The sequence below is a fragment of the Pelodiscus sinensis genome, chromosome 23 (assembly GCF_052426305.1).
Source record: "Pelodiscus sinensis isolate ZL-2025 chromosome 23, ASM5242630v1, whole genome shotgun sequence".
In the NCBI taxonomy this organism is placed as follows: Eukaryota; Metazoa; Chordata; order Testudines; family Trionychidae; genus Pelodiscus; species Pelodiscus sinensis.
Genome location: NC_143074.1, coordinates 18,363,048 through 18,434,478, shown reverse-complemented (window position 1 = coordinate 18,434,478; position 71,431 = coordinate 18,363,048). Strand labels below are relative to the sequence as shown.

The window sequence follows — 71,431 nt, the reverse complement described above, 5'->3', positions numbered from 1 at the left end:
GACACAGAAACTGCTTAGTTTTTTTTTTCAATATAGGATTGTGCCAGCTGCTCTGTGTGTGCGTGTGTACATGTGTGCGTGCATACACACCCATGCACAATCATGCTGAAAGCAGAAGGTATTATACAAACATACAGCGGAACCACTGACATGCAGCCACGGCTGGAGGTAGAGCAGAGAACCCACCAATCACACAGCTGCATAATGGAGGAAGAATACATTTTAGATGAAGAAACCAGGGAAAATCCCAGCTCTTAAGTTTAAAAAAAAGGGCCGGGGAGGAAAGGAAGGCAGAGAGGCTAAATCCCCTGCAGAATAGAGACAGCCTCATCTTCAAGGACTTATTCAAAAGATCAACACTTGGAAAAATCAGTGGAAATCAATCTCTTTGTGTGGGAAGGCTGAAACAGACACTGCTGGGATTTAAACCAAGGCTCCAGCCGAAACTCAAGGTGCCAGAGTGTCAAACCTGCTAACGGCCAATCAGCCTTCCTTTAGGAGCCACTCAGTTCATATTTTCATCTCCCACTCTCTGTTTTATAGGATATTCACATGCACATTAGGTAAGCGAGGGGAGGTAGCCTGCAGCCAAAGAAACACAAACTGTGATCTTGTCAGCTCTCATCCAAACGAAGCAGGTTGGGTGGTTGAAAGCTGAGAAAATAACAAGGCTGGAGATTAGACGGTGGAAGCTGTGGAAAGGACTCACGAAAACCCTGGATGGCTCAAAACAAACTTCTTCCTCGTCTCTTGCAAGTCAACGGGCAGCCGGGGCCAGTGCGGAAGCAGCGAGCCTAATGGGCTGGCTGCATCACTCTCATTTGCCAAAAGTTTCAGGGTGTAGCCTCATGCAAAGGGCTTTCCAGTGTGAGAAAGGTCGGGGGGGGGGGGGGAGGGAACCAGGCAGCTGGGTTTACATTTCTGTCAGAGACTGTAAAGACCAATCCCCCAGCCCCAGCTAGCTCAAGATTCAGTTAAAAGCATTTCCGGAAAATCATGCCAGTGTAGATGTAGCCACATGGTCTTGCGGTAATGGGAGGCCTTGGACTGGGAGTTCCAAACCTGGGGTGTTATCGGTTCAGGTAGGACGACTTACCTGTGTAAAAGGAGTGGTATAAAAAGTGGAAACTAAGTCAAATGACTCTTCTGCTGTGCACTGCGCTGGTTAGGCCTCAGTCTGGAGTATTGTGTCCAGTTCTGGGTACCACATTTCAGGAAAGATAGGAAGGAATTGGAGAAAGTCCAGAGAAGAGCAACAAAAATGATTGAAGATGTAGAAACATGAGCCCTCACCGACATGGCCACCGACTGAGAAGGAGAAAGACCCTCCCCACATTCCCCTAGCCTAGGGGGGGCCCAGGCTAGTAGATTTTGTGTGCCCCAGCCCCATGGTTGAACGGCTGAGCCCATTACTGGGGGTCAGCTCTGAGCCTCAGGGGCTGGATCCAGGCAAGCGACGGGCCGCATCCTGCCCCTGGGACCTTAGGTTCTCCACTTCTGATCTAGATGGTGCTTGGTCCTGCCATGAGGGCAGGGGACTGGACTCGATGACCTCTCGAGGTCCCTTCCAGTTCTTGTGATTCTGTGAAAGGGGTGAAATCCTCTGATATCAGAGCAAAACTCCTTTTGATTTTAATGGAGCTAGGATTTCTCCCTAGAGCAGGGCTACTCAACATGTGGCCTGCAGCTGGGAGTCAAAACAAAAAAACAGTCAATATAATGGTCTTTTGTTGATATGTGTTTTAGTAGTTAAAATCCTGGACTGTCATTGCATGTGTTTTAGTAGTTAAGATCCTGGACAGTTAAAATGCTGTCATATGGGTGGAAATCGGGTCAATGTTGCATTTTATTAATATCAGCAGAACTGACTTAAATGGGGCCTGTGTGTTGTGTAGTCTTGCCTTAATCTTTGTATTCAAGCCCATCAGTGTGAAAGAAGCTATTTGTATATATTTGCATATATATTTATATGTCTATGCAACCATACTTAAGTTGCAGCCCTCGGCATGTGCTGTGTATCATTGTGGCCCCCGGGACTTCCAAAGTTGAGTAGCCCTAGAGCTTTGCTCAGACTTGTTTACTCAATTTAAAAGCCTCGAGGCCCAGTCTACCCTGGAGATTAGTAGGGTTGCCAGATACTTTCACAAAAATTCCCAAACATGGCAGAGAAAAAAAATTGGTTGAGCAAAAAAAAAAAATTTGCTGTCATATGTGAGGCCTTTAAATTCCCATGTTCCCGTGCTCCCTCCACCTCTGCCAGACACGGCGGGGGAAATGTCCCTGCTAACCTTGTGTCTGAGAAAAACAGAAAATACCAAACATTTAACATTTCCGGTATTTTCTGGGGTTTTTTTACCGGACAGAAGATGCAATTACCGGACTGTCTGAGCGAAAACCAGACACCTGGCAACCCTAGAGATTAGTCCTGATTCCTCCCGAGCTGCGTGGAGGTGAGCCCCTTTTGGTGCAGGCAAAGGAAACCACTCTGGTTTAAATAATTCCTTCTCAAAACTGGGGTGGGCTGCACCTCTCCCCACACTGGCTATGCCGAGAGTTTGCACTGGTGGAATTAAGTGGTTGGCCAACAAAGGCTACAGGACAAGCAGATGACTCTTCTGACTGCAGCCCAAGTTTTCCTGGCCTCAGTGTCTTCCCACTGTGCCCCAGTTAAATCCCCTCAGGCTGTCCTAAATACTTATTGGCCCTCCTAGGTGTTCAAAGGTTTGGCCACACTTATCACAACCCCCGCCGGCCACCGTTTGTCCAGGTTGTACGGATTTCACTCCCTTTGTCTTGCCTCTTTGAGTCAGTCCCCACACGCCCTTCATTCCGAGCATGCACAGCACGATAAATTGCCACTGCGCTCCAGTATAAATCAAATCCCTTCCAACACTCCAAAGTAGCATTTTCCACCTCAGGGTGCTAATAGAATCCAGCAGGAGAAAGAAATGTCAGCGAAGGAGCTGCCGCTGGTTTTGAGAGTGCACTGGAGCTGATCCACAACCTGGGGGCACAAGGAGCAACCCTAGGGCAAAGGTTAAAGAGTTCAGGCGCACTTCAGCCTACTTAACTGCAACAGGCCTCTTACACATTGCAAGATGGATGACTCAGGCTGGGGAAGGGGGAGCAAAATTAGGTGAGCGGTGGCGCCACCTGGAGGAGGAGCACGGCGAGCAGCTGTGGAAAAAAAAACGGATGCTACCTATTCGTTATGATTTGGCCTCTACATCAAGTGAGGTCTTTCTGAGCTAGAACAATGGTCAAAAAGAATCAGGGCACGAGCCTTTTCCGGGGCTTTCCGTTGACCCCCCACATTTACACTGCAAAAGTATAGCACGGTGCTTACCTAGATCAGTGTTTCTCAACCGGTGGTACTTGAGAGAAGTCTGGAGGGTACGTCAACACAGCTGAAATTTGGAGAAAACTGAATTTTTGTTTTAAGTTTTACAGCCCTTTATTATTTTTGTACTTTTTACACCCAAAAGTTTCATCGCCCGCCCAGCTACAATTAAGTTGTTTCAACAAATGTGTTGCAATGATAGAAAAAAATTGTGCGTGTCTGAAAACTGGAGGTACTGGAGGTACTTATACTTCTTTTAAAAAAAGAGGTACTTTATAAGCAAGGTTGAGAAACACTGACCTAGACAAATAAGTGATTGACGGGGTCATAATGATTACAGCTGCTTGGGGAATGGTTTTTGTGCTTATGGAATTACCAAAAAAATTGAAATGTTTGTTTTCATTGAAATTTTGAAGGGGAGCTGTCAAAAAAGAAAACCCTAAGATCTAAAAAGTTTTGTTAAACAGCCAAATGCCAACTCACCAGCATTTTGGGGATTGGGCACCATTTTTGGTGTTGGTTGCTCTTTTGATGACCTCACTCAGAGTCTCCCTGTGCCTCAGTTTCCCAGTTTGTAAAATGGGGGCAGGAATTCCCTCTTAGGTGTGCTGGGGATATAACTATATTAAAGAGGGGGTGGTGTATGTTACAAATGGGGACATTATACTGTTAGGCTGCATCTAGACTGGCAAGTTTTTCCACAAAAGCAATTGCTTTTGCGCAAAAACTTGCCAGCTGTCTACACTGGCCACTTGATTTTGCGCAAAAGCAGTGACGTTCTACTGTTCAAAATCAGTGCTTCTTGCGCAAATGCTTTGACGTTCTTGTTGGGCAAAAGCCCTTTTCCTGAAATGTTTTTGCGCAAGAGGGCCAGTGTAGACAGCTAAAAACTGTTTTGCGCAAAAAACCCCTGATGGCGAAAATGGCGATCGGGGCTTTCTTGTGCAAAACTGCGTCTAGATTGGCACGGACGCTTTTCCGCCAAAAGTGCTTTTGCGGAAAAGCATCTGTGCCAATCTAGACGCTCTTTTCCGCAAATGCTTTTAACGGAAAAACTTTTCCGTTAAAAGCATTTGCGGAAAATCATGCCAGTCTAGACGTAGCCTTAGAGATGGAGGCCATAGAAACTGCTAGTCAGACCCCATTCCCGCACTTTTGCACAATTTGTGGCCTTCCACGGGGCTGATCGTGGTAAAATATCCTGGGACCTACTTCAGCATCAACAGGACACTTTTGCCATGGTACAGTGTTCAATCTGAATCTCCATGGACTAAGGATCAGCTCAGCTGGGGAGTTCATCCATAAAGCAAGGAAACCTCACAAGGGATTATAGGAACGGCCACGGGAGGGGGGAGGGCTCTTTTAATGCAGTGTTTTTCAGCCAGTGGTACGAGTACCCTTAGGGATACTTGAGAGAAGTCTGGGGGGTACGTCAAGACAACTGAAATTTGGAGAAAACTGAATTTTTGTTTTAAGTTTTACAGTGCTTTATTATTTTTGTACTTTTTACACCCCAAAATTTCATCGCCCTCCTGGCTACGATTAAGTTGTTTAAAAAAAATGTCTTGCAATGGTAGAAAAAAATTCTGTGTCGGAAAACTTTAGGTACTGGGGGTACTTATAATTTTTTTTTAAACAAGAGGGTAATTATAATTTTTTCAAAGGGAGTACTTTATAATAAAAGGTTGAGAAACACTGCTTTAATGCATCTGTTTGAAAATACAGCTCTGCATGGGTCTGTGAGCCACACAGTGATGCTGGAGACACTGATGTTACAAGCCTCATGGGTCTTTACGCAACCCCTGTTTCTTATTAACTCTTTTTTGTTGTTACTGTTGTTGGGCTGGGGGTAAGTTTTCCAGATCCCTTGGTGACTGGGGGAGGCGCTGAGAGATCCAAGAGCGCACTCTGGTGGAATGAACTGGCTGAGCTAGAAGAGATGTCCTGGTCAAATACCAGGCTGTAGCTGTGCTGTAAAACTCTGTTCTGGTATCCGCTGCATCCGAGGCAGAAATTCCAGCTGACAATTAAGTGGCCCTTAGACCTAAGAGATGGATGTGTTTGGCTGCATCTACACTGCACCATTATTTCGAGATAACTAGCGATGATTTCAAAATAACAATGTGGGGCTGTGTCTAGAATGGCCAGTTTTTCTGCAAAAGCAGCCACTTTTCCGGAAAAACTTGCCAGCTGTCTACACTGGCTGCTTGAATTTCCTCAGAAGCACTGACGATCTCATGTAAGATTGTCAGTGTTCTTGCGGAAATACTATGCTGCTCCCGTTCAGGCAAAAGTCCTTTTACGCAAAACTTTTGCGCAAAAGGGCCAGTGTAGACCTCTCAGATTTATTTTGTGGTGCTTTTGCGGAAAAGCATCCGTGCCAATCTAGATGCTCTTTTCCAAAAATGCTTTTAACGGAAAACTTTTCCATTAAAAGCATTTCTGGAAAATCATGTCAGTCTAGACGTAGCCTGGATGTCTACACAGCCATTCCGTTATTTCGAAATAATTTTGAAATAACGGACAGATTATTCCAAAATCTGTAAACTTCATTCTACGAAGAATAATGCCTATTCCGAAGTAGCTACTTCAAAATAAGGCATGTGTAGACACTCCACTGCTGCTATTTCGAAATAGCCCTTCGCCAGGGCCATTCTAATTTATTCCTCCCCAGCGCCTCCTGGGGCTTTACATCGAGACAGCAGTCTATAGTAGAGAAGCCTGCCTCGGACTAATTTTGAGGCTTCCCAGCAGTGTAGATGTGCTATGGTTCCTGGAGCTCCAATGACCCTGTGGTAGAAATCCAGTGAGAGTGGTAGTAGGGTTCAGATGGAGCCTGTCAGAATGTAATACTTAATTACATGAATTAATTGATATTGATCTCAAAATTAGTGCTTTGCCTCAGTAGCTCTCCGAGCACTTTACTAGCACAAAGGGAAAGCCCAGGATAGGATATCTGAAGTGCCATGCATCGGCTGAGAAGCTCATTCAGATGTTTGGAACTGTACCTTCTATAAGGGATAGAAATAAATCATAAGAACTGTAAGCAGGGGCTGAACTGCTGCTAGCTATCAGCCAGCTAAAAGGAGAGAGCTGCCTTGGGGTGGGTGTGCCCACCACAAGGCTGTGTCTAGACTGGCAAGTCTTTCCACAAAATCATCTGCTTTTGCGGAGAAACTTGCCAACTGTCTACACTGGCCGCTTGAATTTCCGCAAGAACACTGACGATCTCATGTAAGATTGTCAGTGTTCTTGTGGAAATACTGTGCTGCTCCCGTCCGGGCAAAAGCCCTCTCGCTCAAATCATTTGCACAAGAGGGCCAGTGTAGACAGCTGAGATTTGTTTTGCGCAAAAAAGCCCCTATCGCAAAAATGGCGATCGGGACTTTTTTGCACAAAAGCGCGTCTAGATTGGCACGGACGCTTTTCCGCAAAAAGTGCTTTTGCGGAAAAGCGTCCGTGCCAATCTAGATGCTCTTTTCCGAAAATGCTTTTAACGGAAAACTTTTCCGTTAAAAGCATTTCCGGAAAATCATGCCAGTGTAGACGTAGCCCAATTGTTTAGCTGTTCAAGATAATTAACTGTTAAATGTTGATATGTAAATACAGCTCATGCCAGGATGGGGAGGGAATACGAGGTGTGGCTATGTAAATCCCATTCAGCCAGGGCTGATGGAGGATCAGTGTTGGAATGGAATGTGGTGTATTGTAAATAATTTGGGGCTGTTGTGGGGGTTACAAATCATGCTACCCCTAAATGTGGGAACTGTAAAACATGCCACCAGTGCTTGCAGGAGAGACATCACCATCATTGTAAGAAGTCTCCGAGGAACAAAGCCTCCCCCATTCCAGAGTTGAGTGAACTGAGTTGGGGGGAAAAGGTTAAAAGGTTTGAGTTAGCCTGCTTCATATCTGCCAGGTGTGAGCTATAAGATTGGCCCAACCTGCCCCTTTCCCTCTAGCTCTGTCTACAGTGGCATGATTTTCTGGAAATGCTTTTAACAGAAAAGTTTTCTGTTAAAAGCATTTTTGGAAAAATGCGTCTAGATTGGCACGGATGCTTTTCTGCAAAAGCACTTTTTGCGGAAAAGCCTCCATGGCCAATCTAGGCGTGTTTTTCTGCAAAAAAGCCCTGATTGCCATTTTTGCTTTTGGAGCTTTTTTGCAGAAAATAGTACTGTGCTGTCTACACTGGCCCTTTTGCGCAAAAGTCTTTCGGAAAAAGACTTTTGCCTGAACGGGAGCAGCATAGTATTTCCGGAAAAGCACTGACAATCTTACATGAGTTCGTCAGTGCTTTTGCGGAAATTCAAGCGGCCAGTGTAAACAGATGGCAAGTTTTTCCGGAAAAGTGGCTGATTTTCTGGAAAAACTTGCCAGTCTAGACACAGCCCCTTTGTTTTAAGGACAGATCTAAAGCAGACTCCAATGGCTGCATCTAGACTGGCATGATTTTTCTCAAATACTTTTAACGGAAAAGTTTTTCTGTTAAAAGTATTTGTGCAAGAAAGCATTTACACTGGCATGTGCTTTTGCACAAAAGCATCCATGCCAGTGTAGACGCTCTCTTACGCAAGAAAGCTCCGATGGTCATTTTAGCCATCGGGCTTTCTTGTGCAAGAAATTAACGTTGCTGTCTACACTGGCCTCTTGCGCAAGAATACTTATCCCTGAGTGGGATCCCTGAGTGGGATCATCAGAGTATTTGTGCAAGAAGCACTGATTTTGTACATTACAACATCAGTGTTCTTGCACAAATACTAGCAGCCAGTGTAGACAGGCGGCAAGATTTTGTGCAAAAGCAGTTGCTTTTGCGCAAAATCTTGCCAATGTAGTCATAGCCCATGAGGAGTCTTTTTGCTAGTCCAGTGGAAGCTGGAATCCTTCGCAAGTCCAGGTGGTGGCTAAAGAGTTGAAATCACTAAAGAACTGAAATCACTGGTTTGGCTGGGAGCCAGACCCATTGCAGCCAGTGAAGCGGCGGCAGACGAGGAGTGGTGACCAGTGGCGTGGTGCGGAGAGGTGGCAAGCGAGGAGTGGTGACCAGTGATGTGGTGCGGAGAGGTGGCAAGCGAGGAGTGGTGACCAGTGATGTGGTGCGGAGCTGCGGCAGGTGAGGAGCGGCGGCAGGCGACCAGTGGTGCGGCGCGGCTGGTAGGAGCAGCAGTAAGCGACCAGCAGAGCATCCAGTGGCGTGGAATGAGATAGCTGGTGGAGCGTGGCGGAGTGGCCCGTAAGGTGCCCCCTATCTATCCCCCCACCCACATTTCTACCCCGGTTGGGAGGTGAAACCCTGCGGGTGAACTTTTGGACTCTGGGTGGCACTGACCAGGGACAGAGACTTTTGGGGTATCGGACTTTGGGACTTCGGGTGATTCTTGGCTGGGGGCGGGGGGCTTAGCCCATGTTTGGGTTATGAACTCCGTTTGTGGTTTTTTTCCAAGTTAATGCCATGTGATTTCTCTCTCTGTTTCATTAAATGTTTCTTTCCTGCACTCAGACTCTGTGCTTGTGAGTGGGGCAGCATTGCCTCTCAGAGGCACCCAGCGGTGTGTGAATTTCCCAGGATACTGCGTGGGGGCTTGAGCCGGTTCTGTGTGAGATGGATCCCAAGATATTGAACCCGACCCTGGTTGCTGCCAGGCCTACCCAGCAGAAGGGTTACAGAACATAAGAACGGCCATACTGGATCAGATCAAAAGTCCATCTAGCCCAGTGTCCTGTCTACCGACAGTGGCCAATGCCAAATGTCCCAGAGGGAGTAAACACAACAGGTAAATATCACGTGATCCCTCTCCTGTCATCCATTTCCATCCTCTGACAAACAGAGGCTAGGGACACCATTCCTACCCATCCTGGCTAATAGCTATCAATGGACCTAACCACCATGGCTGTGTCTACACTGGCATGAATTTCCGGAAATGCTTAAAACGGAATACTATTCCGTTTTCAGTTTTTCCGGAAAAGGAGCATCTACATTGGCAGGCTGCTTTTCCAGAAAAGCCCTTTTTCCGGAAAAGCATCTGTGGCCAATGTAGACGCGCTTTTCCGGAAAAGAGCCCCGATCGCCATTTTCGCGATCGGGGCTTTTTCCGGAAAAGACTACTGGGCTGTCTACACTGACCCTTTTCCAGAACAGTGTTCCGGAATAAGGACTTATGCCCAAGCGGGAGCAGAATAGTTTTTCCGGAATAGCAGCTGATTTTGTACAGTAGAGCATCGTTGCTTTTCCAGAAATTCAAGGGCCAGTGTAGACAGCTCGCAGCTTATTCCGGAAAAGCGGCTGATTTTCCGGAATAAGTGGCCCAGTGTAGACACAGCCCATGAATTTATCTAGCTCTTTTTTGAAACCTCTTAAAGTCCTGGTCTTCGCAACATCCTCCAGTGAGGAGTTCCACAGGTTGACTGTGCACTGTGTGAGGAAAAACTTCCTTTTGTTTGTTTTAAACCTGCTGCCTGTTAATTTCATTTGGCGACCCCTACTCAAGATGGGACCGCATTGCTCTTGCCAGCGCTATGGTGTTATCAGGGTCCTCCCTCTGTGACCCAACCTGGCAAATGGGGTTCTGTGCTGATGTCTTGTTTATTTTGATTGGGGGAGTGAATGCAGGGGTTTCTCTTTGCAGGGCCTCAGGCTGTGATCCAGGAACTCAGCACGTTGCCTCACTGGGAACTCCAAGCCCCAGGCTCTATAGATGATCCTGGGCCCAAGTTCCAGATTGGCACAGCTTCAATTATCCCCACAAGCCAACAGGTGCCAAAACCCGACCCTTGCCCTCCTAGCTTTCAAAGGAAGGTGCCCTAGTGATACCATTGCACAAGACTCAAGTCACAGCTTCACTGCCCCTCTTGGGCATGATTTAGCGGGTTGTCAGCAACCTTAGAGGGAGTCCTGGCAGCTGGAGAGACAGGAGGGGCTGAGAGAAGACGCTGGCTCTTGCTGGGTGTGTGCAGGAGTAAAAGGACCAGCCCTCAAACAGCAGGCAGTGACTCTGGCTACATGGCAGGAGGACAATGCAACAAAGCCCTCGACAACAGGCCCAAGCTCCGTCAGTTAGTACTACACACTGCTGCTGGACACCCTCTCATGTAAGGCATTATTACTGCTTTTACAAATGGGAGAAACTGAGGCACGGCATTAATGGGCTCACAGTCAGGCCAAATCTTTGGCTGAGCTGGCAACAGAACTCCAGTACCAGGCCACTAGCCTAACCATTAGATGTTTTCCTCTCTAAAAACACAGGAGCTGAAGAATCACAATGCCAGCCTGTTCCCCATAGCTCTCTGGAACTGTTCAGTTGTTAGTCCCAATTCAGTACTTCCTGGAGGCCAGATTCTATTGGGCTGGGTGTCATACAGTCCCATCAGGGAGAGTCCTTCGCCAAAGGACTAACAGGCAAACCAGAGGCAGGGTGGGAGGGGAAACCGAGGTGAAGAAAGTTGCACATGGTCATATAGTAGGTCAGTGGCAGGCCTGTCAGAAGGACCCAGGGCTCCTGCCTCCCACTCTGGTGCTGTCTGCCACAGACGACCTGGCCTGCCCCTAAAGAGGTGGCATCACATCTTGAAACAGCCTGCAAGTGGCCACTAAGGCTACATCTACATTGCACCGTGGTTCGAAATAAGATACGCAATTTGAGTTACGCAAATCACGTAGCTTATTTCAATCTTATTTCGAAATAGCTTATGTCATCATTTGCCGCTGTCTACACAGCACCAAGTTTCAAAATAACCCCCTCTTCCGAAACGTCCCTTACTCCTCGTGGAATGAGGTTTACAGGGACGTGGGAATAGCGAGCCCGAAGTAACCGGCTTGCTGTGAAGACACAGGAATAGCTATTTCGGGATACTCTGCTATCTCACAATAGCATTGTAGTGTAGACATAGCCTAATTGCATGGGCTTCCCATCCCAAAGAAGCAGACATAATTGCCATTGTGCATCACTGAGCTTTATTAGCTTTCCTGGGGATGTCAGATTTCCCATGTACAAGTGTCCACATGGGATGGATGCAGGATGGATCAGTGCTCTGATTGAGTCTAATAACTGGTGTTTGGAGAGGGCCTTTCCTCCAGAAGGAGCCCTAATTGTGTTCTCATAGGGGGTTAACATGTTAATTCAGAACCCCGGCAGGAGAACAGTGTTTGAGGGAACCCACCAGCCCCTACAGGGCTGCCCTGCTGCCACTCAAGCATCCCATGTTCTCCAAGGCCTTTCCACGACTCCCCTCACCTCGCAAGCCCATCAACGCCAGCCCCATCCTCCCACAGTTCATGGTGCGGCTCAGCTTCAGGCAGCACCACAAGAGGGGCTCCTGGAAGCCCCAGTACCGCACCAGGAGGCGGTGCAGTGTCAGGGAGAAATGTCACAGCTTGTGTGTCACATTGCAGCATGGCTGCTCCCACTCGAGCGAGGCTAGCGCAAGAGCAGCAGGTCACGTGGCGTTAGACCCAGGCTAGCTCCTTCCCCGCCACACAAAATATGCTTTGCAGTCTCCCCTGTTGAGGACTGCCAGCCCTTGGGAAAACAAGGCTATTCCCCCCAAAACCAGCAGCCCCCGAGCCTGGGAGGGTAGACCCAGTGGCATGGCAGCTGCGTGGGCCCGTCAGCTCTGCAGTGACATGACCCCCAGTCTCTAAATATCCTGTGAAGCCTTCCTTTTGGTCACTGCCCCAGGGCCCTTCCTCAGTAACCTGTCCACAGAAGTCCTTCATGCTATAGAGAGCACCTCACCTCCCGTCAGCTACAGTCCCTTGGAGGGGGACTTCTGTAGAGGACAAGCATACATGCTGTGGCACTCCTCCTCTGCCATCTTCTTAGCCAACAGCTAGGGTTGCCAGGTGTTTGGTATTGAACCGGACAGTCCATTATTTTCGCCTCCTGTCTGGTAAAAAAATTCAGAAAATACCAGACACTGGTACTTTCTGATTTTTTTCCTGGTCAGGAGGCGAAAATCCTGGGTTGTCCGGCTCAATATAGAGGCAGCCTAGCAACCCTAGTGCTTACCATGGTGCAGGGAGGCAAGATGGCAGGCGACCGCCGTCAGCCTGTTAGGGCCCAAAAGCCTCGTAACACAGTTTTTAAAGGGGGTGGGTTGGTGGGGGGGGGGTGTTAATTAACAAACTTTTTCCTGGCATGTTTTGTTGTTGTTGTTAGGTATTTTTTCTGAAACCATCTGGCAACCCTACCAACAGCAGGAGTTGAACCAGGGAGAGCCACAGCTAAAGGGACAGGTTGCTACAACCTAAGTGGTGGAGGGAACCTTTTGTGGGTTAGGGGCCGCACACAAGTGAGAAACAAAAAAACAAAACAAAACAAAAACCACCCCAAGCTCTCACTGACATAACCCCCCACTGAAGAGAAAGACACTCCCACATTCCCCTTAGATCCTAGAGCCTTAGGGGATACGCCTACACTGCCATCCTTTTCCGGAAATGCTTAAAACGGAACAGTTTTCCGTTATAAGTATTTCCGGAAAAAGCGCGTCGACATTGGCAGGATGCTTTTCTGGAAAAGCACTTTTTCCGGAAAAGCGTCCATGGCCAATCTAGATGCGCTTTTCCGCAAAAAAGCCCCGATCGTCATTTTTGCAATCGGGGCTTTTTTGCGGAAAAGACTATTGTGCTGTCTACACTGGCCCTTTTCCGGAACAGTTTTCCGGAAAAAGGACTTTTGCCCGAACGGGAGCAGCATAGTATTTCTGGAAAAGCGGCTGATTTCTTACAGTAGATCTTCCAGAAATTCAAGGGACCAGTGTAGACAGCTGGCAAGTTATTCCGGAAAAGCGGCTGATTTTCCGGAATAAGTGGCCAGTGTAGACACAGCCAGGGAGTCCAGGTGAGTAGATTGTGTGCTCCTGCCCCATGGAGGGATGGCAGGAGCTGGAGCATCAGTGTGGGCTCCCTGAGGTTGGGAAGAGGGCCCCAAGCCTCAGGGGTCAGATCCAGGCAAGCCAGGGGCCACATCTGGCCCCTAGGCCTTAGGTTCCCCACCCCTGCACTATAGGCAACTGCTGTAACAGACTCATCCTTTGCTGATAAGGCCCAACCACAGACATATCATACGCTGGGGGATTACACACAGCTCCAGGGTTTTCCCTCCCAACTGTCTGCAACAATGGAGGAACACCAAAGGCGAGGGTGGTGTATCAGGGGTGTGATTAAGCCGGGGGCCTTGCTAGGTCAGTTTGCCTGGTGTCTTTATTGAGGGAGAAGAGAAAAAGAACGAGGGTTTGCTTTCAAATCTAACATGGGAGACCAGGAAGTGTCCGTGCCAGTCAGCGGATGCCTTCTCCGCATCGGCCTGTGCTCAGTAGCCGGCTGGCCCTAGCACCTCAGAGGAGGACGAAGGCCATGATGAGTGAGGACACCAGGAGGCAGCAGCTGGACAGGGTGGAAGGTGGGCGGGCAGATCCCGGGGAGCCATTGCACAGATCCGTGTCACAGCAATGGATCCGCACCCCCGGCAGCTCCTGCTGTTGGCAGTGACGGGACGTGGCACAGCCACTGGTGAGCAGGATCCCCAGCACCACTGTGGAGCAAGCACAGAGTGAAGAGAACAGGGTAAAACACGGTGCAAATCTGACCTATGGCGGGTGACCCTCAGGGTGGGTCCTGATTCCAACCTGGCTAGCTCCGATTTTACCCCTCTCCCTCCAGTGAATTCGCCTGGCTCATGCCCTTCCCAGCCAGAGCAGAATCAGCTAGTTCTGCAAAAGCTGCTTCTCAAAAGCTGCCCAAGCCCTGCGGGATTCTCAGTCTTCTGAATGTGGACGTGCACTATTTCCAGAGTCAGGAAACTCATCCTGTATCACTGTCCACAACCACAGCCCTGAGCTGCCCCTTCAGTTACAGGCTGAGGTGATAGGCACTTTTGGAAATGTAAGCAGATCTATGAGCTCGGCAGTGGGCAAACTCGGGTCCAGGGGCCAGATCCGTCCCACCAAGCATTTCTCTCCGGTCCGCCCAGCTGATTTGCAGAAGTGCATACTTACAGCTGTCAGCGTCGGTTCAGCTGCCCCTTCACCCACCTTGCTCTGTCCTGCAGCTGAGCTGCTCCCAGAATTCTCCTGCTAGCTGTGCACCTGGGGGTAGGGGTGCAGGAGAGAGGGGAGCCCTGAAGTCAGGGTGTTCCTCTGCCCCTGTACCCCATCTCTGTAGAGTAGGGGTCAGAGAGAGGAGACACACGGCAGAGCTGCTCCAATCTGAAGCATGTGACTCAGAGGAGTGCAGAATGGGGGTGGGAGGATTGTGAGGGAGACAACAAAGCAGGACAGATTTTCCTTAAAGAGACAGAGCATGACTTCTGTCGGAAACTTAGCCAGCACGCACATGCTCTGTGTCACTGTTACACACGCCCAATCTGTGCCACACACACACAATCACTGTCACACACACAGTCTTTGTCCAGCACACAGTGCTGCACACACTCCCATCTCTGCGCTACGCACACTCAGTCTGTGTCACAAAGTCTGACTGTCACGCACAAAGTGTATCTCTTTCTCACTCACACACACTTTCTCTCTCTCTGTAACCCCAGCCCTACCCCTCCCTCTCGAGGCTCTGCCCCTTCTGGGTGACCTGTCACCAGTCTGGGACCACATACCAAAATTTGTTGAAGTAGCCCCCCTGCAAAAATTATTGCCCACCCCTTTATTAGATACTATGCCCAATTAAACATCATCTCTGCAAGCCAGGACCTGGTTCTTTGCAAGGGACTGGAAATTTCTTTACCCAACTGAGAATGGCTTTTGTTGCTCACACCAACTTCAAGGCCCTCATGGGTGGTGGGTGAAGGTGAGGCTGGGGGAAGCAAGCCTCCAGCCCCGCCCCAGCCCTGCCCCTTCTGCCCAAGCTTTGCTTCCATAGGATCCAAGTCTTTCCCCTCCTCCTGCATCCAGTGCATGGCCCGAGTCTCCCCAACCCTGGAGCACAAGGAGGGCAGGCGCTTGGGAGCAACAACACTCCTCCTCCCGTACACCTACAGTAGGTGCTCTGGGGGCGGAGTCTGGGTGGGCCCAGGCTGGCGGTTTGGGAAGGCAATGCCTTCCCCTGAGTCTTATACCCGCCGCCCCTGAAGACCCCAATCCAAGTCTCACTGCAGTCAATGGAAGCGTCTCTATGGTCTTCAAATGGGTGTTGATCACAGCCCATCTCAACAGCCTTTGGTCACTATGCTCTGACTAACAGGCTGACGTACAGGACACATGCTTCCCCCCGATAAGGCTGTAACAAAACAGTACGCGCCATTTGTTTTTGCTTTTGCACAACAGCATTGCTGATTAGAGGACCACCCCCCAAGCTCCCTCAGACAAGCATTGAGCTCGTGGGACTGGAGGCAGACGTACCGCTTTCTGTTTTAATGCAGAACCGGTGTTTGAAGCCCTGGTGCGAATGAGAGCAGGTCATCACTTCCGGGTTGGTGCAGCCTATGTCAACGTACTTGGCGCCCACGATAATATTGCAGCCGTAGCACTGTAGTCCGGAAGCTAAACGAGACCATTGGAAACATGACTAGATTCTTCCCGGGGCAAATACTTGCGTTCGTTTCAGAGATTCATTAGTACAATATTTGGGATGCCTTTTATTTTGTCACACTGCATTAAGCGATGAGTCACCAACTCAACCCAGTGGGCCAAAGGAATAGCCTCACGCCATTGTAACTACACCTCCTTTTGCCCACTAGAGGTCACTGGGAAACCAGAGATACAAGAGACATCCCAGACAAAGCCTGAACGAGCTAGAAGCCGTTTTGTAAGCTGTAAAAGAAATCTTAGTGCCACCGACTCTTCTGAGCCAACATTTGTGCTCAGACCCTCAAAGTTATTTAGGTGTCTAAATCTCAAGGCATGTAAGAGCTTAAGTACCTTCAAGAATACAGCATTGGTGACTGTAGGTATAATCCACGTACCTAGTGTGGTTCACTGTCTCGGGCAGTGGCACTTAGACCACAGCAACAGATAAAGAAATTTGATTTGTCCTTTTCATATGTGTTCATTTTTTTTAACTGTATTCTTTGGTATATATGGTTGTGACTATTTTCTTCCACTCTTTGATCTGAGGAAGTGGGTCTGGCCCACGAAAGCTCATCACCTAATAAACCATCTTGTTAGTCTTTAAAGTGCTACCTAGTCCTGTATTTTGTTTCAGCTGCACCAGACTAACACGGCTACATTTCAATCACTACTCTACAGCACAGGTTGAGAGGGAAGCTGGTTTTTAGCTCAAAGGGTAGAGGCTCCTATACCAAGCTCAGGAGATCCCAGGTTCAAATCCATCTTGTGGTGTTTACATAGGGCAGGGGTGGGGAACCTGGCCTCAGGGCTCCTCCCTTCCTTCCTCCCTCCCCCCCAGCAGAAATGGTAAGTGTGTGCTGGTACTTCAGCTTCCATGTGGGCTGGAGAACATGGGGCCTATGTCTAGACTGCATCCCTCTGTTGACAGAGGGATTCAAATCAAGCACATCAAAATTGCTTATGAAGCAGGGATTTAAATATCCCACACTTCATAAGCATGGCTGCTGCTTTTTTTCTAAACGCAGTTTTTTCCAGAAAAAAAAGGGCAGTCTAGATGCAGCTCTGTCAAAAATAAACCCTTTTTTGACAGATCCTGTCTTCCTCAAAAAATGAGGATCTGTCGAAAAAGGGTTTCTCTTCAACAGATCCGCGTCTAGACTAGCAGGTTTTTTTCGAAAAAAAAGTCCGTTTTGAAAAAAAGCGGTGGCCATGTTTATGCTAATGAAGCACGGGATATTTAAATCCCTGCTTCATTAGCAATTTCAATGTGCTTGATTTGCATCCCTCTGTGGACAAAGAGGTATAGTTTAGACACACCCAAAATCTACATAGCCTCTGGTATGTAAGAGGAATGTAGGGAGTGAGTGCTTCTCAGTCCGGGGCCATGTCAGTGAGGATTTTGGGGTTCTTGGTTTTTTTGCTTCTCACTTGTGTGCCGTCCATGACTGATTTTTCTGAGAGTCAGCGGTCCCCCACCCAAAAAAGGTTCCCCCATCCCTGCTTTCAGGAATATTTCTGTGTGTTTCACAGAATGAGTTTGGGTTTGATTGTCATCATTGTTATATAGGCCCACAAATGCATCAGGACACTGGAAAGTGAACCACAAAGCGTTCAGTCCAAGACGAGGGCATTGTGCATCCATTCATGCTTCAACAAGAGGTTCTGCTCTGAAAAGCAGGGGTAAAAATGGCACCGTGGGATTCTTCGTTTATTCCTGGGTTTTGAGTTGTGCTTGAATTGTGTTTCCTGCTCCAACGTGCTGAGCATGCAAGTCAAAGTGGGTGTGTTCCTACATCAGAGCCCTGCAAACACAGCCCGCGATCGGAAAGCCAAACTGCTGTCTTTCCCTTCCCCACATCATCACCAGTAACAAGGGTTCCGCCGGGCCTACTTCTGCCCTTGGTGACACTGGTGGAGCCGGATTGACACCTGGGCAGCCCCATTGCTAGGTAACGGATTGGTCCCAGAGCTGGAGCTCAGATAGCCACTCTGGTGATGACACTGTCCAACCTGGGTCTTTTTGCTGTGTCAGTTGTGCAAGGCTAGCAGGAGTAAAAAGTGACACCAATGCACTTTAGCCACTGAAGTCACATCTCGGTCTCTGAATGCACACAGGGTGCAGAGAAGGTACCACGGTCTCTTTTTAGAGCAGAATTTTCCTCTGTAATCTGGCATTTCTCACCAGGCTGATATCGCTACTCTGGGTGGGCGTTATTCTTTACTTGGGCTCTTGTGTTGCCTTCCTCCTGCTAGGACAGCATTGTTGTTAATAAGATGCTATTTCCAAGTAGCAGAGACAATAGATACCCTCCCACATCCTGAAAGGTGCAGTTCAAGTCTCTCTCTCTCTCTCTAGTCCAGGGTCTCCCAACCTATATTCTTGCCAGCAAGTTAAGGGAATGTGGATTGGATAAATGGATGGTAAGATGGATAGAAAGCTGGCTAGAAGGCCGGGCCCAGCAGGTAGTGATCAATGGCTTGGTGTCAGGATGGCAGTCGGTTTCTAGCGGAGTGCCCCAAAGTTCGGTTCGAGGACCAGTTTTGTTCAATATCTTTATTAATTACCTGGATGAGGGGATGGATTGCACCGTCAGCAAGTTTGCAGATGACACTAAGCTAGGGGGAGAGGTAGATATGTTTGAGGAGGAAGGAGAAAATTTGTTCCTCTTGGTTTCTGAGGACAGGACTAATGGGCTTAAAGTGCAGCAGGGGAGGTTTAGATTGGACATTAGGAAAAAAATTCCTAACTGTCAGGGTGGTCAAATATTGGAATAAATTGCCAAGGGAGGTGGTGGAATCTCCCTCTCTGGGATATTTAAGAACAGGTTAGATAGACATCTGTCAGGGATGGTGTAGACGGAGCTTGATCCTGCCTTGAGGGCGGGGGGCTGGACTCGATGACCTCTCGAGGTCCCTTCCAGTCCTATGATTCTATGATTCTATGAGGGCAGAGATAGGGTCCAGAATGACTTAGACAAATGGGAGGATTGGGCCACAAGAAATCGGATGAAGTTCAACAAGGACAAGTGTAGAGTCCTGCACTTGGGACGGAAGAATCCCAAGCAGTGTTACAGGCTGGGGATCAACCAGCTAAGTAGCAGTTCTGCAGAAAAGGACCTGGGGGTTACAGTGGATGAGAAGCTGGATATGAGTCAACAGTGAGCCCTTGTAGCCAAGAAGGCTAATACTAGGTTGCATTAAGAGGAGCATTGCCAGTTGATCCAGAGATGTCATTATTCCCCTTTATTCGGCTCTGGTTAGGCCACATCTGGACTATTGTGTCCAGTTCTGGGCCTACGAGGAGTGGCTGAGGGATTTGGATCTGTTTAGTCTACAGAAGCAAAGACTGAGGGGGGATTTGATAGCAGCCTTAACTTCCTGAAGGAAGGTTCCAAAGAGGATGGAGAAAGGCTGTTCTCAGTAGTGACAGATGGCAGAACAAGGAGCAATGGTCTCAAGTTGTGGTGGGAGAGGTCCAGGTTGGATATTAGGAAAAACTATTTCACTAGGAGAGTGGTGAAGCACTGGAATGGGTTACCTAGGGAAGTAGTGGAGTCTCCATCCCTAGAGGTGTAAGTCTCGGCTTGACAAAGCCCTGGCTGGGTTGATTTAGTTGGGATTGGTTCTGCCTAGAGCAGGGGGCTGGACTTGATGGCCTTCTGAGGTCTCTTCCAGCTGTATGGTTCTATGATTCTATAGGTCGGGACCCAAATAGGGGTTGCCATTACATTTCAAAAGGGTCGCCAGGTGTCTCCCCAAGTGGCTCTGCCCTCTCTCTTCCCCCCATTTTTGAATTGCCTCGGGTCACCAAGTCTTCCTGAATTGTCAAAATGGGTCCCCATCTAGAAAAGGTTGGGAACTGCTGCAAGTCTAGTCAAATAACTCTACTTGGGGCATGTATTTGCCGGATCTGTTTCATGGGTAAACAGAAATCTAGACAAGAAAAATAATGTTGCTTTCATTTGCACATACATCATTGTTATTTGGATGCTTTTTTTTCTCTTAAAGTCCTCTCTTTATTATTTATTCATTTATGTATTTATTTAAATATTTTTACCCTGCCTCTCCATTTAAAATATTCGAGGTGCCCAGGTATTTACATAAGAATGGCCATAATAGGTCAGACCAAAGGTCCATCTAGTCCAGTAACCTGTCTGCTGACAGTGGCCAATGCCAGATGCCCCACAGGGAGTGAACAGAACAAGGAATCATCAAGTGATCCCTCTCCTGTCATCCATTTCCAGTCTCTGACAAACAGCAGCTAGGGACACCATTCCTACCCATCCTGGCTAATAGCCATTGATGGACCTAACCTCTATGAATGTATCTAGTGCTTTTTTGAACCCTCTTAAAGTCTTGGTCTTCACAACATCCTCTGGCAAGGAGTTCCATGGGTTGACTGTGCACTGTGTGAGGAAAAACTTCCTTTTGTTTGTTTTAATTCTGCTGCCTGTTAATTTCATTTTGTGACCCCTAGTCAAGATGGAACCGCATTGCTCTTGCTCTAAACCTGCTACCTATTAATTTCTTATGGTGACCACTCGTTCTAGCAAACTTCAAACTGACAATGAACTATCAGAAGGGGCAGGAAAAGCAATTGTCTGTCACCTCTGGGACAGGGAGTCTCCCCACAGTGTTCCATTGTATCCTGATGGTACAAGGATAGCATGGCTGTGTCTAGACTCGCATGATTTTCCGGAAATGCTTTTAACGGAAAAGTTTTCCGTTAAAAGCATTTTTGGAAAAGAGCGTCTAGATTGGCACGGATGCTTTTCTGCAAAAGCACTTTTTGTGGAAAAGCGTCCGTGCCAATCTAGACGCGCTTTTCCACAAAAAAGCCCCGATTGCCATTTTCACGATCGGGGCTTTTTTGCGGAAAACAAATCTGAGCTGTCTACACTGGCCCTTTTGCGCAAAAGTTTTGCGCAAAAGGACTTTTGCCTGAACGGGAGCAGCATAGTATTTCCACAAGAACACTGACAATCTTACATGAGATCGTCAGTGCTTTTGCGGAAATTCAAGCGGCCAGTGTAGACAGCTGGCAAGTTTTTCTGGAAAAGCGGCTGATTTTAAGAGGAATAAGGGATCTTTTGGAAAAGGCTTTATTGTCCGAAAGATCCCCGTCTAGACTGGTGCTTTTTGCCGGCAAAGCCCCGAGCCAGAAAAAAGCGGCAGCCATGTTCATGCAAATGAAGCGGAGGCGATTTAAATCCCCGCTTCATTTGCAATTGCGCTGTGTCTAATCTGCATCCCTTTTCCGCAAAAGTGGTGCAGTCTAGACACAGCTCATATGTTTTCCTGTTGTCATGTCCTTGGAGAATTGCCTGGATCAGTTCTGGCTCAAGCCAGACACAGACACACACACACACCCCACAGACAGGGACTGCTGCAACAGGCAGCCGGTCCACGAGGGGAACTGGTTTTTAAACTAGCTCCCCTGATGCACCAGCTCCCACCTGGCACCCTACACTGCTGCCTCTGCTACAGAGGCAGAGGTCCCCACAAATGAGATGGGTTCTGGAGGGGCTTAGGGGAGCACACATTTGCCTGGGCAGCATAGGGTGGTGTGTTCAAGTCCCACCCCACCCAATTTTTTAGAGATGTGGTTTTATAATCTTCAGCAACACACTAATGAAATATTTTTAAAGCACATTTTAAACTAAGGCCCTATCGACTCACCCAGTAAGCCCAGAAACTGACAGTATAAACCTGGGGTTGGCAGATGCCTTGCTAAATGGCTTAATTGCCATCTGAATGGGACTTTCACAGGTTTGATGTTCTGCTAATAGTTCTGCCAGGCTTTTTCACTTTGAAATTAATCCTCTCCCGAGGAAGCAGAGCCACAGAACAGGGAGAGGAAGAGGCAGATGGATGGACATTAAGACCCAGCGGTGCCCCAAATTTTCCGGTGTCCTACACAGCTGTGTGTGCTTTTAAGGAGTCTAGGACAGCGACATGGTCTCCCTCTGACCTGGAAGACCCCTTGGTGGGCGGGTCCAGCCTCACCCAGCCCTGCCCACAGGAAGCAGGAAGGCTGAACCAGGGGTATAAGAGCTCAGAGCTCATTTGGAGCCCAGCAACGGAACAGGCCAGACACTCGGCTCTGGCTCAGGCCTGGGCAGACTAGTCCAGTCATCAGGGCCCAGCGGGGGTCCTGGAGGCCTCGACGAGTCTTCGGGTCATGGCAGTGGTCTCAATGGCCTGAGCCAGTCGTCAGGGGCTGGCAGGGGTCCCTGCAGTCCTCCCATCGGGTGCAGCATAGCTGGGCTATTCACTGCAGGAGCTGAGCCTGAGCATCTGGCGTGTTAGGCCACCGGGCTCCAACTGAGCGCTGAGCTCTTATACCCCTGGTTCCACCTTCCTGCTTCCTGTGGGCGGGGCTGGATGAGTCTGGTCCCGCCCACCAAGGGCTCTTAGAGGGCCCTTCTTCTTCTGGGTCAGAGGGAGGCCATATTGCTGACCTAGACTCCTTACAGTGCTGCATATGGGTAAGGATGACTCTTGAGTAATTCCTTGTCTACAGCAGCATTGGCCATCCCAATTATTCCACTGCTCCCTCTGCAGCTCTGCAGTGCTGGAGACCTGCTAGTGCTGCCACATCCCGCCTACAGCCCTCCAAATAATAATATTTCGTCCTTCTGTAAGTTCTCTCAGCTTCTGATCTCAAAGCATTTCACTAAATAGATAGGGAAATTAAGGCACAGAAGAGTTTTTCCAGAAGGGTCAGGAACAAAATCCAGAATTCCTGGATCATGCTAGAGTGACCCATGTGCCTCTTTTTACATCACATGTGATTATATTCCTTCAGTTTCTGAAACTGCCGCGACTCAGCAATGGCTAGGTAGACCCTTGGCGGAAATGCCCTTAAGTGCCCTCCAAACATAAATCACATTTTAGCAGCAAGGAGGTTAAAAAAGCAACTTCAAACAACCAGCTGGCACATTTATAACCTTACCGATTGGCAGCACTTACCCACTGGAAGAATGAAAGCCACCGTCGTCAGAGAGAGAATCCCATAGGCAACGCCAAGGCTGTATCTTAACAGCATGGGGATCAATTCCAGGGATCCGCTCTATGTTAAAAACAAAACAAATCGAATGTGTGTGCGAAGTGTAGACAGGCCAGCTAACCCTTGCAGCCATGCACGCCCGCTACAATTTCCAGGCATAGGGATCATTCCGCCTTACATGCCAATCATCTTTGTTATTAATTCAGAACCATGGAAACCTTCTTTAGAATAACATAATGAAACAGACAGACAGAAAAAGGCAGTCCATACGGATAAGATCTTCTTTCAGTCGTCCCCTAAATCTCCCAATCGCTGCCGTGTTGGGGTTTTTTGTTTTCCTCCTGAGAAATTCCCCTGATTCTTTCGCTGCTTGAACAGACGTGTGTGTGTGTATGTGTAACCCTCGGTTATTTCTGTCCTATTTCCTCTATCCACGATCGTTACCCATTAATACTACCACACAGCAGCTCTTGGAGAGAAATTCTCCCTAATCAAGATTTAGTTCTAAATCCACTTGGAAATCCTCTAATTCGGTTGGATTAGACAGAAGGTTTGAGAGGTTTTTCCCCTTTCTTTCTTTTTCCTCTTTCAGCTTTTTCATCTGGGAGAACTGACTTTCTATGCCATATTGTGCTATTTAAAGAGGCCAAGAATAATTGTATTAAAGAGAAATGGACTGACTAAATTTAAATCCCAAATGAATATTTTAGTACAAAAAACACCCCCCCCCCCCCCCCGGGGTGATGATGGTGTCAGAGGAAAATCTGAGGCAGGCAGAAATGGGTTTGTGATTTTTTTTAATCATTCGCTTAAAAGAAAGCAGTTTATTTTTTAAGCTAGAGAGAGGCCTGAAGTAAAATTCCATATCTGAACAGTACCTTGCTGAACATTAGGAAAGAAAGATGGTGTAGTGATTAAGACGCTGTCATAGGAGATCAGAGTTCAGTTCCCTGCCCTGTTACTAATATCGTGGGTGCCCTTGATGAAATTATGGAGTCTCTCTGCCTCTGTTTACAATGTGGATAATAGCTCTGCCCTGCCCTGCCTCATAGGTTTGTTGTGAAGTAATAATATTACCTCGTTCTTATAAAACAGTTTTCATCCTAACATCTCAAAGCACTCTACAAAAAGGCACAGTACAATTATCCCCATTTTACAGATGGGAAAACTGAGGCAAAAACAGGCAAGTGGCTTAAAATCAAAGCATCATAGAACCATAGAAGATGAGGGTTGGAAGACACCACTGGAGGTCATCCAGTTCAACCCCCACTGCTCAAAATAGGACCAACCCCAACTATATCATCCCAGCTATGGCTTTGTCAAGCCAGGGTTTCAAAATCTCTAGGGATGGAGATTCTACCACCTCCCTAGGGAACCCATCCCAGTGCTTCCCCACCCTCCTAGGGAAATAGTTTTTCCTAATAGCCAACCTAGACCTCCCCCACTGCAACTTGAGACCATTGCTCCTTGTTCTGCCATCTGTCACTACTGAGAACAGCCTCTCTCCATCCTCTTTGGAACCTCCCTTCAGGAAGTTGAAGTCTGCTATCAAATCCCCCCTCACTCTTCTCTTCTGTGGACCAAATAAACCCACTTCTCCCACCCTCTCCTCTTACGTCATGAGCATCCCCAACAAGCCAGGTGTAAAGCCAGGAATGGAATCGAAAGTGCACTGCAATACTTGTCACCATCAGACTACTTAGATACTCACTAGAAGTGCTTATTGGCCACACACCAAGGCATTTGGAAGTGCAATTCAGAGAGCTTCGGATCCTTCCTTCCCATTTGCTTTAATAGGATTTGGGCATCTAAATACATTAGGCTGCTTTGAAAATCTTAGCCAAAATCTAGATCTGAATTTTGCACCTGCTCCCTTTCTTTACAAAAGCATGAACCAGTCCCTGAACCCGACATCCCTTGTCCCCCAGGCTTGGAGGGCTCGGGCCCCAATCCTGAAACAAACTCCACCTCAGCCAGTTCTTTTGCCCCCTGGACTTCGAATTGGTTTTGCATGGGCACAGGTGGCTCTACCTACTATTCAGCTGCACCAGTCTCAAAAATCATGGAAGCCTTAGCCCAGGGATGGGGAACCTTTTTTGGGTCACAGGCCACTGATCCACAGAAAAATCAGTCGGGGACTGCACACAAGTGAGAAGCAAAAAAACAAAACAAAACAACAAGCCCTCATTGATATGGCCCCTGACTGAGGAGATTGACACTCCCCAACACTCCCCTGACACACCAGAGCCTGGGCGGGGGGGAGCTAGTAGATGTTGTGCACCCCAGCCCTGTGGGGGAGTAGCAGGGGGGCTGGAGCATCAGCACGGGCTCCCCAATGCTGAGGGGGGAGCCCTGAGCCTCAGGGGCTGGATGCATGGAAACCAGGGTTCACATCCAGCTCTCAGGCCTTAGGTTCTCCATCCCATCAGCCTGATCCAAATTAGCACTTTCATTAGTGCTCCCATTAAACAATAGGGCTGTGTCTAGACTGGCCAGTTTTTCCGGAAAATCAGCCGCTTTTCCGGAAAAACTTCCCAGCTGTCTACACTGGCCGCTTGAATTTCTGCAAAAGCACTGACTTCCTACTGTAAGAAATCAGTGCTTCTTGCAGAAATACTATTCTGCTCCCGTTCAGGCAAAAGTCCCTTTTGCTCAAAGTGTTTGCGCAAAAGGGCCAGTGTAGACAGCTCAGATTTGTTTTCCGCAAAAAAGCCCCGATTGCGAAAATGGCGATCGGGGCTTTTTTGTGGAAAAGTGCGTCTAGATTGGCACGGACACTTTTCCGCCAAAAGTGCTTTTGCGGAAAAGCATCCGTGCCAATCTAGACACTCTGTTCCAAAAATGCTTTTAACGGAAAACTTTTCCGTTAAAAGCATTTCCGGACAATCATGCCAATCTAGCCTAGCTGGTTGGGAAACAATTTTTCAGATCTGTGAAAAATGTCGAGATTCTGGAGGGAAACGTGATCCAACAGATCCAAGTTGTAACAAGAGGTACAAGGAAGGAGAAGAAAGATGCACGAGCACAGTGGATGTATTAAAAACAAAAGGGCACACATGGGAGAAGAGCCCAGGGCTGATTTCAAACCATTGTGACATGCCATTGACCTCAGTTGAGATAGGGCTGATTTATACCTGCCTGAGATTAGAATCAGGCCAACCAGCTGGGAACGTGGAGGGAGGATCTCGGGTGGCAGGAAAGAAGCATTTGGAAGAGGCAGCAGGAATTCAGTCTGTGTCCACATGGCTGGAATGTTAGCTGCAATTGAACCCTTCCGGCAAATAGCTCTCTTAATAAAGAGTCGGTTTAGCGTCACAAACATGAAGCCCTTTCGTGTTATTACCCAGCACTTGGCATGTGAAACAAGGCCTGGGCTGCTCACGATGTGTGTCAGTAACATCCAAATCAGGCCCACGGACATGAATGGGGTTCTTGCTGATTTGCACCCATGTAAGCTCACGAGGCGGACTAGGGGCACAGGCTCAGAGCAGGACTGAGATGCAGTCTGCTAGAGCAAAGACGAGGGCACTCTTGTCTTCTACTGGATTCAGAATTTGCAATTGCTGCTGGCAATGCCCCAGCAGAAGGACCCTGTTGGCCAGATCCACACCCTACCCCTGCTGCGCTCAGCCGGCCACATCTTCTCCGTTCTTGGCCACCTCATCATTGTTGTCCCAGACACCCCACGTCCAGAGCCCAAGCTCTCGATGCAGCTAATTGGACTAAAAGAGCTAATGCTCACTGAGAAGAGAGGACAACCGCATGTATGGGATTAAAAAATTAAAATGGCAAAATAAGCTGCTTAGCAAACACGGCCGTCAATCTCTCATTAGCTGGGCCGGAGAAAGCAGTTTCTCCAGGTCACACCCTCTCACCCAGCGTCTGACTCATGCTGCGGGGGTCACAAGGAACAAACAGGAGAGGAAAGTGCTGGCAGCCTGAGGAAATCTCTCCACGTTTAAAGGGACGATGAGGGGGCAACAGAAGCAGAGAAGTAGATTCTTTGATCATTGTTCCTTTCATTCCAGACCGTGCCCAGGCCGGCACGTGAATAAAGCGTCCCACGCGGCAGGAGAAGTGGGCTGGGTTGGAGAAGATGTTTTCTCTGACCACCATAGCACTTCTGTAGCCCTTTTTTACTCCATGGTGTCAAAATGCTTTTCAAGGTGGAGTACGGCTAGCCACGTTTTCCAGATGGGGAAACTGAGGCACTGGGCAGTTAAACAACTTGCCCAAGTCCACTCAGTCAGTCAGTGGCAACATTGGGAACAGCACTCAGATTGCCCAGTTCTGATCACATGTCACCTGCTTGGTAAGTACATTACGCATCCTCCTTTAGCAGCTGGTCCATCCAGGATAATAGCCTACTATTGCTACCTAATAATGGAATTTACTCCTTTAACTCAAGCGGTAGCTTGTCAGTGCTTCGAAGCTGAAAAATCCCAGGTTCAAAGCTCAGTGGGGATTCACAAGGGAGCCAGCTCAGGTTCAGATTGTATCGTCCCGTGCCCTGCACACGGCCCCAGCAACACGGCTCCAGCCATTGGAGCAGCCACCGCTTGCCATGCGGCTTCGGCCCTTGTCCCATCTGGGCATTCCTGACATGTGACTTTGTCCTTGGTCCCAGCCAGGGCGTGCTCATCATGCAACTATGGCCCTAGTACCAGCCGGGGCCACCTGCCACGTGAATCTGGCTGGGGTCACCAGAGCAGCAGCCGCCGCCTGCCACGCAGCCCCAGCTCTTCAGCCTGGGGAAGGGCTGAAGCTAAGGCCACGTGGTGCCTGCCCTGTTGCTCCTGCAGCATGGCAGCTGCCTGGCACACAGCCCTGCCCTGGGGCAGCTGAGCTGCCACTGCAGGGCTCAGCTGAGGAGGTGGGCGGGCTTCAAATTCTCGGTGCACACCTGCACAGGTGCACACCTTAGCGGGAACACAGGTCCACAGCCACAAAAGTAACCAGACTCCTCCTTTCCTGTGATATCAATGGAACAAGACTCTTCCCTGGCAAGAGAAGGGCTGTCTGACTACTTGCTGTCTGTTTCTCCAAAAGCAATGACCGATTATGCTATGGATTTGTCCTTGGGAAATCTCCCCCCTAATTAGGATGTATGGTTCGACTAGCAGCTGGAAATTGAGCCTTATCACCTTGTGAACCCATTCAGTAGCAAGTGCGGTCATTACTATTTCACTTGGAGGCTACACCCACTTGTCTAAGTCAAGTGCAAACACTCAGGGTGGCCAATTAATGTGGAGGCAAAGGAGCAGCGCCGGGGGGAGTGGCCCCAATAATGCAGTCATGTATCCAAATCATGAAACGACCCCCTGTGCCTTGCCTCAGAACAATATGAGTATAAAAAATGTCTACCACCGTGAAGACCAGAAGCCTGGGGGGAAGAGATCAAGTGGCTATTTGGGATTCATTACACACAGACATCATTCCTAGGATTCAACAGGCAGGGAAATTAAAGACTATGGCTGCACTACCAAGTTTGGTCAATGAAACATTTGTTGACATCCAAAAGCCGCCAAACAAACATCACCGGGGGCGTTCACATTCGCTCCCTCTGTCGATAGATTACGTCCACAGTAAGGCACCATGATCAACAGTGTGAGCCAGAGGTGAGCTCCCCTATTTCTTCACCAATACCTTGATTGCTAACTGGGGTGCTCCCTCATACCCCCTCCCTGGCAGGCACCAGTCACCTTAATGCACTATGGCTGCATCTAGACTGGCATGATTTTGCGCAAGTACTTTTAACAGAAAAGTTTTTCCATTAAAAGTATTTGCACAAGAGAGCGTCTATACTGCCATGTGCCTTTGCGCAAAAGATTTGCTTTTGCGCTAAAGCATCCATGCCAGTGTAGACTTTCTCTTGCGCAAGAAAGCTCCAATGGCCATTTTAGCCATCGGGCTTTCTTGCACAAGAAATTAACGTTGCCTGTCTACACTGGCTTCTTGCGCAAGAATACTTGTGCAAGAGGGCTTATCCCTGAGCGGGAGCGTCAGAATATTTGCGCAAGAACCACTGATTTTGTACATTACAAAGTCAATGTTCTTGTGCAAATACTTGCGGCCAGTGCAGACAGGTGGCAAGATTTTGCGCAAAAGCACCTGCTTTTGCGCAAAATCACGCCAGTCTAGACGCAGCCTATAGGTATGGGTTGTGGGTTGTGGGAAGGAGGGCTGAGCTGATCCCGCCACATCTTGGGATTCTCTCCAAGTCCTCCCATAGCCTCCTCCACAGCTGGGAGAGGCATCAGGAGTAGCTCTGTGAGCTCTCCATTCTGAGGGATGTCAAAGCAACACAGCTGTCTTTCCAGCCCTCCCCCTGCAGCCATAGCCTGCCTGCCGCTGTGTTCCTAGCCGGGAAGAACAGGAGCATTCCAATTATTTGCTCTTTTTCATTTGTTCCCTATACAGAGCAGCTCACTCAGGTGTCAGATACTCCCCAGAGCTTTGAAAGGGGAGGGGCGCATGCCTGCAAGGCAGTAGAGAGCACAAAACACTGAGCAGAGCCAACAGGGCAAGCATTGTGGGATACTGATGGAAGCCAGTTCTCTGGACAAAACAAACAATAGAGCCCACACTGGCTCTTTGTTGGCAGTAAAGGGAGGGGAAAAGACAAAAGTCTCTAGCAGGGGTGGAAGTTTTTTGTCACCAAAACTGTGTTTTTCCCTGACAAAAGTTGCATTGTAGGGTAAACACCTTCACTGTTTTGTCACCAAAGGGCAGATTTTGGTGACAAAACATGCCAGGGTAGACAAGGCCTAATTTAGACCTCTTGCTAGTAAAGCGACTCCTTTCAACCGACACATAAGACAGCATTCCCAACATGCAAGATGTTTTAGCCTGATCTAACAAAAGGGTTGTCATCCCCTGGTGCCTAGCTAGGCAAACTCGCCGCATAGGCAGAACAGGAGCATTCCAATGATTTGTTCTTTCTTTGTTCCTCCAAAGCAGGGGTGGGCAATAATTTTTTAGGGGGGTGCACTCCAAGATTTTTAGTAAGTGGTCAAGGGCCCGCTCTCTTCTGTGGAGGGGGTACGGGGTCTAGGTTGGAGTCTGGGTGCAGAAGGGCACACGGGGTAAGGGACTGGAGTGCAGGAGATGGTGTGGGGTCTGAGAGGGTGTTTGGGTGGTGGAGAGGGTTGTGAGCTGGGTCAGGGAATTGGGGTGTAGGGTCCAGGAGGGGGTCTGGGTGCAGGAAAGGATTCTGGCCTGGGGGAGAGGTGAGGGAGGGGGTACAGGGTCTGGGAGGGAGTTGTCACCTGGGGCAGGGGGTGCAGAGGTTTGGATGGTGACCTGGGGGAGAGAGTTGGGGTGCCAAAGGAGCTGGGGTGCCAGAGGCAGGTGCTGGCTGGGAGGAGTTTGTCTAAGTGTCCCCTGGCCAGCAGGCTGCAGCACCTCAACACAGGCTGGGCTCCCTGCCTGTTGCAGCCCCAGCCAGCTTGAAAACACAGGCTGCTCCCTCCACCTGTCTCTCAGCTGTGAGTAGGGGAAAGAGGCTTGCCCTGCCCCCAGCTCCCCAGCCAATCTCTCAACTCCAATTGGCTGGCTGGGTCCAGCCCATCGGAGCTGAGAAATTGGCTGAGGTCAGTTCTTATTGGGGTCAGTTCTGATTATTTCTGGCCAATCAGAGCTGAGGATTAGGCTGGGGGTGGGGAGATCGCACAAAGCCTCCCTCTCCCTTCAGAGCAGAGAATCTCAGGGACTATGTTTTAAACTGCAGCAGCTGCGTGTGCCTGAGTGTCCCAGCAGGGTGGCCCGTGGGCCGGATCCAGCCCCCAGGACATATTTTGCTCAGCCCTGCCCCAAAGGGAACAGCTCACTCAACTTTCAGATACTTCCCAGAGCTTTGAAAGGGAAAGAGCGTGTGCCTGCAGGGCAGCAGAGATCACAAAACACTGAGCAGAGGGATCAGGGAAGGCATTGTGGGATAGTCAGAGGTCAGTTCTGTTAACAAAACAAACAGCAGCATCTACACTGGCTCTGTGATGACAATAAGCAGGGGAAGTCTCTTACGGGGTGGATGTTTTTTGTCACTGAAACTGGGCATTTTTCCCGACAAAAGTCGCATCGCAGTGTGCACACTCTCACTGTTTTGGCAACAAAAGGCAGTTTTGGTGACAAAACTTAGTAGAGTAAACAAGGCCCAACTTTCAATCTTCAATAAACTGTAGCTGTTTGAGTTGAGAGACCACTTGCATGAAAGAAGATCTAATGTCAGCAGCTACAAATCATCATAGCTCTGTTGTTGAGCTGACGGAGATACACTGATTTAGGGCCAGATTCGATATTCAGCTAGTGTATATGTGCACCAGTCTTCAACCAAATCACCCACTTCCATGAACTTGTCCTGGCCAAGCTAGGCTAGGTATTTGGGAGACGAGAATCCCAACCTGGAAATACCAATGTGCCAAGGAAAGCAAGGCCACTAATTCAATTAGCATCCCTCTTCTATTTGATTCAGGGTTGAACTTCCAGCAGGACACATTGGTGTCATAGAGCACTGAAAATTGGCACCTCCAGCAACACAAAATCTTGACCATTTGCAGTCTTGAAAGCGCTCACGGCATTCTTTGCAAGAGCAAGGCTTTTACCCCAGTCCTGACTTGGTAGCTTTCTGCGTCCCCGAACCCCTCTGCAATTTCATTTGATATTAGAATTCTGTTTCACTTTCTATCCAAAATGAAGCCTTTTTCATTCAGGTCAAAAGAGCTCAGCTGATCCAGCCAGTGGTTAGAGCAGCGATATGGTGAGGTCATGTACTCTCTTATGCTCCACCCATAACATAAGCTCCTCCCACAATGACTGCTCCACCCATGTGAATCACCAAAAAAAGACATCGCTCAGCTGATCAGTGGTTCCAAAACGATGGGTCCTTCTCCCAAGTGGGGCTACACCCTCAGCAGATGAACATACAAATCAAATCCAAACACATCCAGCCCCACTCTCCAAGATGGCGTCTTCCATGCAACGTGAGCTCTCGTGCACCATACATGCCAGGTCGTAGTGCCTGGAAGATGACATTTTGTGGAGCACGTATTTCTATTCAGGGCCCATGCTGGCGCTGCATGTGCTTCAGTCTCCAGCAGTGAGTCTAGTACTGTAGTTATGGGGTCACAGGAATCAATAAGTCTCAGAAGGGGGTCATTTAGGCAAAACGTTTGGTGCAGACATTCCAAATATGGTCCTGGTGACACTTGGTTCATAGAATCATAGAACACTAGAACTGGAAGGGACCTTGAGAGGTCATCGAGTCCAGTCCCCTGCCCTCACGACAGGACCAAGCACCGTTGTCATGGATTTGAGGGATGGCCAGCAGCCTGGGAACTAAGGGGTTAACTGTACCTAGCCAGGTAGCAGTCAGCCAATTGAAAAGCAGATAGGGATTTTCCAAATGAGACAAAGGAATTTGGGGGTTTTCCCTCATTTGTCTCTGCGCCAGTTGGCACTCTGGATACTGAGGGAGACAGAAGACATGTCTGTCTCCAAGAAAAAGACTTCACAATGTGTAAGGAGGGTAAAATGTAGATAAATCCAATAGGTTTTATTGTTTTCTGTTGTGGGATTTTGAATCTGATGTCTGTGCTGTTAGAAATGGGTTTTTCTCCCTTTTGTAACTAAGTTTGGAGCCCATGGGAAAATTCCCCATGAGTTTATTAATTGGTGGCTCTTACCATCTAGCCAATCCAACTACGCTTGTAACAGGAGTATTGTTTTGATAATAAAAGTTCTTTCTTTTTTTATTAACCTGGTATTAGCACAGTTCTGTGTCCTGGAAAAAATCTGTCTTTGGGTATCTGCGTGCCTCTGACAACAGGGCAGCAACCACAGACTATAGTTTATATTTTCTCTTTCTTTTTCAAGCCCTTTGGAGAAAAAAGCTTGGGGTGCCCTGAGGTTGGTTTCAAGTGTCCATCCCTGTTTGTGGGTTCAAAAGCACTTGATGGTGGCAGCAGATTTTTTTATCCCCAAAATCTAGGTTTTTAGGGTTTTGGGGCAAGCTTTATACCAAAGTCAGGAGAAATAAGTTTGGGGGTACTTTTGTGGGTCCCCCGCTTCTGCATTTATCATGCCAGAGTGGGGAATTAGCCATGACAACCATCTAGATCAGTGTTTCTTAAACTATGTTCCGCAGAACACTGGTGTTCTGCGAACAACTCACAGGTGTGCCGTGACCTCTTCTTTGTTTTTGTCTTTTTTTATCTGACAATTTTTGTTTGAAGAAATTTTTCATAGGTGTTCTGCATAAAAAATATTATTGTTTGGTGTTCTGTGGTCTCAAAAAGCTTAATAAACACTGGTCTAGATCATTCCTGATAGTTGTCTGTCCAACCTGTTCTTAAATATCTCCAGTGATGGAGATTCCACAACCTTCCTAGGCAATTTATTCCAGTGTTTAACCACCCTGAAAGTTAGGGAGTTTTTCCTGATATCCAACTTAAACTTCTTTTGCTGCAAGTTAAGCCCATTGCTTCTTGTCCTATCATGAGAGGCCAAAGAGAACAATTCCCCTCCTCCCCTCGTGACACCCTTTTAGATACTTGAAAACCGCTAACTTGTCCCTTCTCAATCTTCTCTTTTCCGAACTAAACAAGCCCTGTTCTTTCAGTCTTCCCTCATAGCTCATGTTTTCTAGACCTTCAATATTTTTTGTTGCTCTTCTCTGGTTCTTCTCCAGTTTCTCCACCTCCTTCTTGAAATGGCATGCCCAGAACAGGATACAATACTCCAATTGAGGCCTAATCAGTGCAAAGTAGAGCGGAAGAATGACTTCTCGTGTCTTGCTCACAACACTCCTGTGACTGCACCAAGGGGACTCCTGGAATCTGGCTCCTATGTGGTTATGGACAATTCGAACATAGCTGCCTCTTATTTAGGGTTATGGTAATGGAGGCATCTGCAAATGACACCCACTGAGATCCTCAACATTAAAAGGCACTTGGGGTAAATTATGCAGCCTCCCACTTCCTGCTCAGAGAAGGAATGAAAGATGCTCAGTGATAATTTAGAGCTAACAGTCCTACTATTTGCACCTCCTGGAGCAGAAATTTGGCCGGGAACTTCGACTCATCTCCCTGTTTCTTCCAAAAGCAATGACTAAAGCGTGATGCTGCTCAGCTCCTGAGGTTTCCGCTTGAGGTGCTTCGGATGCTGATTTGCTTTGGCTTCTTGCTTTCATTTCCTCTTAGATCCCATTCTTTTAGAGCATGTTTTTGGTGCAGTCGCCACCTTTGGGATTAGCATAAACGTCCTCCATCGCGTCATTAGCCCTGATGTAATTTACAGAGCTTTATCAGCGCTGGACAATTGGGATCAGCAAAGAGCCTTCCTTCCCTGATTGAGAAAAATTTGATTAACAAGTTCATGGTACATTCATGTTCTCACTTAAACCTTTGGGATACCCAGAAAGATGGATAAACCGAGTGCAGATTAGACGGTTTTGTGGTAAATCCTTCTTAGAGCTCATCCCCAACCAGAGGCATAATTTAGCACATGGCACTAATTTCTCCTTCTCAGGCAAATCCCCCAGTGAATGGGTCTGTGTCTAGGGCAGCTGGAACGCTAGTTTATTGTGAATGCTGCAAGCACAAGAACTAGTATGTCTGTACCTGACATGTTTGCTGATTGTAAACACTGGGTTTGCAGTTGCTCTTACGCACTCATTTTTCATATAATTTTCTAAAACGCCTATTTGAGTGAAAGAACATAATAAAATAATAAAACACTCTACTGTCACCAATGGCTCTCAAACATGTTAGTTAATTAGCCTCTGGGAAGTCTGCCTTATTGTATTCATTTTACCGAGGGATGAAATGAGCCCCAAAGAGATTAGGACTTGTCTCAGATCACACAAGAGTGCCCCTGGTAGAACCAGAGATAGATACCAGGAGGCAGTTGGTGTAAATTGAACAATGGAACAATGACTATTTACACCAGCTGACGATTTGCCCCCAGCAGAGCTGATGCCAGTGTTTTGCACTGACCTTTAGAGGACAAAGACTCCTCCCAAGAAATTCTGCTCATGGTGCTTTTGGGAGGAAGGAATCTGTTCTCGGTTTGGTCCATTCAGAATTTGCCAGCTTCAATGGAGCCAGAACTAAACTCTAGGGCTATGTCTACACTCGCAGCTTCTTGCCAAGTACGGCCGTTCTTGCGCAAGACTCTGCAGAGCATCCACACTGCCTGGCCGCTCTTCCGCAAGGAAACGTACAGTACGGCGTGGTAAGAGAGGGTTTCTTGTGCAAGAGCTATGCTCTTTTTTAACAGGTGTAAGCCCTCTTGCGCAGGAGCTCTTGTGCAAGAGGGCAGTGTGGACGCTCGGCAGGGGTTTCTTGCACAAGAAAGCCCTATGGCTAAAATGGCCATCAGAGCTTTCTTGCGCAAGAGAGCATCCACACTGCCATGGGTGCTCTTGTGCAAAAGCACAGCTCGCACATGGCAGCGTGGTTCCTCCTTCAGCCAGGATTAGGGAAACCTTGTCGTTCTTAGCTATACCCCACACTCTCTGATCATGGGGGTCCTTGAAGTCCCTATTCTCTCCCTCCTTGGGGGTCCCAATAATGCTAAATTGCCAGCTTTGCCGAAAGCCTTGAAATGACAGGATTCCCTCAGATACACACAGAAAAAGAACTGCAATGAAAAGGTGGTTTTTTTTTTTAAAAAAAATAAAATTGATTATAAAAAAGCAGACATTGACAATATAATTCAATAGGGAAAAGTTTTCAGCAAGGCAAAGTGGGTGATGTAGTATCTTTCATTGGACCAGTTTCTCTTGGGGAAAGAGACAAACTTTCACAGAGCCCCTGGTGTGGGGCTTCTTTTATTTAAAAAAAAAAAGAAGTTTTATGAAACGATGACGTTTCTGTCCCAGTTGGGATTCGAACATGCAACTCCCACTCTGCAACGTCCCGCTGCGGCCGCCATCATGGGTGAGGCGGATAGACGCTGTGAGCAGCAGCTGCCACATTCAAAATGGCCAGTAAATGTATCTGCTGCTTGATGACGGCTGATTCGGCGAATATGTGAGGGGTTGTTCGCGCGTCAGACGCTTTTTCAGGCCAGACAAACGTCTCGCTCTTTGGGATACTCTCCACAGCCGAAAGCAGGAGCCTTTCGCATTTTTAGGAGTTAAAATTCAGCACGCTTTTGTAATCAGATGACTCCTGTATTCTGATTGGTTAAAATGCATGAATATATTAGAGACTCAGAGATGGGCAACTTCCTAGTCTTACTCGCTTAATTGGATTATTTTGCATGCAAATGTCATTACCAATTCCCACATCAGTCAACATACATTCGTTTATGAATCTACTAAATGGCATGAAGAATCAAATAACTAATATTGACTATATTTTGCAACATGTTTCTTTATTCACCATAACTGAAAAATTCTACGAAGTCTGGTTATTTAAATACTTCAGACCTTTGCCCAGAACTTGTGTTGTATGAAAGGAGAGAAGGTTAGCACTCCCCTTGATAAGGATGGAAGAGGTCCTAGTGGCCTTTACAACACGCATATGGTTAAGGCATTGCCACTTACTTCGTGGCATCTAACCAAGTTTTTTTTTTTTTTTTGGTCCTGTCCATAGACCAGTACAGGACAATAGCCAATGGAGTGTGCAAGATTGGTTTAGCAAACCCCCCTGTCTCCACTCAGATCAGTTCCATGTGCCATAGTGTTAAAGCACAAAATACAGCAATAAGAAGTATATCAAACAATGCCACAAGTACAGAACAAATTAGCCAATTTCTCCTGCTTATTTTCATCTGAAGTAGTGGGTTGTGTCCGTGAAAGCTCATGATACCATATACATTTTTTGTTAGTCTCTAAGGTTCTGCAGAACTATTTGCTGTTTTTTAAATTTTTTTCGGTTACAGACTAACATGGCTATCCCTCTGAAACGTTTGCTTATCTTCAATCCTTCTGAAATTATCAAGGTTGCGTTTTATGCATTTTCATGTCTGGGGTTAATACATAGATTGTTTTTTTTAAAAAAAATATCCCATTTTAACAGTGAAAAAACAAATGTTACATCAAAGAAATTACTCTCTTTTTTTAAAAAATGAGTTCTGTGGCACCTTAAAGACAAAACAGTTTTATTTGGGCATATGCTTTCCCAGTCAAAACAACTTTGTCAGATAAATCTGATGAAGTGAGTTTTACCCATGAAAGATTATGCCCAAATAAATCTGTTCATCTTTAAGGAGCCATAAGACACCTTGTTGTTTTGGCCAATACAGACTAACAAAACCACCCACCCCTCTTGAGACTTGTCTCCATTTTTACAGTCCATTATAACACACACATCTTTAATCTAGGAGATGCCTGAACACCTTAAACAATGTAGTCATACCATAGTACAGTGGCTGGATGTGTGTTATGTATTTTTTTTAAATGGGAGGAGGGGAGAAATTATTGCAAAAATCATTCTACGGGCAGAAGTTCTGGTATACAAAGAAGCTATTTCATATGTCTCATATAATTTGCAGTCAGCATTTGCTACATAGTATACTTTTGTCGCTTAGTTACGTTTTCATAGTGCCTGACGTATTATTCATATTTTGGTAGCACGCAAGTGGCTAAAAAATCTTAAATATTATGAAAAGAACTAACCCCATTGGAAAATTTAGTAGACTACACATAGTTTAATAATTTAATAGAGATTAAATAATTCATGGAGAAGTCTAGCTCAGTCTAACGCAGGTTGGCCTGGACAACAAAGCCCAAGAGTTTTTAATTAAAAAAAGGGGAGCAGGGAATCATTTTTGTTTTGGTCTCAGAAATCATGGATGCAATGATACACATACAGCCTATTTCCAAGACCACAAGCCTGTGCCCTACCAGACCTGTGGGATATTTGCTAATTCCCAAGTCAACTTTCAGGATCAGCACAATGCACCATTTATTACAATGTGATGTGGCATCATGACATAATATTGATTTGGATGTGATCAGTGTTCCCTGGACGCTTGTGTGGCTGCACAGGAGAAATTCCAATAAACAATCATCACAGTGTTCACAGCTAGGTTTTGTGTTTCAACGGGTGGTGCACATTTGCACATGCTTTGGTACACATTACAATTTTATTCCACACATGGACGTGACATGTCACTACAGCCATTCTAGTCTAACTAGGGCCGACATTGAAAATGATCACCCAGCACTTCCAAAATGCTATGTGTCCTGAAGTGGTGTGGAGGGAGAAATTTTTCAACACCATCTATTGCCCATTCATTCCCTTACAACATCCTGACTGGGCTGAACAAGCATTACCAAAGAGTTCAACCGGTGGTTATCAACTTTCCCAACCAGACAGACTGGACCCCATTTGCAGCAATGGCATCTGTCCCCCTGGCTGGGAAAACTGGCATCCCTAGAAAGCCCAGTATATATTGCCTTACTGTTTACTTGTACTCCCCCATTTTCTGTAACATTCTATCTTACAATTAAGACTGCAAGCTCTTTGAGGCAGAGACCATCTGTTTTGTTCTGTTTGTACAGTGCCTAGCACAAAAGGGCCTCGATTCATAAGTGGGGCTATACTAGTACAGTCACTAAACAATGTCACGCTTCCTCGCCCTTCACATCAGCCGAATGATCTCTCTGTACAATAATTTGGTTTTGGTGGTGCAGGAACACATGTCAGGGCACTAATTCTCCCACCTTGCATGGATTCAGAATCCCACGAACTGGATTATTTGTTCATAACTAACACCTACCTACCTACAGCCTGTAAAAGTAAACAGCTGAATTCTGTTCCAGGAAGGAGGAAATTAGCCCCTTTTTTTTAACCTAGTTTAGCCTCTCAGACAGGCTGGGTAGCACTAGGCTGGACCAGAAGCTATTTTTATTAGAAGGTTGACAATTACTCCTCTCATTTCTACATGCAGGGTTCACAAGACAGGTGTGTAGGGCACATGATCCTTATTTCACAGAGAGGGAACCCAGGACAACCTAATTATCAGACATATTCAAGGATTTTAGGGCTCAAACTCTTCGCCGTCAGATCACAAGTGACTTGCCAGGTAGCCCACAGCTAAGAAGAAGCGGAAGCTTTAATTATAAATTTAGGCTTACATCCTAAAGTTACACCCACTTAGTTATTCCCTCGCAGAATCCCTCTTTGCTAAACAAAAGCTCTCGAGAAGAAACCAAGCTGTGCACTCTCGCTGAATCAGCAGTCTTGAAATGGGATTAACATCATCGGCAGTTACTACAATGAGGTAAGACATTGACTCAATGTTGTGACATTTACCGGGGTAGGTGTAGCAGCTAGAAGGCAACAGAAAAAGGACAAGCCTTCTAGTCAGGAGTGGAGGTTACTGTCCATAGCAAAAAGACCCCAGATTGTTTATTTCAAGAACTTTTAAGAAATTTGATCTGTGTGAATAGTACCTTATAGGAACAGAATCTCACATGAGGATTCTGGTTACTTGGTGCTACTGACACATACAGCAGAGGTGGGGGGAAACCTATAGTGAGCAGCTGCAAAGGAGAAGCCAGGTTAGTACAGCCCAATTTGAGCCCTGCAGGCATGCAGGAAAAAATATTCACCCTTCAATGTCTCCTCATACTAGAAGGCACCAAGAAAAATTTTTTGGCTCCCAACTTCAATTTGAACAAGGCATAGAGGGACTAATAAGCCACCTGCCAACAACTGTTTATGATTCAGGCACACACTGCATCAAGTTGTTTCCACTGGCCCCCATTCTGGTTGGCTCTTCCCTAAAGCACCTTACTCTTGGGAACTCAATTTAAAAACGACTCCCGTGTATTGAAAACAAAAAGGGCTATTTATGTAAGTCGACCCCTCAACTAAGTCTGATTATTCAGAAACTTCTATTCACAGCAGACCGTCTTAACGTAATCAGCAGAGAGATGGTTCTGCGGCTGTTTTTCCAGGAGTCTCACCTTCGTGCATTTTTACACAATTTTACCTGAAAGCCAGCCCACGTGTAGTAGAAGTTCACAGGGACGTGCAGGTGCAGATGCAGATGTTGATACTTTACATGTATTAACGTTCCAGTATCAACATCAATTTCCACAACCCTGTACCCACACTCTTCCCATTAGAGAAGTGAATGGTAGCTGGTGGGAACAGGAACAGCCCACCACCTGCCAGACGCATGGGGTTGTTCCAGGCCCACTAGGCCCGCCCTAGGTAGGAAGGCTCTGCATCCTGGCTGGAGCACCTTCCACCTGCAGCTCAATAAACGGGATTTTACTAGAGATGTGATAGTGTGCATGGTTGCACACATCTCCACTGCCTCTGCATGAGAGGCGGCAGCAGCAGGCAGGGGTGGCAGGGCAGGGAGGAGCTGGGAGATGTGGGGAGGTAGTAAGGGAGGGCAGACAGCTACAGGGGAGCTGCCTTAAAATCTGGCTCTCCATGGACCTGCCCTGCATATAAGAGTGCAGCTGCTCAAGGGTTCAGCAGCAGGACCGGATTAAGGGGGGGGGGCTAGCCAGGCAGCTTCCTGGGGTGCCAATCTATGGGGGGGCACCCGATTGCAGCTGTAAGGTGTGCAGCGCACTGGGGCCGCGCATGCGCCCGCTGCCCAGGGTGAAGGAATGGCTCAAGCCGGCCCTGTTCAGCAGTTACACATTTATATAAACAGACATTTTAACATCCCCAGATTTAACACACTTCCTGCCCACCTGATCAGCCACACACCAAGATAAAGTTGCTTCATTCAATTGAAGCATCCTGGACCCTCTTGCACTGTTACTTGACAGAGGCAATCACCAATATAATTAAGAGGCTGCCTTTCACTGCGAACTGAACCATCCCTTCTCACAGGCACCACAAGGAGTCTGCATTGCACTAGGGATGTTAGCGTGTTGTCGTTTTACACAATTAACCAATAAAGCCGGGTCTTATCAGTTAATCCTAATGACTACATTCATCTCCCCCCCCCCCTCCCCCCGATGCCCCTTGATGCCTCTGAGGCTGTGCCTGTTGGTAGCCATCTTCCCTCCCCCTGCCACTGCCTTCCATAGAAGGCACTGGGGGAGGGGGGCAGAGCAATACATACAGAAAGACAGTCCCCACTCGCTCTTGTGCTGCTGCCTCTGTATCAGAGGCAGCAGGAGGGTTGGGGTGGAGGGGCAGGCAGGAGCTAGTGCTCACAGGGAGCTGATTTAAAAGCCGGCTCCCCACAATACTGGCTCCCACCTGCCCATCCTGCATGTAAACTGAAAAATTCAGCACAAAAATCAGTTTGCTAACATCCCTGTTTGGCATATCTGAAAGTTTGCAAAGACGGGGCTGCCAAAATGGAGCATTTTTGCCGCCACAGGGAACAATAGGCAAGAAAAAAATTCTTCCACCTCCTGTCCCACAAAGGTTTGATTTGAGAGGATTCTTATTTAAAGCAGTTGTTTGCCTGTTTTTGGCTAATAGCCTTTTTGTTGTTGTTGTTGCTGCAAACTGGTCAAGACTAAGCTTCTGGAGAGTTCTCAAATGCTTGCTAGAAGAGGTGGTGATCCAATGGCCAGAATTCTTTTCACTGTAGGTGAGAGAGTCTTGCCTCAAGCTTAGGATTCTTTCAATGTAACCGCTTCTGCTGGTTTCTTTCAAGTGCGTCTGGACTGGAGTTACGCTCATTCCTCCACAGAAATAACATGGCCAGTGAGTGGATAAAACTTCCACAGCCGAAGTGAGCTGCAAAAACAGTTGGTTTTGGAGACAGTCTCGTGAGCGGAAGGGACACGGACACTTCACAACAGTGCACTCTCACCACCAGCGTACACATAAAATCCCACCTTTTTATTATGGCATACGGTTCTGGTTTGGACGTGTCAATACCACACGAGTGTGACAAAAAAGGGAAAGACAGAGCGACGCTGAAATAGTTACAGAGTCATGCCATTAGCAACACAGGCAATACGATGGATTTCCAAGATACAAAATTGTTTGAAGGGGTTTCCCCCCCTCCCCTACACTGAAATATCTTTACAATATTTTGCGAACTCACTTTTTTTTTTCCAGTAGAGAAAAAAAATGTAAAATATGCTGAGAACAACTACAAGCAGGAATCATTTTAATGGTTAACAGAAAAAAAAAGAGCTGTAACTTTGTTCTATAACAGCATCTATTAAACACACATAACAAGAGGTAAGCAACTATACAGAAGTAAGAGCAGATATTTCATCACAGGAGTCTGAAGTTCGGGCAGGGTGGGGGGACTCTGAAACTGGATGGTTTTATTTGGTCACAAAGTTTGAGCTGAGTGTTTAAAATGAGGCATCCTTAAAGATGCAGCACTCCTATTTAAAACAATAAAGAGAAACTTCTGATGGACTAGAACCTACCGGTCTGCAAAAGAATAAAAAAAATAAAAATTCGACATTTAAAAAAAATCCAAGTATTCCTAGTATTACAACTTAACTTACGGTTACAAAACAGACCGGCAGTTCCTCCTTAAGCAGCAGCAAGACAGCCAAGGAGTAATGCCACCTTCACCACAACAGTATCTCTGGGGCTTCCAATACAAGGCGGATACTCCTAAAGTGATGTTAGAATGATCCGTTTGTCTGCCAAGTGATCAGGCACGAAAAGGAGACAAATTCCTCCTTTTTTCCCACCACACTGCCCTGTTCTAGCAACAAGCTAAGACATTCTCTTTGGGCCAAGACTAACAGAAACCACTTTCTCAAATATTCTTCAGGTTTCCTGCCAACCTGGGTTTTATCATTTTTATTCTCGCGTGGGGGGGTTTTATTAATTTTTTTTTTTTTAAAAAAACCACAATTTTCCTGACAGTCTCTAAAGTGATACCAAAAAGTATTTAACAGTCACTCTTCCACAGTTTAATGGTTTTGTCGTTTTCTAGTGCTGCCGATGCAATGATGTTTTCTGTTGGGTGACAAGCTGTTGAGATCACAACATCTAAATAAAAGGAGACAAAGAGAATTCATGCCAGTCCAAATTGCTTTGGTTCAGAACAGGTATTTTCAGCGCAAACACACACAGCTGCCTCATTTTAAGATATGGCCAGGCTCTCTCTCCACAGTAGATACCAGCATCTGAGTGTGATGATTTATGAATACTAACGTCATTTGATCTGACCTTTGTTCTTCGGGAACTATTGACTGTACTCCATAAAAGTAATGTTCTAACAGGGCTCTAGTGGACCTACCCCAATTGTGAGCTTAGCAGCTGGAAAGTGGGTGAAAGTTATAATATATAAACAAGCAGAACTTGGGGAACTATTTCACATTTCATGCCTAGGGTTTCTTGGTGTAAGTTAGGGCAGATAAAACCCCACCCAAAGCAAACAGATAGTTGATTTAAACCGCATGTGCCCCATACTCACAAGTGAAAGCCCTGATCCTCCAAAGACTTTTGCACATGCTTCACTTTACAGATCGGGAATAGCCCCATTTGCTTCGATGGGGCATGATCACAGGGCACAAAGTTATGTGCACAGACCTGCAGAACTGGACTCCAAGACACTGATCATGCAAACACTTAAGCACACACTTAATTCTATTCACATGGGTCATGCTCCTGACTACTCATACGAGTCAAGCTGCGCATTTTAAGCATTTGCAGGAGCTAAGTGTTCAAGACTCTTCGCATCTGGGGCCAGTGTCTCTAAAGATGCTTCGATCTCACCTGGAACTCATCCTTCGACAAGTGCAGCTTTGGGAGGAACCAATGACCAAGGGTTTCCAAAAGTGCCTTGTGAGGAGGAGTGCCTCCCATCAGATACTTAAAAGTTACCACACTTGTAAATAAATCGGCCAAGATTTTCACATGTAATTCAAGGAAAAAAATGTCTGATCACCAATATTATCAAAAGTCCTCTAAATATGCCGATCTTGGAAAACACAGCATGGATCCTCATCATGCACCATTCAGACAGATGTTTATACTAATCCCATCAGTCACATTCTAAACATATTTGACTTGATACTAAAAATACAGATTTCTAATTTAATGCTGTGTGCTTGTTATTTATTCAGTGAAGCAACGTTTAATCAGTATTGGTGCAACAAAAAGCAGGTTCATACCTGTGTGTCCTTGCAATTTTTGTACAATCTCTTTTGTTTGGAGGTTCCAAATATAAACCAGGTTGTCCTCTGAACCAGACACAATCCACTGGAGGGGGAAAAAAAAATGAGAGAATAGTTACAGAACTGCTATTTTAGTCTTTCCTGCCATCCCAGTTTAAATTGCTATTTACTCTCTCTATAGTATTAGAAGGGTTCATCTGTATCTGCAAAAACAAATGAGGAGTCCTGTGGCATCTTAAAGACCAATAGATTTATTTGGGCATAAGCTTCCGGGGTAAAAGCCCCCTTCATCTGGCAAAGCTGTTTTTACTCTCGAAAGCTTATGCCCAAATATATCTGTTGGTCTTTAAGGGTATGTCTAGATTACATGCCTCTGCCGACAGAGGCATGTGAAATAGGCTACCCAGCATAGTCAATGAAGCTGGTATTTAAATATCCCCAGCTTCATTAAAATAAAAATGGCTGCCGCGCTGTGCCGGCTCAGCTGATCGTCGGCATAGCATGAGTCAAGATGCGGATTGGTTGACAAGGGAAACCTTTGTTGACCGCTCCTTTATGCCTCGTGAAACGAGGTTTACAGGAGCAGGTCGACAAAGGCTTCCCTTGTCAACCGATCCGCGTCTTGACTAGCACGCTGTGCCGACGATCAGCTGAGCCGGCACAGTGCGGCGGCCATTTTTATTTTAACGAAGCCAGGGATATTTAAATCCCGGCTTCATTGACTATGCTGGGTAGCCTATTTCACATGCCTCTGTCGGCAGAGGCATGTAATCTAGACATACCCTAGGTACCACAGTCTCCTCATTGTTTTGACTCTACATAGGTTCATACTGCACCCTCATTGCCATAGTGCACTAAGTTGTGCATTAAGCAACAACAGTCATATGTGGTTCATTCTCCCTCTCCCCGCCTCCACCCAGGTGAATTGCGTGCACATCAGAGTATTTTAGTTTGGGGTTTGTTTACATATGTCCATGCTGTTATGTCTGATTTATAATATCTAGCTCTTCTACACAATGCTTCTTATACAGTGTTCTCTTCAGCACTTCAGAGGCCATTATTCCTATTTTACAACTGCGGAAACTGAGGCACGGGGCAGCAGGGGATGCAACTCGCTTAAGGTCAGCCAACAGGCCAGGTAGAGATGGAAATAGAACCTAGATCTCTTGAATCCTGGTCTAATGCTCTTACCACTAGGCCATGCTGAAGACCAGAAAGACTGGCTGAAGTGGGCATGGCCCTTGAAGCAAAAAGAGGTGAGGTTTAAGATGGATCTTAGTCCTTGGGGAACCTCATAAGATCCCCTCAAGAAAGCTCCATTTCCTGCACAGGGATGCTGGGGCCCTACAGACAGCATTTCAACCAAGACTCATACACAGCAACTCACAAGCTATAACAGGTAAGTGCTATGTTATGTACTAACATGGCTTCTCACCACTCAGGTTTTCCCCGTTAGGGTACATCTAGACTACAGAGCTTTTCCAGGATACCAGAGGTATCCTGAAAAAGCTCTGCCGCATCCAAGGAATGTGCCTGCTTTTCCAAAAAAAATCAGAAAAGTGGACACATTTTGTCAGCATCCCTGTAAACTTCGTTTTACAAGGAAGAAGGGCTGTTCCAAAACCAGGGTTTTTTTCCTGACATTTGGCCCCGTGTAGACGGGCCAAATGTCGGAGAGGCCTCTTTCGGAAGAAAAGCGGGATATGTAAATTGTGGTTTGCAATTTGCGTATCTTTTTCTGACTTTTCTTTGTAGTGTAGACATCACCTTACTGGGGTACACGAAACCTGGCACAGTTCTTAGCACTGGGCCTACACAATAACAAGGAACACCCGCACTGCTGAACGAAGCTTCCTAAAAGTCTCCCCAAAATGGTACCTTTTGACCAAGCCTCCAAAGTAAAGATTCCAGGAGATTGAAACCTTGGGGCTGTTGCTTCTATTACAATTCCTCCTCGCTGCTTGCAAGTTTGCAACATTAACTGTAGCATGTGTTATACTGGGCTACAGTTTTGCACTAAGGGCAGGACAGCCCTTATAAGCCCAGAAATTACTAGGGATGTCACCCATTAACACCACCCTTACCAAGTGATGCTTAGCAGTTAACAGATGCAGGCAGGGGGCTGCTCCAGCCCATCCTTTGCCCGCGGGATCCTGTGTAACCAGAATTATGTTATGTTTAATCAGTTAACTGTCTCTAGGCATCACAAAAGCGTAAAGAACTGATTAAACTGGATTTTACATGCCTAGCAATTACAAGAGATTTGCATTGTCTCAGTTTTGATGAAAAACTCAAATGCACGAATACCACTAAAAGCAGCTCAGTAATAATCACCCACCTTTCCACCAGTGACAGAGAAGTTTGCGAATATGCAGTATTTCTCATTCTTGTGACCTGTGTACGTCTTCAGGCACTGGAAGGGAAGAGCCAAAAGGTAAAAACCATAAACACTGCTGGGAATAAGATAACTGGCACTCAAGGACAAACTCCCTTTGCAGGGCAGACTAAATATATCTGTGCACATTTCCCACCCCATCAACTCATTCAAAGGAGGCAGAGGGCATCTTTGCCTGCAATCACTAACCAATCACTTTGCTGGGGAGTAGGAATGGCCCCAATTTGTGTCTTCCACCCACAGGGAAAAAAAAACAAAAAACCAAGGCACGAACAGTTTACCAGGTCAGGAAACACAGAATTCAATGTCTCTAGGCATCACAAAAGCGTAAAGAAATTTTTACACTTATCTTGTTTGCTCCACTATTATAGAAGGGGCTGTCATAAATGTTATTTAGAGTAGTTCTATTGCACAGATGGCAGAGAAAAAGCTTAACCTTATGGATAGTATTTGAAAACCACCCAAAACAGGCTACAAACTAGCTAGGACATTATAGTAAGACACTGAGATTATACCTTTCCTTTGCTATAGTCCCAAAGTTTCAGTGTGCTAAAAAACAAAAAGGAGAACAAGGATTTTAGGCTTTGTGTTATTTTACTTGTTATGATTTCATGGTACATACATGTTTTTTCCATATTACAGCTTCCCAGATTCTACATGAGTCATTCCAGTTTGGCTTGGGAATGCGGAGTTTCAGCTAACCCAGCAAGAACTGGATTTTATTTACAGCCCATTTGTATTCTCCTCTATGAAACAAAATGGAGTCCTTAAAAAAATGCATTTTGTTAAGTTTGCTCATGTCCTCTTCTCTTGATGTGCGACCACGATGAGGTATCTGACCGATCGTTCAAAACACGGAGGAAGGAGCCAGACAACAATTCTCAACTCTAATACACTTTGTATGAAGCAAAACCAAGCCAGAACCACCTGCCCCCTGTATCTAGGTAAAGGGACTGTGTAATAGGAGGGGAGTTTTTAAGTCAGTCAGTGGTAGATAAGAGTGATAATGTTCAAATTCTATTTGGGAACCTAAGTGAAATTAGTCATTGGTTTCAGACAGATGTGCCTCCTTCGCACACACAGGAGAGAGCACAAAAACCTCGTCCATATTCAAGTATGAGGCAGCAGTGTTGACTCTCCTGTTCCGGCTTGCAAAATAGCTTGAATTTCGGGTTTCTTTGCGCTCACTGGACAAAAAGAGGAGGACTAACCCTGTAATGTCTCATATAAGACATTCACAGGTAACGAGCTCATTACCATGTGATTTGGGGACAGGAGACGCTCATTACATCAGCAGCAGCTAATACTCAAGGGAGGAAAAAGGGTGAGTGGCTGATTCTCACTACCAGTGGCACTGGAAATAGTCCAGTCTGAGAACGCTCAATAAAGCCAACCCACCTGCAGAGCTTTTCTGCTTTGTGTACACAGCTATTTTTACATTGCTGCCTTTGTGTGCGACACTTGTAGCCTTCGATGGTGTTAAAAGAGAGCCATTTGACCAACGCAGGAACTACTTCATGCTGCGTGGAAACGTTTCAGAGGCCCAACTTAAATGTATACTCCAAATTAAAAAACAAAGGAAAAGAACCCAAAAGAGTGCCACTGTGGCTTAACAACCAAGTAAAAGAAGCAGTGAGAGATAAAAAGGCATTGTTTAAAAAGTGGAAGTTAAATCCTAGTGAAGAAAATAGAAAGGAGCAGAAACTCTGTCAAATTAAGTGCAAAAATATAATAAGCCAAAAAGGAGTTTGAAGAGCAGCTATTAAAAAAAATCAAAAAGTAATAGCAAAATGTTTAAGTATATCAGAAGCAGGAAGCCGACTAAACAACCAGCGGGGCCCTTGGATGATCGAGATGCCAAAGGAGCACTCAAATATAAGGCCATTGCAGAGAAACTAAATGAACTCTTTGCTTTGGTCTTCACAGCTGAGGATGTGAGGGAGATTCCCAAACCTGAGCCATTCTTTTTAGGTGACAAATCTGAAGAACTGCCCTAGACTGAGGTGTCATTAGAGGTGGTTTTGGAACAAACTGATAAACTTAACAGTAACAAGCCACCAAGACCCAGATGGCAATCACCCAAGAGTTCTGAAAGAATTCAAAAAAGTGAAATTGAGAAACTATTGACTGTGGTTTGTAACCTATCCTTTAAATCAGCTTCTGTACTCAATGATGGAAGATAGCTAATGTGACGCCAATATTTTAAAAGGGCTCTAGAGGTAATCCTGGCAATTGCAGGCCGGTAAGTTTAATATCAGTACTGGGCAAATTAGTTGAAACTATAGTAAAGAATAAAATTGTCAAACACCTAAATGAACATAGTTTGTTGGGGGAAAGTCAATGTAGTTTCTGTAAAGGGAAATCATATCTTACTAATCTATTAAGAGTTCTTTGAGAGGGTCAAACAAACATGTGGACAAGGGGGATCCAGTGGATATATAGTGTACTTAAGATTTCCTGAAAGCCTTGACAAGGTCTCTCACCAAAAGGCTCTTAAGCAAGTTGTCATGGGATAAGAGGGAAGGTCCTTTCATGGACGGATAACTTGTTAAAAGACAGGAAACAAAGGGTAGGAATAAATGGCAAGCTTTCAGAATGGAGAGAGATAACTAGTAGTGTCCCCCAAGAGTCCGTAGTGGGACCAAACTTTTTTAACCTATTGATAAGTGATCTGGAGAAAGGGGTAAACAGGGAGGTGGTAAAATCTGCAGATGATGCTAAACTGCTCAAGATAGTTAACACCAAAGTAGACTGTGAAGAGCTTCAAAAAGATCTCACCAAACTAAGAGGTTGGGCAATAAAATGGCAAATGAAATGTAATGTTGATAAATGTAAAGGAATGCACATTGGAAAAAATAATCCCAACTGTACATACAATATAATGGGGACTAATTTAGCTACAACTACTCGAGAGAGAGATCTTGAGTCATTGTGGATAGTTCTCTGAAAACATCCACTCAATGTGCAGCAGCAGTCAAAGAGCAAACAATGTTAGGAATTATTAAAAAAGGGATGGAGAATAAGACAGAGAACATTTTAAACCCACATCTTGAATACTACATACAGATGTGGTCATTTCATCTCAAAAAAGGTATCTTGGCATTGGAAAAGGTTCAGAAAAGGGCAAAAAAATGACTAGGGGTTTGGAACAGGTCCCATCTAAAGAGAGATTTAAAAGACTTGGATTTTTCATTTTAGAAAAGAGGAGACTAAGAGGGGATATTGTATAGGTCTATACAATCATGACTGGTGTAGAGAAAATGATAGGAAAAGTTATTTACTTATTCCCACAATATATGAACTAAGGGTCACCAAACAAAATTGTTTTAAAACTGTTATTTAATTAAACAAAAGGAAGTTTTCCTTCATGCAGCGGACAGTCAACCTGTGGAACTCCTTGCCAGAGGATGTTGTGAAGACCAGGACTTTAACAGGGTTCAAGAAAAAACTAGATTCACAGAGGTTAGGTCCATCAATGGCTACAGGATGAGTAGGAATAGTGTCCCTAGCCTCTATCAGAGGCTGGGAATGGGTGATGGGAGAGGGATTGCTTGCAGATTCCCTGTTCTGTTTACTCTCTCTAGGGCATCTGGCAATTCCCACTGTTGGAAGACAGGATACTGAGCTAGATGGGCCTTTGGCCTGACCTAGTATGGCCATTCTTATGATAAAGGCTCTGAAAAGATGCAAAGCTAAGAGAGCATGGAGGCATTTCAACACCACAGTGATAGGACTGCCAGCAGCAAAAACTTTGCTCATCTTACTAACAATACAATTCCCAGAGGACTGGATTATAGAAGTTTGACAGCAGGTCTGAGTTTACCCACCATCAGATAAATATTTAACAACACAAAAAGTCTAAATTTGACGTTGACTTTCAATGTATTTTTAATACCTACTTGTCCAAAGTCGCTGCTAGTATGTATTTGCCATTTGGCGAGAATTTCACAAAAGACACAGGAGGGTTGTCATCATCTGTATCGGAAATACAAAGGTTTTTAATACAGAATATAGTGAAATTCCTCTCTCATGGACAAAGCATTTATTGTGACACAACAGACCTACAGCAGATTCCAAAAGCCAATGTCTATATTAATTGACTTAACATTTTTGTTCAGCTCCCATTTTATATTTCACACAAACCAACAGGAGATACAGAAAAGTGATCATGTGAAATAATCCAAGAGGAAGAACATTTGGATTACTAACATTTTATTATTGCAGATTCACCTGCAACTCAGCCTTCCCACTCCTGTATCAACTTTACCCTTAAGGCCCTACTTCGTTTGCAATATTGGTTTTAAATTAGCTTACTCTGCAAAGTCCACAATTTTGCATGCATTTTGAATATGCAAATAGCATTAAACTAACACTCAGTACCTGTAAAATGTTCAAGGCTAAAATGATTAGATGCCATTTCTGGAACAGGTGTGTTAAGAATTAGTTTTCTGAATTGTATATTGCATCATTAACTTTTTTTAAAAACGAATATAGTTGTAGCAAAACGTCTTGTTATAAAAAAATAGCAGACATAACATAATACTGGAGTGTTGATCTCATTTCAGCAATTTTTCCTCTTAAATAGCGCTTTTGCCAGAAGCTGGGAATGGGCAGCAGAAGATAGATCATTTGATGAATGCCTGTTCTATTCATTCCCTCTGAAGCATTTGGCATTGGTCACTGTTGGATAACAGGATACTGGGCTAGATGGACCTTTGGTCTGATCCAGTGTGACTGTTATGCTTTTCCAAATTACCACTATTAATAAAGTCCATTATTACATTTCTGCAATTTTCTGTCTTTTCCGCAACTTACCTGCAATTACTTGAAGATCATCCCACAATTCAGGTACCAGCCTAGTCTTAAGACCACTACTCTATCCGGCACATCTTACTGCTAAAGTATGTCCATTGTGAACAGCAGGGGTAAGTCTAGACTACAAGCCTCTTTCAAAAGAGGCTCTCAAAAGATACTTTCGAAAAAGCCTCTTTCGAAAAAGAGCGTCTAGACTACAAGCAGAGTTTTCTAAAAAGCAAGCCGCTTTTTCTAAAGGAAGTCTAGACACCCTCTTTCAAAAAAGCACAGCTTGCATTCAATAGCGCCTTTTCTCAAAAGAGTACTTTCGAAAAAAGGTGTTATTCCTCGTAAAATGAGGTTTACCGTGATCGAAAAAACTGCCGCATTTTCGATTTACTTTCGAAAGAATGTGGCTGCAGTCTAGACGCAGGTGAAGTTTTTTCAAAAAAGGCTACTTTTTTCTAAAAAACCCTGTAGTCTAGACACACCCTAGAACGTGTAGTTTTGCCTATGTCACTTCATGCGAACACTAGAGTCCGATAATCAGAGGCAAGACATGCACTATTCAACCGGTTGCCCACTATCTTAGGAAGGGCATTGATTCTTAAACACCCACATGTGAAAGTGTAACCGTGTACAGGGTTAACTGATGAGTCTAGGCTTAAAAGTCAGCACGACGTGCACACTGGCTCCCGGAGACCCAACTGCCACACCTCGTGCAACCATTGAAATTTTCAGTGGCTAACCGTTATTTAATTACACACATTTTAACATCCCTAATTATAGCACCTCTCTATCATGTTGGTATGTAGAAATGTTACAGAAGCTCCAAGTCATTGAACAGCCAAGCACAACGCTACAATGACTAGAGGAGAAGCTTGCAATACTGGTTCTTAAATTTATTGTCCAGTGTGTGCTGATAATATCCCTAGCCTAGGAAGCTCTCTTACACAGGAGAGAAAATATTTCACCTTAAATCATGCAAAGATGGTAGTGCATGAAGAGGACAGCATAAGAAGAAGGAAAAGAGAGAAAGCAAAGCTGATGGGGAAACTACATAACAGCAGTCCAAGTCACACTGAGTGTTTCATATTTTATATGATAATACAGCAGACAGATTCAAAGTTCACACACACATTTGCCTGCTTACCAATCAGTGTTTTTAGGCACTGGCCTGATGCTGTATCCCAGATTCGACTTGATTTAAAAAAAAGAGAGAGAGAGAGATGAGTCATTACTATAGCTCTGGAATGTATCATGTTACATTTTAAACTCAAAGTTATGATAGGAAAAACTATAAAACCAAAAGAATCCCATTTAAGTTTTTATAAAAAGAGCCTAACTGTTACTGAAAAAATAACCACTTACCAGAGACCATCATAGCTACTTGACACTATCAGGGACCCATCACGATTAAAATGTACCTGTTTAATATAGAGGGAAAAAACTGCTGTTTTAATGTTTATGAAGAACAAGAGCTCACATCTGAAAATTATCTCCAAAGTAGTACACTGGGTCCTAATTATCACACAACTAATAGGCTGTGATTCATGTGGAGGGGGTCAAGAATTCAAGAACGGGATGATGGGTGCAGAAAGTTCAGACATATCAGGTAAAAAAAAAAAAAAGCACTCTGGGAATTTTACAATAAGTCAGTTTTGTGAAATTCTAATGCCTCATTTGCATCTCCTGATTTTTTTTCCCAGCTTGAATACAGACAGCTGCATTTAAATTCAGTTACTGGGATAACAGGTGAGCAACAAGATTGAGATTAGCTGGCAAGTTTTCGTAACAATTACTAGACTGTTTTAAGAAGTCTCTGAAAACATTAAGACCTGAACTGATTCAATGAAGTGAGGAATTTTGCCAACAGCACTGAGGCCATACTAGGAGAGCACACTGCAGCAGAAGCAGTACAGACATCCCATTTAGTGACACGTATCTTGGTCTGGTCCATTTATTTGCCTCAGTTATCCACGAGCTTCCCAAAAAGCCAGTAAAGTGAATTTTAAATAGAAAAATACTTCAACATACTCAGAGAGGGCAGGCGGCCAGGTTCATCCACTGCATGGACGAGATTGTAAATGTAGTTTATTTTGAAGTTAGCTTGTTCTATCTCCTGATGCAGTTTAGAAAAAAAGTTATGGAGCAACCCAAATGTACAGCAAATTCAGATTTTCACTGGAGTAGCCTCCGCAACCCGTGGTTTTATAGCAGATGCTGCCTGTCATTATGCCCCAAGAGATAAATCCATTCTGGGGTTCAAGGGGTAAGTATTGTTCACTGGCATCTCCATGTTCATTAAATCATTATAATGTTCGTTACAAGTCACCGCATGGTGTTTGCTACGCTACGTCCTTCACCAAAGGGCAGATAGCAATGTTTCACTGTTACTCCCTTCTTTGCAAAAGGGGGGAAAGCCCTGCTAAATGCAGGCACACACGTCAGCACTGAAGGCACTTACAGCTGAAACTGGGTCAGAATGCGCAGGTAGAGTCTTGAGGCACTTCCCCGTTTTCACGTCCCATATCCTCACGCTTTCGTCAAACTGAAGATCAGAGGACAAATTCACTCTGTGATTTTCAAATGCACGCACTCCCTAGCCGTACCCGCATGTCCCACATGAATGGATTAACAGGTTTCATCAGGGAAGGGAAAGAAATATGTATGACTACGTTTCTCAGGCATCCCAGCTTATTTCTGCTTGGGAGCAAACAAGATTGTAATGTATTTCCTCTTCTCTGCTAGTCACTGAGGACTGTTGGCTTAGCATGGGGATCTTCAAAAGGAGTTAAATCCGAACCTTCATGCTTTGCACTTTATGGAAGCTTCCTGTGCCAATCCCAAGGAGCTTTATGAATGCTAAGCTCCAATATTCGTGCAAGGAAGCTAGTATTTATCCCTAGCTTACATGCAAGGTAATTCAGATTTAATGACTTGCACAAGGTGACACACAAGCTGGGAGAAATGCAAGAACCCAAGAGCCTTATTCCCAGTCCCCTTACACACCATGTGCATGCTTCCTAGCTACACAGCAAGCTAATGAAGTGGTCGTAAAGCTACATTTGCATTAAATGGTCAAAGACATAAAGGCATCTTCCAGTGATCACAGAATCTGGACACGGATACAAGGAGCTTCTATTTCCCAAACTGTTCATATCAGAGCAGCACTCCACACCTAAGGAAGGCTTTGCAACCAAGTGAACGTAGATCTGCCGACTGAACATCTGGGTCTCAACCTATAGCCCACACGCTGAGGCTTTACCCATAGCACTCTAACGTCTAACTGAGTTGGAGGCTTTGATCTGGGCCCAAGAGCCAACATGGCAGCAATGCTACCAACCCATGATGCTACCAATTTTCCCTTTTAAGACGCCACTTCATTACACATTATGCATAGTGACAGTCAGATGGCCCGAACCTCAGCAGAGCGTATGGGACTGTACTTCACGGAGAGCGTGTTCACTTACCGAGCCTGAAACAATGAGGTTGGACTGTGGGTTGAAGTTGCAGCAGAAGACATAGTTACTGTGCCCCTTTAGCGTCTTCAAACACTTGCCCTGAAATCAGATTGAAACCATTAGCGTCAAATATGCACACAGTGGAAAGTGACTGGTAAACCTACACCTTCCAAGTTCCCATGGTGACCTGAATTCAGGACAATGTGATAAAAGGACAATATCAGAGTAAGAAGCCTAGATTTTTGGGGAGAAATATTACAAAACAAACACACCCATCCTCAAGATTTTAATGGGATAAGAATAATAAAACAAAAAGCGTTTCCAACCCCAGCCCTACACTCATAGCACATTAAACCTGTGTTTCTCAACCTTTTTTTTTTTTTTAAATAAAGTACCCCCTTTTCCAAAACAAAACAAAATTATAAGTACCCCCAGTATCTACAGTTTTCAGACACACAACATTTTTTTTCTACCATTGCAACACATTTGTTTAAACAAATTAATTGTAGCTGGCAGGCAATGAAACTTTTGGGTGTAGAAAGTACAAAAATAATAAAGCGCTGTAAAACTTGAAAAAAAAATCAGTTTTCTCCAAATGTCAGTTGTGTTGACGTGCCCCCCAGACTTCTCTCAAGTACCCCTAAAGCAACGTCTACCACTGGTTGAGAAACACTGCATTAAACTAATTAGAAATGAACTAACTTATTTTAATCACCAATACAGAAAGAAAGAAAGCTACATCCCTGGTGAAAAGTTAATGGCAAACATTCCATTTCAGAGGGAGCTTTTTTGGAAGAATCTCTCCAGTACTGCATCATGCCTGGAAGTCATGGAGCCGTCTACGAGGATAACCACTGTAACCAAACAGGCAGCAGCAAGTTCCAGCCTCCCAAGACCAGCGGGTCTCTCTCAAACAAGGAAACTCGCCCCTTTTCAGTCCATTTCAACAAGTTGCTCAACATTACTAAGCAGACCTGCAGACAGGCATATTTAAAAGGAGCCAAGGCTTAAAATTTCTCCAACAACCTTAGCAAGTCAAGTTAGCCTTCTTCGCTGTAAGATGCACCAAGAGAGGGGACTGCAGAGGAGAGAGAGAACTCAGGCCTTGCCCTTACCGAGCTCACATCCCAAATTTTGAGAGTTTTGTCGTCGGAAGCAGAGACGAGAAGGTTGGAATCAGATGACCATGCTACATCAGAAATGCCCTGAAACAAAGGAAAGCAATTTAACACTGATCTTTGCTCACTCATTCACTCCAGGACAGGTGAAGCACACTAAGTTTCATATGCGAAGCTAGAAAGCAAGAAAAGAAAGGCTGCCTTAATTTTGGAAAGACTGGACAGAAATGGATCATAGCAACTTTTAACACTTCTTCCTCTAACCACAGGACAGTCAACGACTCCACAGAACTTTTTAGCTTTGCACAGCCTCACATGGAAAGAACACTAATAACTTGTTCAACCAGCAGTTCTAGTTATTATGGGACCTCTTTTTGAAGTTTGTAAATAAGAATTATGTGTAGCGGGGTTGGATTAATTGCTGTCCCTCCTCCCCAAAGAGGTGCTCCACACTACTCTCTGCCTGTACTGACCAAGAGTAAGATTTTCCAAGGCACCCAAGTGACTTAGGAGCCTAAGACATGTTTTCAAAAGTGACTTAGGCAGCTGGATCCTATTGACTTTCACTGAGATCTAGGAGTCTGAGTTTTCTCAATGAAAGTGAACAGGTCACAGGCATCATCTAAATCACTTCCGAAAACCAGACTTCAGTTCTTTGGAATGTACTCTCCATTTCCAAACACCAGATGTGATTTCCTGAATTTCAGTGCGCAAAGCCATGAGAAATGTCAGTCCCCTTAAGGAAATTCAGTGGGATCCCATGGGCGGGGAGCTGCTTACTGGATACATCCATACATTGTGCTGTGTTCCTAGGTGGAAACCCAGCTGTTCAAGTGGATAGTGTTAGTGCTCATGAAGCGAATGGCTTCCGTGCTGGCTAAGCATTGTGCATGCAGGTGCTTTATCAACAGTCCACAGGTTTCTTCTGCCCATCTCTCTCAATCCTGACCCAAAAGATCCACAAAATTCCAGGCTCAGGGCCATCACCACCACAAAGGCTTGGGCAGGGGTGCCATTGGGACCACGAATCGTGCTCCCCTCCCCACCCCCAAACGAGTCCAGTTTGGTTTCTTGTGAATTAAAACAATATATGAAGGCTTCTGGAGGTGAAAGTTAACAAATTACCTTATTATGCAAGCCCCAGATGCAGTACTGAATTACATAAGAACATAAGAATAGCCGTACTGGGTCAGACCAAAGGTCCATCTAGCCCAGTAGCCTGTCTGCCGACAGTGGCCAGCACCAGGTGCCCCAGAGGGGGTGGACCGAAGACAACGATCAAGCGATTTGTCTCGTGCCATCCGTCTTCAGCCTCTGACAAACAGAGGCCAGAGACACCATTCCTACGCCCTGGCTAATAGCCTTTTATGGACCTAACCTCCATGAATTTATCTAGCTTCTCTTTAAACTCTGTTATAGTCCTAGCCTTCACAGCCTCCTCTGGCAAGGAGTTCCACAGGTTGACTACACGCTGTGTGAAAAAGAACTTTCGCTTATTAGTTTTAAACCTGCTACCCATTTGCAATTGTAATCAAAAAGGGCAACTATTTCAATTGTAATCGAAAAGGTCAACTATTTAGAAGGCAGGATATTTCATACTTACCAGCTTGTGACCAGATATTGTTTTTTCAAACTTGCCATCATATGCTCCCCAAATTTTAATTAATTTGTCAGCCGCTAAAAGAGAAGAGATTCCCAATTAGTACTAAAACCAGCTACCTCACTCCCTTAAGGGAGAAATGTATGCTGGCTACTTTTTACAAACACTTTACAGTTTTTACCCTCAAGCATAGACTTCCGTGCATAAGCATGTCAACATTAAATGACAGTTTCATAAACGCCAGACTGCATTGGTTGGGATTTCACATACTGCCTTGAAAGTCAAGGGTCTCAAATAAGTCAGTTCCAAAATTGGATCCACTATAATTTATCTGATAAAAAGTGGACTTCGGTTTCTCATTTTTAAAAATAAACTAGGGGGCTGAGACTCACACTTGCTATGCTCACCAGCCCCGCGCCGCGCCACCCCCCCCCCCCCCGGCCTCTGCCCAAGAACGTCATTCTGTCACACGCCGCAGGAAAAGCTTTTTTATATATATACACAGAAAAAGATGATTGCCAGTGGAGAAAAAAAGGTACCATACCACGCAAATCACTAAAACATTTCTGCCTCAGAGAGAACAAAAACTGATCTATAGTTTGGGCCGACATTTCTGCTCGTGAGGCACACACGTGCGACCCATTATTATGTTAACTTGTGCTCTGTGGCAGAGAAAGAGGTTGATATTTGCCAGATGTTAAAAGTTAAGAGAATAGTTTAGGGAAGGGACTTCTAGAAGGTAGGAATGTAACAGTGTAGTCGATTAACTTATTAGCAAAAGCTTATACGTTAATGCTACAGACATCACGCATTCTCCCGCCAGTAAATTGTTTAGCAGGTTGGCCAGCAGCCCAGCTCAGTATTGGCTTACGACGGGTCTGGAACCCACCCCTGCTGCGGCTTTGCATTTAAAGTGCGTCAGGAGCCGGGCAGGTAGGCAGCCCGGCTCAGTTCCAGCTTGCGCCGGGTTCAGGACCTCTGACCGCCCCACCAAGACAGGGGCTGCTGCCAACCCGCGCTGCTGCCTCGCGGACCAGCTCCCACCTAGCACCCCATGCAAGGAGTCCTCTGGGTGAATTTCACCTCAATGCAGAGCGCACACTTGGTTGCTCATGCCAGGCCAGCCCCAACTTAAAGGTGCAAGTGAAAGTTTAACCGGTGCAAAGGGCTGCATGGGGCCCTCTTAGCACAAAGAGCAATTTCACATGTAGCCACAATCAGTGTGTAACGAGCAATTTCACATGTAGCCACAATCAGTGTGTAACTGCATTGTTTTATGTAAAGTGGATCAGTAGCACAAATTGAGCATCTCATGTCCTTCATTGAAGCCAAAGAGAAGGCATTTTGGACAACAGGGCCTAAAAGCCAACATTCAAGTAGGTCAAACTTTGGAACAGCCAGCTCTGAGTGTCCCTTTAAAAAAAAAAAAGAGCCATGTGGTTATAGTCCCCCACTTTATATTCCCTGTATGTTAACATTAGCCATCTACCTGTCTTCCAACAGAAGAATCACAATTCAGACGACGGAGGGGAATTAACACAGACTGATACTTACAGGAACTGGCCAACCATTCTCCATTGGGACTAAACTTTACTGACGAAACCGCCTTAGTGTGTCCTGCTAACGTGAACTTCAGAGCGTAGTTTGGTTTTACAGGTGCTGGCTGCAAGAAAGTGACATGAGTAAGAGTAATTCAATGTTTCAGTAGTAACTGCGGTATCAGACTGAGCCACTGTGCGGTGTTCTGCATTGGATACCAATCCAGACTCAATCCTTTGGGGTTGAAGGTGTTTAAAATTAAGTTTCCAGCCTTTATATTTATGAAGGAAACCTGAGCTAGTACTAGCTTCCTGAGCTGACATAGAAACATGCTCAAACAATGGGTCAAATTCATCCTTGGGGTAAGTCCAGCCAAGTCCGTTACCAGGAATGAAGCAGGCCCAAGAAGTCTGAGAAGTGTGAATGGAATCGTCAAGCTACGTGGCATGACCTGCACAGGATTTTTAAAAACTGGGCTTGTGCCTCTTTGCTTCTTTATGACTGAAGATCTGAAAAGCTCCCCCACCAACTACAACTTGTTTTCACTTTTAGTATGAGCTATATCCCATCTGACTTCCTCTGGTCTGGCTGGAGGACGTTTGGGCAAGAGATTTCAGAAGGGCACTACAAATTTTCACACTATTATTGATGGGGAAAAGGATCTTTAACAAAGACATCCTTTCCTCAATGGATCCTCTAGGGATGTTAATGGTTAGCCAGTAGAGGGCTGGAGCAACCCATGTCCGCACGGGTAGGGGGGCCACTCCAGCCTGGCTGTGGCAGCCACCCCCATTTAATCAGTTAACCAGTTAACTAACGAAATGGGATTTTATATCCTTAATATCCATAGGCATTTGTGAAGTCACTTGCAATCTGTTCCTTTCTCTATTGAGATAATAAATTCACCAGTTGCACTACAGCTTTCCAATGGTAGACAAAATCTGAATTTCTAGCACGGGAGACAATAAAATACTGTCTTGGTAAGACTCTTAGGGCTTTTTTTAATATCACAAACCAGAAAAGGGTACAAAGGCCATTCTTTTTTTTACCTTTTGCAAGTCACCTTTACATAGCAGCATCAGCTATGTCACTGGTGCTCTATTTAGTAGAAACATTCAGCTACTCTGGGGTCATGGGAAGGCTTTGGTAGGATACCAGAACCTTCCCCCATAGTCTGACTCCCAACTATATTGATAGTGGAAATCATAATTAACAGCAGTGTTCCCTGTAAGCAGTGCGCTTGTGCAGCCATTCAGGAACAACTCAAATGCCACCCACCTGATTAGCAGAGCACCCACAGATAGGTTTTTTGTTTCTATGGGTGGTGCACCTTTACTCATGCCTTACTGCACACAAAAATTACTCCACGCATGGATGAAAAAGATTAGAGGGAACATTGATTAGCAGTAGAAATAATTAAAGAAATCAAACTCCTGACAGGCCTCGTAATTCCCTCCAGGCTAACTGGAAACACTGTTTATTATTTCAAGAAACCCTAAGAGTATTCTCCCCATTTCTCAGCAAAGTTTTAATACTAACATCACACCAATGTCTCACTACTGTGAGTAGTTACAAAATATATGTTCAATTTATAAATATTCTGACGTGTTACCATAAAACAAGATTACACATTTTGAGATGTATTCTCTTTCATGAATTTTGCAAATTTGCAAAATTCAATAAGCCACACCTGGATCTCAGTTATGCATGCTGAAAGTTACATTATCCACCTGCGTCAAAACTACGCTCTTTAGAGCAACGACAGCAATCTTGCTGTCTGTCTGGTCCACAAAGCACTTAGCATGTTCTCTTCGCTAAACAGTAATAGGAAAAATCCCAAATAATTCCTTTAATTCATTCAAAGAATTAAAATTCTTAAATGTCTCTAGTCCTATTTGTAAGTTTGCTAGTAAAAGATGCAAGCAACTTCCATGTTTATTGACAGATTGAGATATTGTTTGAGAGTTACACGCACCTTGGTTTGATTGGTTGAGGAGGAAGGAGTAGATTGTGTTTTGGTAGATTCTGCATCTGGCTTCTTCTCTTCTGTTGCCATGGTTCTCAAGCGAGCAAGTCAGACCTATGGTGCTTGTAGCGATGAATGAATGTGCTGCTTCAAAAGGGCCTTTCACACCCAAAAGAGAATTGCTCTAATAACGCCAACCTAGAAGAAAACGAAAACCCACTGTTAGCCATCGAGGGAATTATTTCAGCAGCTAAAAGACGACAATTAACGTAACAATGCACCCTAATCATAATCCAGGTCCCCATATAATCAGTGGGGGGAAAAAAATCACTTTCCAATTCTAGCTAAAATCCAAGAAACCTGAATGCTGCTGGTGGGAGTTAAATAAATATGGAATTGACAAAGTTTTATGCCTATCACTCTGTGCCATCTGCAACATTCCTCTGAACTCCCCGTTTTATAAAAATAGACTACAGAGCTTTTTGCTAGTTGTCCAGTCTCCAATGCCAAATCAGATTTAAACAGCTATAAGCACCTCTTGCTCTCCAGAGCAGTAAACAATTGCTGTAGTTGCCACACAGGATTGTTAACCAGTGGCAAGGGAGGTGGTCCATGTGATGCTCTGAGACAATGTGGTCTACAGCGTACACCAGTTCAAGAACCCCTGTTCTGGCCTAATCTCATATTACAGCTGAGAGGATCTGGTGAGAGTGTGGGCAGTTTATTTCTCACCACACTCCCTGAAATGCCATTAAACGTAAAAAGTTCAGAAGCGTAGCTATAAGAGTTTCATTTCTTGGAACTGAGGCAAGTAATAGTCCTGGATGTCTTTCAAATGGAAAGACAGATGCGATACAAAACCCACGATCATGCGAAAAATGCAACAGGTACACCCAGAACTCAAAATCCTATTCCCTTCTTCTGCCCTCCCAATTCATCTATTTCAACCAAGGGCTGTTTCCTTAACTGCATTTGAGAGCAGCAAATCATACTTGTTCCTGCCTTACACATGGAAGATATTTCACCTGATTAAGAGCCAGCCTGTAGCAGTCTCAATAGACTCACCTTCTCGAAACAAAACCCGAAACTGCTGTGCCAATATTCTTCAATCAGTGCTACACTGCAGAGTAAAAAACCTCTACCGCAGCCCTGCTAGATTTCAGCCTGACAATAGGCAATACCTCCACCACTTACAGTAAGGCCTTGTCTTAAGACAAAAATTATTAGTGTTGCTACCACCAGTTTTGTTCTGCTAGTAGTAGCTGTATTTGGAGTGACAACACAGGTGCCTGGTAGGATTTTAAGTGCCATGTCTTCTTTGGGGGACTGTGCAGCACAGTATAGCCCCTGTCTTTCCCACACTAGAGCTCTCTTCAGTGGAGATGAGCCACTGCTAGGAAATTTTGGAAGAGAGCTTTGGAAACTCTACGTCAGCTGTTCAGTGTTTAGCTCTGTTTGTGTTATGCATGATAGGAACAAGAGGCAGCTTTCTGCATCAAACAGCAGAAACAGTAATATTCAGTCCAGGTTTCCAGAATGGCAATTGGCTGATGCCAATATGGCTAAGATTGAACTCATGAAGAGGCTTTTACACCAAGCTCAAATCATTAATGCTTAAAGCTGCATCTGGCTGGAGGGAGAACAAGCTTGACTTCTGCACTTGTGCCAGTTCAATCCCCAATCTCATACAGTAGCCTGGGCCTTTAGGATGAGACACACCCTCCATGTAATAAATAGTAAGGGCTAGAATCTATGCATGCAAGTAACATTGGCCACACAAGCCACCCTGAACCAGTGCATGCCCCCAAGACAGGCTATGCAGCTTATTAACCAAATAAGGGAAAGGTCTGTGCATGCAAAGCAAGATACAGATTACGGGAGCTAGAGAGGACAATAAATCCATACACCCTGGCCACAGACTGGTGCATGCCCCCAGCCAGGCCTAGGAACAAGAGAGGGCGGAGCGAGACCATGCATCCCAGGACTAGGGCTGGTACATATCCCCCTGCGTGGGAGCTAAGAAGGGGTCAGACCCATGCAGTCTGGGGGCAGGTTCATACACGCCAGTCATGGGCACCAAGGAAGGGCATGTCCATGTACCCCCATGGGTGCTAGGGAAGGAGGTCAGATCCATTCACCCTGCACCCCGAAGCTGGTGCCTGCACCACCACCCCCACTCCCGGTGCTAAGGAAGCGGCTTTTCCATACATCACCAGGGCTGCACAGCTCTCCCCCAACAGGAGCTGGGAGGAGGCCGGTCCATGCACCCTGGGGCAGGAATGGTGCACACCCCTCCCTCCACGTGGAAGCTAGGGAAGGGACAGATCCATGCACCCAAGAGCAAGGACATGCATCCTCCCTGCTCCCTCCCCCCGCCCTGGAGCTAAGAAAGGACACGGGAGCCGGGGGAGGGGCGGCCCCACGAACCCCCCCCATTACACGGGAGCCGGGGGAGGGGCGGCCCCACGCACCCCCCCCATTACACGGGAGCCGGGGGAGGGGCGGCCCCACGCACCCCCCCCATTACACGGGAGCCGGGGGAGGGGCGGCCCCACGCACCCCCCACCATTACACGGGAGCCGGGGGAGGGGCGGCCCCACGCACCCCCCACCATTACACGGGAGCCGGGGGAGGGGCGGCCCCACGCACCCCCCCCCATTACACGGGAGCCGGGGGAGGGGCGGCCCCACGCACCCCCCCCCATTACACGGGAGCGGGGGAGGGGCGGCCCCACGCACCCCCCCCCATTACACGGGAGCGGGGGAGGGGCGGCCCCACGCGGGCCGTTCCCTGGCGGAGGCAGAGCTCGGGGCGGGGCGGGGCCGCGGGGCGGCGCGTGCCCGGCGCGGGGGGGGGGGAGGGGGCCCCGCTCAGTCACTTACCTGGGAGGGGGGGGAGGGGCGCCGCCTCCTCCTCGGCGCGGAGCAGGGCCGGGGAGGAGGTGAAGCAGCGGCAGCTCCGTAGCTGCCAGGCGGGGAGGGGGGAATTGCGGGGCGGCGCATGCGCTCACGGCGGAAGGGGGGGGAGCCGCACAATGCCGCTCTCTCCCGGGGATGCTACGGCGAGGCGGAAGGGACAGAATCCGTCGGAGGCGGACTGGCACATGCCTTAAAGGGCCAGAGGCCTGTTCCGGGTGGGGGCTCCCAGGGGATGCACGCGGCCAGGGCTGCTGCAGAGGTCACGGCCCTGCGGCCCACGTGTTGCAATTTCCCTGGAAGTCGCTGAGGCTGGAGCAAGCTGCAGCTCCCCAGGCTGGAGCCCTCAAGCCCCCCCCCTTCCCAGCCTGACCCAGTGTCCTCATGTGCACTGGACAGCCTGGGTGAACAGTGCCCCTCTGCCAGAAGTGGGGGGGGGAGTGTTGGTGTGTGTGGGGGGGGGATTCTCTCTCTCTCACACACACACACACACACACACACACAGCTACATATGGGGCCCAGTTCTGCAAGCAATCCACACACACACGGCTCGTATTAGGAAACCCAGCCCCCCCCCCCCCCCCACTGCAGCGCTGCTTTAAACCCCCATTTCTTAAAATATAGGGCCCGTCCCAGCATCATTGTGTCTTACCCAGGTGACACTGGGCTGGTGCCAGCTGTATACCTGTAAGAAGCAGACACCGGCACCAGCCCATATGCGGCGGATGTTAAAGGGCCATCACGGCAGCAAGGGAAGGACCGTTTTTAATGTGCTGCTTCAGCAGTGCTTTAACATTGCTGCCGCTTTTGCTCCCCCCGTCAGCGGCAGCGCTCCCTGTAAGCTGTGTGCTTATGCAGCCGCTCAGGAGCAATTCAAATGCTGCACCCACTGCTAGGTTTTGTGTTTCTATCAGTGGTGCACCTCTGCAAACACCCGCGTGCACATAAAAATTTTATTCCACACGTGGATAGAAAAGGTTAGAGCAGGGATTCTCAAACTCTGTGATACTGTGCCCCCCCTCTAAGTTGCTCGCGACCCCCCGGGGGGGTCGGGACCCACAGTTTGAGAAACGCAGAGTTAGAGGGAACATTGGTCAGCAGCCCTGTTGGTCGGGTCTGGCAGAGTGACCTGCAGCAAAAGGTGCAGCTGCCTTGGAGACCAGTGTTTAGAAAGGCCTGGGGGTCCCGGATGAAGTGGTGGTCATGAAAGACTGGCTGAGGAGTGTGGTCCTCTAGGCTCTAGCCCTGCCCCTTGTGCGGTTTCAAACCCACCCGTCACCTCTTGCATACCAGTAAGGACTCCGGCATACCAGTAAGTCCTAGCGCTTCCTTTCACCCCTACTCTTTAACATTGGTCCCCAACCTTTTGGGGCTGCCGGGCGCCTGGGGGCGGGGCTACTCACGCACTGGGCATCGGGGGGCGAGGCCACACACACACCTGGGGGCGAGGCCGTGCACGTGCTTGGGGGCGGGGCCACCCATATGGCGCACGCCCGGTGCACTCCCGGGGGCCAGCGCTGCTCCTGCGCCACGCGCCTAGGGGTGGTGCTGCCCATACGCCGTGCGCCAGGGCCGAAACAGCCCATGCGCTGCACGCCCGGGGGCAGGGCCACCCAAACGCCGTGTGCCCGGGGCCGGCACCGCCCATATGCCGCGCACCTGGGGCCAGTACAGCCGTTGCACCGCGCACCCAGGGCGCCCAAAAGCTGCTGGGGCCGCCCATGTGTTGCGTGCCTGGGGCCGACGTTGCCCATACGTTGACCACCCAGGGAGCCGGCACCGGCCATGGGCCATGGGCCATGCGCCCAGGTGTGGGGCCGGCCTCATTCACTCAGCAGGCGCAGAGAAATGGCCCGGCGGGCGCCATGGTGCCCCCGGGCACCACGTTGGGGACCACTGCAAGTTTAGCACCTACTCAGCCTTCACAAACTCACTCAGGTATCTAAGACTCAAGGTCTCTCACATCAGAGCTACTCAGAGAGGAGCTGTGTGTTGCTCTTTAATGTGTCTCCTGCAGCTCCTTGCAGAACATGATATTAAAACACTGTGTGATTTAATTATTTAACCAATCTACATAATTAGCTAATCAGGATGCTTTTACTGTGTTATTCACCAATTGTAAAATACTGGATCAGTCATTTGGCTGTGAGGATAATATATACATTTACACAACTGAGGCTCTTTTACGTAATGTGGATGGCTAATTTGCCTCCTGAACCACTGAGGTTAGCAGATCGCTGTTATACGTTATTGTGAGTGGTCTACTTAAATCATGGAGAAATCGCACATTTTTTGTGGGTGGGTCATGGCATAAATAGCAAATGTCATGGCCGTGTTCATATAGGATACAGGATTGTACTCTGCTAATGTGAGGTTTGTCAGTCACTCTGGGTAAGGGAATCTGCTAAATTAAGAGTAAAACTTTTTTTGATGGGACCTCTCCCCCCTAAATTACAGCTATTCTAAGGCAGCCTTTCTTCTGGGCTGCAGGCGTGCTGCTCTCTAGCCATTCAGCACAGACAAGCAGCACAGAAGTAAGGGAATATTGTGTCCAGTTGGAGTAATGGTCTCCAACCTTTTGAGGTTGTCGGGCGCCAGGGGGCGTGGCCGTTCGCCCGCCGGGCGCCAGGGGGCGGGGACACTTGCGCGCCCGGGGGCGGCCCCCCCCCATAGCCGCTTGCCCGGGGCCGGGCCCCCCCCCCATAGCCGCTTGCCCGGGGCCGGGGCCCCCCCATAGCCACGCGCCCGGGGCCGGGGCCCCCCCATAGCCACGTGCCCGGGGGGCCGGGGCCCCCCCATAGCCACGCGCCCGGGGCCGGTGCCCCCCCGCAAGCACCCCGCAAGCGCCGCGCACCCGGGGCCGGCGCTTCCCCCTTCCCCCCTGCAAGCACTGCGCGCCCGGGGCCAGGGCTGGCGCTTCCCCCTCCCCCCTCGCAAGCGCCGCGCGCCCGGGGCCGACGCTCCCAGCAAGCGCCGCGCCATGTGCCTGGGGCCAGGCCAGCCCCGAGCACCTGGCGGGCGCATGCAAGTGCCCCTGCGGGCGCCATGGCGCCCGCGGGCACCGTGTTGGGGACCACGGAGTTGGAGTATTGTGTCCAGTTCTGTGCACCACATTTCAAGAAAGATGTGGAGAAATTGTAGAAGATCCAGAGAAGAGCAACAAGAGTCATTAAAGGTCTAGAGAACATGGGCTTGTTTAGTTTGGAAAAGAGAAGACTGAGAGGGGACATGATAGTGGTTTTCAGGTATCTAAAAGGGTGTCACAAGGAGGAGGGAGAAAAATTGTTCTTCTTGGCCTCTGAGGATAGAACAAGAAGCAATGGGCTCAAACTGCAGCAAGGGAGGTTTAGGTTGGACATTAGGAAAAACTTCCTAACTGTCAGGGTGGTTAAACACCAGAAGATCTCTTCCAGAAAAGCTTCTTCCGAAAGAAGCCCGCAGTCTAGATGTAGCCTTTGTCTTTTGCTTCAGTGCTAGTGATTGTGTAATACAGTGGCTTAATGTATCTCGCCATAGCTCCCTCCAGTAATTACCTAAGGTATGTGATCTCTTCTTGAGCTCAAGGGATTAGAGACCTATGCTTTTGGAGCTGGAAGTATCTGATTCAATCCCCAGTGATGATTGATGTCCGCTTGATATACTTGCTTTGCTGCTGCAGTGGATCTCAGTTGTCTATAAGTGTGAATAATAACTGCAGCTATACCAATTTTTTAAGACGAGAGCTTTGCCTTTTGGTTAGGTTGTGCAAAACACCTCAAAGAAGCTCTGAAACAAGCAGCAATATGCACCCAAGGGATGCTGCTGGAAGCATAATAAAAACTTCTGTTCTGATCTTGCAGAGGAGAGCCAATGAAAAGGTTCCAACACGGAAGGGCTGGATTAATCAAATAAGATCTGTCCCGGTTCTGTGCCTTGCACGCTCCATAAAATTTGACAAGGTCTCAGAATATCCATTCAAAGGACCACATTTAGGAAAGCGCTTCAAAACATGCTTAAAGTTACGCCGCTGCTTTCTGGAAAAATCAGTGCTTTCCTGAACCGAGGCCAAAGGCTACACAGAAATTGCGACAAGCGGCTTTTGTTTAATGGAGGAAAAAAAAACCCGAGAAAAATGTGTACATGCCGGTCCTTTAACAAAGAGCTTTGAGATCCAAAAATTCTAATGGCAGTTGGGGAATGGAAAATGTCTGGTGGAGAGGGGATTCAAGGAAAAATTTACTGCCTGCTTTGGAAATCTGGAGCAGGAATTTAAAGAATTGAACCTTATAATGCAAATATGGATGAGGGGGCAAAGTAGAAGATAATAAACGGAGCTGGAAAAGCGGCACAACCCAGCATTAAGAGACCCAGCCAGTTAAGTTCTTTTCTAGTTTGTAACCTAAGGGTGGTTGGTTTGTTTAAATAGACTGGATTCACCGTTTTAAAAGCTGATACTTAATTATTCTTTGGTCAGAACAGTGTAATTTGCTTTTCTTGTTGAAGATTAAAATGTACATGTACTGTGCCCCACTTCTCATGACTCTGTCATGCTGGAGATTTCTCCTACCACTTCCAAAGTTCTCTTATTTTTATTACTGTTTTGCTAGTGCCTAAAGATCTCAAAGTGCTTAACAAACAGTAACTAAGCATCACAACAACACTGCATGTTCCCTGCCCTTAAGGCTAGGTAAAGTGTTTTAATTCACCTTTTTAAATAAAACAAAATGATTTTTAATCATAACAGGCTCCAGTTAAGCACATACCCAGTTTTAAGTATCAAAGGCTTTAATGGGGTTGTTTAGGTGCATGAAACTAGACCCTTACCTTTGGAGATGATGGAAGCTGGTATGAAACACACAGAGGCCGTGGGTGAAGGTAGAGTTGGTGGAGGCAAGCCCGCAGACCCACCCCCAGGTCCACCCCTTCTGCTCAGGCCCCACGCCCCAGCAAGAAAGAGGGTGTGTGCCCTCAGCCTCCCCAGCCCTAGAGCACCGGGGCGGGGTGGTAGAGGGCCATGGCCCCAGTCTTCCCGGCCTCAGAAGTGATTGTTTCCCTTTTTTCGGCTCTGGTGAGGCCACATCTGGAATATTGTGGCCAGTTCTGGGCCCCCCACTATAAAAAGGATGTGGACGCATTGGAGAGGGTCCAGGGGAAGGTGACCAAAATGATTAGGGGCTGGAGTGCATGACCTACGATGAGAGACTAAGGGAGTTGGGTCTGTTTAGTCTGCAGAAGCGAAGAGTGAGGGGGGATTTGATAGCAGCCTTCAACTTCCTGAAGGGAGGTTCCAAAGAGGCTGGAGAGAGGCTGTTCACTGTAGGAGGAGCAATGGTCTCAAGTTACAGTGGGGGAGACCTAGGTTGGATATTAAGAGAAACTATTTCCCTAGGAGGGCGGTGAAGCACTGGAATGGTTTACCTACGGGGGCAGGTGGTGGAATCTCCATCCCTAAAGTTTAGTCTCGGCTTGACAAAGCCCTGGCTGGGATGATTTGGTTGGATTGGTCCTGCCTTGGGCAGGGGGCTGGACTTGATGACCTCCTGAGGTCTCTTCCAGCTCTATGATTCTATAACTGGGGGCAGCAACCCTCTGCCCACAATATGGCTACAGCAGCGTGTGGGCAGAGCAATGCCTTCCCCCACCTCTTATACCCGCCACCATGGGAACACAGCCTCTTGCTTACTGAGGTGTTGTCTACCCTGGCAGATGTAAAGTGCTGTCCATTACACCGCTGCTCAGAGTATAGCAGTAAAACTGCTGTTGTGGGTCCACACTGCCAACCGCTTGTGCAGTAGCATGACTGCTCTTGCAGCACCTTTTGAAGCGGTGCATTGTGGGTAACTCTCCTACATAGAATCGCTGCCACTAAGGTTTGTGGGAAGACCAAGTGATTGGGGGGATCATGGGGCATCCTGGGTCCTCTCCCAATGTCCCATGGTGCATTGCTTCACATGTCAGCAATCCCCGTGCTTCCATTTGCACTTGGTGCCATCTTCCAATGGCTTTTGTGCTGCGCGCCCTGCCTCCTTGGTCTGCAGGAAGGGATCCGGCCCAGGAAATACTGACAGGTCTCACTAACACATCACAAATAGTTGTCGAGTTATTCCTGACGCGGCAAAGTAACGATGAGGAGTCAGAACTGAGCTCGCCACGCATCGTACATACGACATGAGATTTCTTGTGGCATTCACAGAGGTGCTGACTGCTTTTGGGGGAGAGAAACAAGCACTGAGGGGTGGGATCCCATCATTATGTGAGTCAGGGCTGACGACCAGCGTCTGCAGAACTTTCGGGTGAGGAAAGCCCCTTTCATGGGACTGCATGCTGGCGGCACAAGGAGCAGCATGTGGCAGTTACAGGATGGCTACACTGGCCAGCTACCGACTAGTCGCCAATCAATTTGGAGGGCGAAAGGCGACCGTTGGGCTCGTGGGCATGGAAGTGTTCAGGGCCATCAATCGCATCCTGCTCCAAAAGACCATGACTCTGAGCAACGTGCGTGAAATCATGGATGGCTTTGTACAGATTGGCAATTGCAGGGAGGTAATAGATGGTAAAGGTTGAACCTCTGTAGGCCAGAACTCTCTGGTTCGGAAACCTCCATTGTCCAGAATGATTTCAGCTAGCTGGATGTCCACTTTCCATGGGTGTGTCCAAGTTTTCTGCAGTCCCATAAAGTTTGTTTACAGCCCCCAGTCCTGGCTCTCAGGGTATGTCTACACTATCCCACTAGTTCGAACTAGCGGGGGTAATGTAGTCATCCGCAGTTGCAAATGAAGCCCGGGATTTGAATTTCCCGGGCTTCATTTGCATGAAGCCAGGCGGCGCCATTTTTAAATGCCGGCTAGTTCGAACCCCGTGCCGCGCGGCTACACGCGGCACGGAGTAGCTAGTTCGGATTAGCTTCCTAATCCGAACTAGCTGTACTCCTCATGGAACGAGGCACAGGGTTCGAACTAGCCGGCATTTAAAAATGGCGCCGGCCGGCTTCATGCAAATGAAGCCTGGGAAATTAAAATCCCAGGCTTCATTTGCAACTGCGGATGCCTACATTACCCCCGCTAGTTCGAACTAGCGGGGTAGTGTAGACATACCCTCAGTGTTCTGTGCTGTTGTTTAATGCTAATTTACCCCTAAATGTCCTCTAGCAGCCCAGGAAGCAGTAGAAGTGTAGGTCATGCTAGGCAATATTGACCTCCCGTGGTCTGGAAAATTCTCTCATTCAGAACCCGAGGGTGCTGGACTAGAGAGATTCAACCCTGTGAACCTGGTACTGCCATGTCCCGTGTACACATATTCCCATTCTGGCACCAAACCACCTAACCTCTGAGTACATCAATTGGACATGGGTGTTTCACGGACATTAATGCAGGCTGGTCTACAAAGGTGCAGGACACTCTCATCTGTTGGAACACTGGCCTATTCAGGAAGCTGCAAGTGGGGACTTTTTTCGTGGACCAGAAGATCACTGGAGGGGAAGTAAAAATGCCCACTGTGATTCTGGGAGACCCTCCCTACCCTTTTTTGGCATGGATCATGAAGCCATACACTGGGAGCGTTGACAGCAGTAAAGAGCAGTTCAACGACAGGCTGAGCAGGTACAGAGTGACAGTGGAACGTGCTCTTGGCCGTTTAAAAGCCTGCTGGTGATTTTTGTAAGGGAAGTTGGACTTAGCCAATGACCACATCCCTATGGTCAGGGCTCGACAAACTATAGAATCTACTCACCCGTGGCGGGTAGATTTCAGCCGCACGCCCCGTTTACTGGCGG

The 71,431-nt window shown here is 46.8% G+C and overlaps 1 protein-coding gene and 1 non-coding gene across 2 annotated transcripts; one reads left to right on the top strand and one right to left on the bottom strand.

Annotated features, from left to right (window-relative positions):
- Positions 1-36,306: 36,306 nt before the first annotated feature.
- On the top strand, positions 36,307-36,434 carry LOC112543614 (U6atac minor spliceosomal RNA). Its single transcript, XR_003086844.1, has one exon. It is a non-coding gene; the product is annotated as a U6atac minor spliceosomal RNA (small nuclear RNA).
- A 5,183-nt stretch (positions 36,435-41,617) lies between these two features.
- WDR5 (WD repeat domain 5) lies at positions 41,618-63,774 on the bottom strand. The gene is made up of 14 exons (XM_075905217.2): positions 63,649-63,774; positions 60,776-60,964; positions 58,816-58,924; positions 57,265-57,338; positions 55,659-55,748; positions 54,553-54,642; positions 53,547-53,630; positions 52,451-52,506; positions 52,233-52,279; positions 50,185-50,260; positions 46,801-46,834; positions 46,229-46,303; positions 43,888-43,975; positions 41,618-42,760 (listed from the first exon to the last, which is right to left on the bottom strand). Exons 2-14 carry the CDS (start codon positions 60,854-60,856, stop codon positions 42,660-42,662), a joined length of 1,005 nt encoding a protein of 334 aa, XP_075761332.1. The 5' UTR covers positions 60,857-60,964; positions 63,649-63,774; the 3' UTR covers positions 41,618-42,659.
- Between the last annotated feature and the right edge of the window lie 7,657 nt (positions 63,775-71,431).

Coding starts and splice junctions, on each gene's coding strand:
- WDR5 (XM_075905217.2), bottom strand. CDS start 60,856: ATGGCAACAGAAGAGAAGAAGCCAGATGCAGAATCTACCAAAACACAA. Junction 52,280..52,450: donor AGTAGCTATGATGGTCTCTG/GTAAGTGGTTAT, acceptor TTTTAAATCAAG/TCGAATCTGGGATACAGCAT. Junction 46,835..50,184: donor CTAGCAGCGACTTTGGACAA/GTAGGTATTAAA, acceptor TTTGTTTTTTAG/CACACTGAAACTTTGGGACT.